This window comes from Pistacia vera, unplaced genomic scaffold (genome assembly GCF_008641045.1).
Source record: "Pistacia vera cultivar Batoury unplaced genomic scaffold, PisVer_v2 Contig248, whole genome shotgun sequence".
NCBI lineage: Eukaryota > Viridiplantae > Streptophyta > Magnoliopsida > Sapindales > Anacardiaceae > Pistacia > Pistacia vera.
This window is the reverse complement of record NW_022196055.1, coordinates 523,840-589,546: the sequence shown is the minus strand read 5'-3', so window position 1 is coordinate 589,546 and position 65,707 is coordinate 523,840. Positions and strand designations below refer to the sequence as shown.

General features: G+C 33.7%; 7 protein-coding genes and 1 long non-coding RNA gene across 10 annotated transcripts; 1 reads left to right on the top strand and 7 right to left on the bottom strand.

Moving 5' to 3' along the window:
- The first annotated feature begins 13,000 nt into the window (after positions 1-13,000).
- On the top strand, positions 13,001-16,392 carry LOC116132058 (PGR5-like protein 1B, chloroplastic). The gene is made up of 7 exons (XM_031417733.1): positions 13,001-13,423; positions 14,333-14,395; positions 14,491-14,577; positions 15,106-15,343; positions 15,489-15,562; positions 15,786-15,884; positions 16,068-16,392. The coding sequence occupies exons 1-7, from the start codon at positions 13,193-13,195 to the stop codon at positions 16,152-16,154; spliced, it is 879 nt and encodes a 292-aa protein (XP_031273593.1). The 5' UTR covers positions 13,001-13,192; the 3' UTR covers positions 16,155-16,392.
- Positions 16,393-18,735: 2,343 nt separating this feature from the next.
- LOC116132060 (uncharacterized protein RAB5IF homolog) lies at positions 18,736-21,215 on the bottom strand. The gene is made up of 4 exons (XM_031417735.1): positions 20,869-21,215; positions 20,468-20,571; positions 19,243-19,372; positions 18,736-19,111 (listed from the first exon to the last, which is right to left on the bottom strand). Exons 1-4 carry the CDS (start codon positions 20,974-20,976, stop codon positions 19,073-19,075), a joined length of 381 nt encoding a protein of 126 aa, XP_031273595.1. The 5' UTR covers positions 20,977-21,215; the 3' UTR covers positions 18,736-19,072.
- A 456-nt stretch (positions 21,216-21,671) lies between these two features.
- On the bottom strand, positions 21,672-24,174 carry LOC116132059 (uncharacterized protein RAB5IF homolog). Its single transcript, XM_031417734.1, has 4 exons — positions 23,804-24,174; positions 23,403-23,506; positions 22,179-22,308; positions 21,672-22,047 (listed from the first exon to the last, which is right to left on the bottom strand). Exons 1-4 carry the CDS (start codon positions 23,909-23,911, stop codon positions 22,009-22,011), a joined length of 381 nt encoding a protein of 126 aa, XP_031273594.1. The 5' UTR covers positions 23,912-24,174; the 3' UTR covers positions 21,672-22,008.
- Positions 24,175-24,892: 718 nt separating this feature from the next.
- LOC116132051 (ABC transporter G family member 31-like) lies at positions 24,893-32,049 on the bottom strand. The gene is given in 21 exon segments (XM_031417727.1): positions 24,893-25,325; positions 25,448-25,581; positions 25,772-25,840; positions 25,923-26,228; positions 26,311-26,643; positions 26,740-26,810; positions 27,151-27,307; positions 27,384-27,506; positions 27,545-27,668; positions 27,754-27,907; positions 27,910-28,075; positions 28,272-28,552; positions 28,646-28,954; positions 29,117-29,251; positions 29,254-29,260; positions 29,359-29,435; positions 30,547-30,709; positions 30,986-31,070; positions 31,204-31,292; positions 31,512-31,632; positions 31,778-32,049. Coding segments are annotated over 21 exon segments (3,609 nt in total).
- Positions 32,050-32,646: 597 nt separating this feature from the next.
- On the bottom strand, positions 32,647-33,480 carry LOC116132050. The gene is made up of 2 exons (XM_031417726.1): positions 32,928-33,480; positions 32,647-32,741 (listed from the first exon to the last, which is right to left on the bottom strand). The coding sequence occupies exons 1-2, from the start codon at positions 33,478-33,480 to the stop codon at positions 32,647-32,649; spliced, it is 648 nt and encodes a 215-aa protein (XP_031273586.1).
- A 13,136-nt stretch (positions 33,481-46,616) lies between these two features.
- On the bottom strand, positions 46,617-50,097 carry LOC116132075 (disease resistance protein RPP2B-like). Of its 3 annotated transcripts, XM_031417758.1 has the most exons (5): positions 49,837-50,097; positions 48,655-49,711; positions 47,954-48,573; positions 47,736-47,818; positions 46,617-47,666 (listed from the first exon to the last, which is right to left on the bottom strand). In XM_031417758.1, exons 3-5 carry the CDS (start codon positions 48,352-48,354, stop codon positions 47,662-47,664), a joined length of 489 nt encoding a protein of 162 aa, XP_031273618.1. In that variant the 5' UTR covers positions 48,355-48,573; positions 48,655-49,711; positions 49,837-50,097; the 3' UTR covers positions 46,617-47,661. The 3 variants fall into 3 exon arrangements, with proteins under 3 accessions (XP_031273618.1, XP_031273616.1, XP_031273617.1); XM_031417756.1 differs by lacking the exons at positions 46,617-47,666; positions 47,736-47,818 and having other exon boundaries at positions 48,120-48,573; XM_031417757.1 differs by lacking the exons at positions 46,617-47,666; positions 47,736-47,818; positions 49,837-50,097 and having other exon boundaries at positions 48,120-48,573; positions 48,655-49,782.
- Positions 50,098-51,321: 1,224 nt separating this feature from the next.
- LOC116132076 (TMV resistance protein N-like) lies at positions 51,322-53,148 on the bottom strand (the record flags this gene model as incomplete). The annotated part of the gene is made up of 2 exons (XM_031417759.1): positions 51,322-52,167; positions 52,729-53,148. Coding segments are annotated over 2 exons (1,236 nt in total), but the record flags the coding sequence as incomplete, so codon positions are not given.
- Positions 53,149-53,160: 12 nt separating this feature from the next.
- LOC116132077 lies at positions 53,161-54,144 on the bottom strand. Its single transcript, XR_004128364.1, has 4 exons — positions 54,010-54,144; positions 53,846-53,928; positions 53,641-53,755; positions 53,161-53,270 (listed from the first exon to the last, which is right to left on the bottom strand). It is a non-coding gene; the product is annotated as an uncharacterized LOC116132077 (long non-coding RNA).
- Positions 54,145-65,707: the final 11,563 nt, after the last annotated feature.

Genomic DNA, 65,707 nt, shown 5'->3' with positions numbered 1-65,707 from the left:
GGCTTGGCCAATTGGCAACAACGATGAATATAATAGCAAGAGAAGGCTTGTTAGGATCCTAACAAAAGTAGACTTGACTACTTGTGAACATTGCCTAGCTGGAAAAACAGCAAGAAAACCATTTGGAAAAACGATAAGAGCTGAAGTTCCATTGCAACTATCATTCTGACATAGTGGTCCATGAATGTGAGGGCTAGACATGGGGCTGTTATTTCATCACATTTATAGATGATTTCACTCGATATGGTTATGTTTTCTTGATTTCTCAAAAATCAGAAGCTTTAGAATGCTTTCAAAAGTTTAAAAACTTAGTTGAGAATCAATTAGATAAAAGAATAAAGTTCTACGAACCGATCGAGGACGTGAATATTATCTGATCAGTCTAGAAATTTTTGTGATGAAATGGGAATAGACGTCATAACTATTCCCAGAACTCCGCAACAAAATGGTGTTGCAGAACGAAGAAACAGAACCCTACTGAGATGGTGAGGTCTATATGGCACAAGCAAACTTGCCCATCACCTTTTGGGGTGATGCCTTATTGACTGCCACATATACCTCAATCGAGTACATCCAAATCTATACTACTACACCATGAGTTATGGACAAATCGGAAACCCGATTGAGTCTCCTAAAGCCATGGGGATGTGCTGCCATGTTCATGATCCTTCCCAAAATATGGAAAACTAGGTCCAGGGGGAAGAAATGTATCTTTATAAGATATTCAGAACATTCAAAGGGATATGTCTTCATAGGAGAACAAGAAAGTGGTAGCATCACTGAGTTTGATCACCGATGCACATTCTTAGAAACCGATTTTCCTAAGAAGGGCGAAATAGGTAAAGACTTGTTTCTATATGAAACACAAGACCAAGGCAATTATGTTGCTGACAATCAGTTGGTTAACTACATCCCAGTGGGAGCAATTGGAAGTTGATGAATCGTTTCAGATCCTCCATCATTCCCACTGGTGATCCAACTATGATAGCTGGTCCAATGGGAGTAACACCAATAATCTCCAATACGTCGATCAAACAGGAACAAGTTCCACGTCGACGATTTGAGATTGAAGGGGAAATTTTTCTAGTTACTCCAAAATGACGAAGAGCCAAGGAATGTAATGAGGCTCTCAATTGCCTTTCTAAGGAAAAATGGATGAAACAATGGAAGAAGAATTGGAGTCTATGAAATCAAACCAAGTATGGGAATGGTGGATTTACCGAAGGACGCAAAGCCATTGGGAACAAATGGGTTCTCAAAATCAAGCGTAAAGCTGATGGCAGTATTGAAGATACAAAGCTCGCTTAGTCGCGAGAGGGTATACACAACAAGAAGGAATAGATTATGAAGAAACTTTTTCACCTGTTGTACGGTTTACCTCATTCGACTTATTCTAGATAGTTGCTAGCATGGATCTTGAATTGCATCAAATGGAGTAAAGACTGCTTTTCTCAATGGAGAATTACAAGAAGAAATCTATATGGATCAACCAATAGGTTTATTAGAGAAGGTCAAGAACACAAAGTGTGTAGACTTTTAAAGTCAATTTATGGCCTCAAGCAGTCCTCAAGACAGTGGTTATTTCGATTCATAATGCGATAATGTCGTATGATTTCAAAATGATAAATGAAGATCATTGTGTATATACAAGAGATCCAATAACAAATTTGTTATATTATCATTATGTTGATGATATACTTATAGCTGGAAATGATAAGGGATTTGTCAATGAAATCAAAGGATGGTTATCATCTCATTTTGAGATGAAAGATATGGGTGAAGCTGCCTATATTTCTGGAGTTAAGATTTCAAGAGATCGCTCAAGAAATTAGTATCTCTTTCACAAGAACATACATAAGAAAATTCTTGAACGATTTCATATGCAAGATTGTAAACCCATAGACAACCCTATCGCAAAAGGCGAGACTTAAGTCGTAAAATGTGTCCAAGAACTCCACAAGAAAAGGAACAAATGAAGAATGTTCCTTATACAAGTGTTGTTGGAAGTCTCTGATACGCCATGATGTGCACTAGAGCCGACATCTGTTATGCCGTTGGGTTGGTAAGTAGATACCAGTCCGACCCAGGACAAGCACATGGAAAGCAGTGAAGAGAATCTTAAGATATCTAAAGGGACAGCTGATTACTCATTATGTTATCAAGAAAGGAATGATTACTTGAGAGGCTACACCGATGCTGATGGGGAGGAGATTTAGATGAGAGGAAATCTACTTCCGGATATGTTTTCTTACTAAATGGCGGGCCATATCTTGGAGCAGTAAAAAACAATCATGCATAGCCTATCTACAATGGAGGCTGAGTTTGTAGCATTTTCAGCTGCAGTGCAAGAAGCCGTTGGTTGAGACGTTCATGAATCATCTGGGAATAATTAATGTTGCTATTGAACCAGTAAGAGTAAACTGTGATAGTCAAGCAGCAATAGCATACACTAAGGATCCCAAATATCATGAGTAAAACGAAACACATAGATATCAATATAATTTTGTGCGAGACTTGGTGGCACAAAAGGAGGTGAACATGAAGTACATATCTACGCATGACATGGTTGCGGATCCATTCACAAGCCTATACCGAGAGATACTTTCAATAGACAGTGTAGATCTCTAGGCTTACGTAGGTGTTGAATGTACTCATACTTGAGATTTCCCAAAATTGTTCACATTTGTCTTATCAATATAATAACAATATTGTCAATGCTCAATTTCGATTATTATGGAACATACATGAAGGAACATATATATACTATTAGTTATGTAAAATTATATATGTTGTTTTGAAAAGCTGTCGGACAGCAAAAGATGGCCTTCTCACACAGGCAATCGCCTCCATTACTTCGTAGGAATGGAGATGAGACGATTAAGCTTATTATCTAGGTGATAATAGAGAGCCAAGCTTAAATGTTTGACGTCGCCTAAAACGAGAATTAAAATAATGTCATAATGAATATGACCACAAGTGATAAATGATCACTTTATCTGTCTATTGCCAGATTAGAGTTCTGATGAATTAAAAGTATGTAAAGTGAACTCAAGTTAGACATTAGGCATGTCTGAACTAAAATCGTACAGCATTTACAAGAAAAGAGACATGCACTCCATGGGAAAGGAGGAAATGCTGTAGCGTGTGATTCATACCAAATGTGCAAAACATTGACCAAAGGGGTAATGAAAGTCAAAATCTCAACTTAACATGTGTGAGACCCTGAGTTTTTTTTAAGAAAAAATCTCAAAGAATACCCTTATTACTCTATTCTGTTTCTTGAAAACTTCATTTAATGATTGCTATCTTAGAGTGTTACCAAAGGATTAAGATAAATTCAATCTGCTGGGACATTTCTAGAAAAGCAAGTTAAATAAAAGTTGCAGGAATCGAGAAAAGAGGAAGATGACGATTTTGAATTATCACATTATAATCACGTGTATCATGGTCGACCAATTAGTTTTACTTTTATGTAAGATGAAAACATAATATGAATACAACGTATTTTTTTTGTAATGAGATTGTTGAAAAATGTGATAAGTATCTGGGTATTGCATACAACAATACAACCTGAGTTTCACAATTCGAGAAGTTAATATTCCTAACAGATATATGACTAACGTGCTCTCGCAAGTATGCATGGTCACACGGCATATTTACTAAAGTATGAACCTTAAGAAGCATAGAGAGAGATAGTCCCATCATGTGTGAGTGGGAGATATTGATAGGGTACACCCAGTGGGTTACCCCAAGCGACGTGTGTGAGAGAAACTGCCAAATGTATTTCTCTCCAACCGCTGCCATAAAAGGAAAACCTTTTCCTTTTTGAAAGAGGTTACGAAACACTGTCACTCTCAAATATTCAAAGGAAATACGCCTCTCTCTCTAATTTGGAAAACAGAAACATTCTTCGTGGTTTCTTCCAGATTAACTTTATTGCTAGTTAGGAGTTGAGTGAAGGTATTTATGCTGTGTAATTCATTGTAGTTCATTTATATGAAAATGTGATTGCAATGGTACTATGATCTTGGGATATGTTAGGATATATGTTATTCTATTTAATTTCCAACAGTATGAGTGATTGCAAAGTGTTTGGTGTGAAAAATGATTGATTAGTTGCTCTCTGAATTCTGTAAGTTTGTTTGTCTCAGTTCATAATCTTACGAATATAATACAGTTTTTAATTGTTAAATGCTAATGTTCAGTTCATCGGGAGCTACTTTTGGAAATTCTGTTTTGGGCTTAGTGGATGGCACAAAGCCGATCTCGCGGGGGACCTGCCGCCCCGAAGACAATTTTTCCGATGTTTGTGTGTTTAATGCTATGAAACAAAGTTATACATTCGACATTATATATTATACATATATATGATATACATTTGACTTATACATCATACATGATTTATTATATATTATACTATATAAGTATAATGTATAATATATATAGTTGTACATTATAATTATACATAATATCATTATCTATAATCTTACGTTAATCATAATATATATGTAATATATTATTTGTTGTTTGAGTTGACTATGAATGAATAAATTCATTATAATTTGTTTTTTGTCCCTCATTAAATCATTATTTCAATTCTATTAACCTAATTGTCTTTGTGTATCTAATTCTATTGATATATAATCTATCTAATTATAGTATATATATAAATTAATTAATTAGGGGCGATCCAACACTTGTTGAGGGTGGGCATTTTAACAAAAAAAAATACTAATATGTATAATTTCTGGATTTTGGCCTATCGTAACAGAATTGTTAATTAAAAAAAAATATTAATGAGTAATTAGTTTTTATTTTGGCCTACCCTAACAGAAATTTTTGGATTCGCTATTGATTATAATAAATGTATAAATCATTATAGTTCTTTTTAATCATTATAATTTATAAATAAAGTCCTTGACACCGTGTGGAGTAATGGAGTATGGACCAGGACCTTGTCCTTCGTTTTCAATGAATTTCAAATTTTCAATTCCATCTTTCCATCTTTCCATTACATAATTACCATTTTCCCTTGTTATGTTCTCATAATAACAATTTTGTCCTTCCTTTATAAACACAAATTATGCCCAAATCCATTCAACTCACGAGGGACCCAAGTAATCAAAGTTTGAAAGTGAAACCCTAAATACCCAATCTTGAAAAAAGTTGCTGCCTGGTGTGCCTCTTCTCTTCATCGTCAAACCTTCATCGAAAATCATGAATATCACCGCCTCTTCGCCGATTCTGGCCTCTACATTTCATCAATGGCTCTTCACCTCTTCTTTCTCCATGCCCTTTGTATTAAGAACTCAAGATTCAAGAAAAATAGGTTTGTTTTCCTTTAAAGTTTCAGGCTTTCATTATTTTGGTTCGTATGAGTGAAGATTTTATGTGCCATTTAGATTGTTTGATTGAGTTATGCACTGTAGTTATACTGGAAGATTTTGTGTGGGGTTTAAGGGTTTAAATTTCTTCATGTGATGTGATTGAAGATTTTATGTGCTTGAAAATTTAGTAATTGCAGTTTATGTTTGCACCTGCTATGCAGTGTGCAAACTGCAGTGGAGTTCGCACAAGCAAACTGCAGTGCAGTTTATGTTTGCACTTGCACTGCAGTTTGCTTTTTCATCTGGCAAAGTGCAAACTGCATTGCAGATTTGCAGTTTGCTTGTGCAAAGTGCGAACTGCAATGTACATTGCCAAGCAAACCGCATTGCAGTTTGCTTTTGCATCTACTGTGCAGTTTTGCTTGTGCAAAGTGCACTACAGTTTGCACTTGTTTTAACATGTTTATTTATTTATTTTTTGCAATTGCAATTGCAATTTTTTTTTTAACAAATGTGTAAACTGTTGTAAGGGTTTTTTTGTAGTTATTTTTTAACATGTTTATTCTTTTGTGGGTGTTATCTGCAGGTTATTAATAGGTTACATTACACAAAATGTCAACATCGACCAAAAGAAGGGGTTTAGAAAAGGATGTGAATCGATCTTTTGAAGCATCCAAAAAAGTATCTATTGCGAGTTCCCACATGAATATTCCACCTGATGGGAATGACCAAGAACAATCTCCAACTCAGGGAACTAGCATACCAATCACGACCGATACCCCTGGTTCAACCCTTCCCCCGCTTCCCCCAGAGGAAACTTATGTCACTGGAACTGAAAAGCCTAGGTCAGTTGTATGGCAACATTTCAAAAAAGTTTTAGTTGATGGGAAGGAAAAGGCGGAGTGTAATTCTTGTCATCGGCAGCTCGTCGGTGGTTCTAAAAATGGAACAAGGCATTTGCATGATCATTATAAAATTTGTGCAAGGCGAAAGAATCAAGATGTATCACAAATGATGCTTGCGGGGATGCAAAAACAAGATTCCATAAAGACATTAAGCAATTACCATTTAGATCAACAGGCAGGGAGAGATGATCTTGCTAATATGATTATTCTTCATGAGTATCCGTTGAGCATGGTTGACGATCTGGGGTTTAGAAAATTCTGCAACACTATTTCACCCTCCTTCAATATTGTCTCTAGGAGAACTATTAAGAGGGACATTATGAAGATGTATAAAGTTGAGAAGGAGAAGTCCATGAAAATGTTAAGCAAGAACCGGAGTAGAGTTGCCATCACTACTGATTTGCGGACTGCCAGCAACCAGAACAAAGGATACATGACCATCACAGTGCACTTTATCGATGATAATTGGGCATTGTATAATCAACTTTTAAGGTATTATGTTTTTTAATTTTTATGTTTCATTATTTTTATTTCTTTGTAAATTTTTAAGATAAATTAAAATATTAATTATCTACAATTTATATTGTAAATTGTAGGTTTGTACATGTGCGTTGCCCACATACTAGAGATGTGCTTTCTGCGGCGTTGATGGACTGCTTTATGAGTGGAACATTGATTCGAAGCTGTCCGAATTTACGGTTGACAATTGCTCCACCAATGATGCGGTTGTCCAAGATATTTTAGGTGAGCTTCAATGTTCCACCCTTATGTTACATGGCGAATTTTTTCACATGCGTTGTTGTGCGCATATTCTCAATTTAGCTGTTCAGGATGGATTATCGATTATTGGAGTAGCAATATCCAAAATCTGTGAAACTGTTTCCTATTGGACGACATCTCCTAAAAGGGAGCAAAAATTTGTGGAAATGGCACGTCATGCAAACATTCCAAGCACAAAGAAGCTAGGTCTTGATTGTAAGACACGTTGGAATTCAACGTATTTGATGCTTCAAACAGGTTTCATTTATAAAGGGGTATTTAGGCATTTAAAGTTTCAAGATCCAAATTTAAGATGTTTACCAAGTGATGAAGAATGAGAGTTTGCATAAAATATTAGTGAGAAGCTAGAAATATTTTATGATACCACACTTGTATTCTCTACAACGGAAAAACCCACTACCAATTCTTATTTTCCAAAGATTTGTGAAATTAGACTTCATGTGACTAAAATGCTAACAGATGAGGATGATTTGGTAAGGAAGATGGCAACTCAGATGGATGAAAAGTTAAAAAAATATTGGAGTGTGATTCATGGTGTCATGGGGATTGCAATGGTTTTAGACCTTAGGTTTAAAACGAAGTTGTTAGATTTCTTTTTTCCTTTGCTCTATGGAGAGGATGGTGTAGATGAGATTATGAGGATCCGAAGATTATGTAATAATTTGTATGTTCAGTATTAGAGTAACCACCGAGGCTGCCAAACACATCAATCTTATAGTTTCACTGTATTCTCTAGTAACTCTTCTCAGGCTGATTTTGAAAAGATGGGGGTAATGGCTAGTTTAGATAAATTTTTGCGGAAAGAATCTAGCATTGGCCAAGAAAAGTCTGAGTTGGATTCTCACTTAGAGGAGAAAATTATTCCTAGAACTTCAGGCTTTGATTTATTGAATTGGTGGAGGACATTTGGGTCCAAATATCCTATCCTACAAAGGATTGCTCGAGATATCCTAGCTGTTCCGGTGTCCACCGTTGCTTCTGAGTCTGCATTTAGCATTGCTGGCAACATGGTGAGTCCACATCGTAATAGGCTTCATTCTGATACAATAGAGGCATTGATGTGTTTAAGGAATTGGAAATGGGTTGACATCAAAGGTAAATAAAAAGAAATTTTTGTTTCTTCTACATTAAAAATTAAAAAAACCTATTAACATATGCTAGTTATTAATGTTTATTTTTATTGTTATGTTAGGCCCAGGGCTAGGATATGGTTCATCAATTTATGATAACAGTGATGCAGACGATCAGGTATTATAGATTTGTATTTTGTAATATATTCTTTTTCTTTCCTCTTCTTTAATCATTTGTATGATAGTTAAAATTTGTGTACATGTTACTTAAATATCATCTAATTTATATTTTTCACTTGTTTAGGAGGAAATTGAAGTGGAATAATTTTAATGATATGGATACTTTTGGTGAAAAGTTTTGGAATTCATATGTGACAGGTTTATTTCTCCATATTTTAATTGTATGCAATTTAATATGGTTTAGATTTTTTTTAGGTTTGTAATAATCTAAAATTTGTCTATAGGTTGTTTGTGGGCTGCACATGGAAATGGAATGTTAGGTGTTGTCTGTTGGTTGTTGAATCTTGATAGTTGATACTATAATGTATTGAATCTATTGAAATACTGATGTGGATTGTGGGGTGGGTCTTTTTGGCAGATCAAGTTTTGAATCTTGATACTATCATGATTTGAATCTTTTGATTATAGATCTGTCACATATTGTAATATATTATTAATTTAGTATGATGGTTTTTATATATAATATGTATATTATAGATTTAATTTCTTTTTTGATGATATGGTTTTTATGTTTAATATGTATATTATATATATATTGGTTGGTATATATAATTTGGAGAAAATGATAATAAAACTAATAAGGATACAAAAAGACAGAAAACCTCCAAACAGGGAATGAGCTTTTTTCAAGGATTCTCCGAACGGGCTTCGGGCCGGGATAGGGGAATCCCATTGGGCTTTTGGGTTGGGCCTGGAGACAGAGGCCCCCGCCCCCGCTCCGGGCCATGCCCATCCCCATTTGGGTTGCATTATGTTATTTTGATGTCATTCTTTTAGAAACTTTATTTGTTTGTAGAAATATTCTTTGTTTGAGTCTTTTTTTAGACCCTTGAGTTGACTGCAATAGCTTACATATATATTTTGATGTTACAGCCTGTCAGTTGAGTGGGGACCTGGAATACTGGGAAATATTTTTGATGGCATTCAGGTTTGGAGCTAAACTTTTGTTATTCTCCTTTAAATGAGTCCAAGGATGGGCGTTCTGGAGGGAACTTGATGGAGTGAAGCAGTTAATCAAGAACAGGCAGCTGGTGTTGAATCTAGGGATGCTAGCCTCGCTTAGTTGAATCTTTAAAGTTTTACCTGTTAGTGTAGTGGGTCATAGATAAAAACTCATGCAGTGTGATTATAATGATCATAGAACTCTTATCTTCAGCTAGATTCTCATGCATGTTAAAGGATATTTACTACCATTTCAAGTAATGAAATAAGTCCATAATTTACTACTATTTCAAGTAATGAAACGAGTTCATAATTTCTAAATTAAGTTCTGATGATAGTGTTTGAAGTAGCCATAATCTGATTGACTGTATGGTTAATATTCATTAACAACTTCAGTGACTTACTGTTAAGGTTGAAGTGATGGTCGTCAACTGACTGAGTTGGTGGTTTCTATAAGTATTTCTCAGAGGAGAGGGAACTGCAAATAATTGACCATAGAAGGGGAGTAGCCAGTTGTTATAAGGTCCACGGGGACCATGGGATTAGGCCTACATAATGGGCACTAGGTAATAGGTATACAATTGTTTGAGCAGAAGCGCGCAAATGCTAGAATTTATTCACGGATTAACACATCAAATTTGATGGTGAATACACATAATTTTATTGGTTGGAGCTGCATAAATTATATCTCTTGCATGTTGTGCTCTTCCCCATAAAACTATACCAACAAAGTATATATTTCTAACTTTCCATCTAAATGATAGACTCTAATTACCATTAAAATTAATAAGTCTTGCTTGGCTATATCCAATTCTCAACATACATACTGACTATACAGTGATGATACAGAAGAAGCTCTATTTTTTTTAGAGACATATCATCATAATATATAAACATATAAACATATCGATACATATTTAAGATATCGAATTACAGTAAAGGAAGAAAAATCCAAACAATGGGAGCTAAAAACCAAAAAAAATAAGGAGAAATAAACAGTATTTTAATAAACTTAAAGCATCATTAAGAAGAGCTTTCGAAATCTTCTATATTCAGATAAAATTTGAACTCAAAGTTACTGGCAAACCAGCTCCAAATATCATGATCGGCAAACCAGCTCCAAGTATCATGATCAGCAAACCAAGCCAGAAAACCAGCTTCAAAACCAGCAAGCACTAGTGTACAAAGTGGCTGGAAATCCCAGACACAACACAAAAACACACAAACAGCATGGACTACACAAGCTGCAACAACCACCCGAAGATTGCACACACTGCCAAAGGTATAGAACAATTGCAGCACCTCCAACAGGCCAAACTGCAGCAGCAACACCAACAGGCCACACAATCGCCAAACACTCCGTAGACATCAAGGTAGCACACACTGCACAGGCTACTTCAGCTGCAAAATATCCCAGTGGCAGCAAATAAAATTTTTTTAATTTTTTTTTTTTTTTTAATTTTTTTTATCTTTCTTTTTTTTTTTTAATTATAAAACTGCCGCAGCACCTCCAACAATTCTACACAAACAACCCAGGTTGCACCAACTTCTGGGGAGCAGCTAGCCTAACTGCACACACTGCACATACAACACACACTGCCCAAACTACATAAGCTACACAGACTGCACAAATTACAGAAGCTACACAAACTGCACAAACACCTTTAAAAAGTAATCTAATTTTTTTATGAAAAAATAGGTTAGTAAAGTACTATTACACCAAAACAAAAGGCAGAATTTCCAATCGTTTATTAGCATAAATATTCCATAATTACTCTAGTCTGCAATTTCCTTTACACCATTAATTGAGTTGATATAAATAGAGAGAAGAAAGACTAACCATAGCCAAGGAGCACAGAATTCCAGAAACTGAAACAAAACAAAATATACAGATGTTAAAAGACTGAATTCCATTGAAGCAAGTGTGCATATTTCCTTTAGAAAGCCATTAATTTAGTATTATAACATAAATCAATGGAGCTGCTGCCCTGCAGCTGATGAACATGAGCATCCAACTTCCACGAACACCAATGGAAGTGATGGAAGTGGACTTTACAGCCTTGTAAGGAAATTTTTTTTTTTTTAAAATTTTTGGAGGGAAGTGACATGACATCTGGATGACGTGGCAGATGAGGTGGCATCTGCCATGTCAGCTGCCATGTAATGTTGTAAGGGAGTAATGTATATGTAGTGTTATTGTTAGCCAATGTAATTCTTTTTAGGACATGCCCAAGCCCACTACACAAAAAGAAAAAGACCAAGCAAGGATATACAATCCTTATACACAAAAGCAACACAAACAAAAGTGACAAGACAACCAAACTGAAGACTTCAGCCAGAAACTGCAGAAAATGCAGCAATCACGCTACAGCTCCATACACACCACTGTCCAAATCACTACTTCAATTCTAGCACACACCACCTTGCACATACTACCCAAGACTCTTGGAAACTGCAGAAACAAACTACAACCTGCACACTTGCTCAATCTGCAAGTGCAAAAACTACAACATGCTTAGGCTTCATTTCCATCACCCACCAATCTGCACCAGTTGCACAAAAATCATGGACTCTGCATAAAATGCAGCAATCTAAAGCAACAATGCTTACACTAACAGAATAACAAAAACTATTTTCTTTGGCATAATTGATGAAGAACACCTTTTGGAATCTTTTGTGGCTCCCTCTGTCGTCATTAGACCATATCACCAAAATAGAAGAACAAACAGATACCTTTCGACAAATGCCAATAGAGTCAAATATAGAACAGTGAAAGGCCAAAAGTTATTAAATTGCATGTATAGGACCACCAAAATTAATTCCAAGATCATAACTATATATATGAAAACTAATTGCGAGCAATAAACAAAACTATATTGCATCAGACTTTGTACATTCACAATCATCCATGACCACATTAGCATACCATAATGCCAAACATCACAAATATTATCAATGAAAAATATGAAAATGAATGCAGAATAGAAGATTTAGTTATGCATCACCTAACACATAAACATTCAGCACTAACAAAACTAGCCTTAAATATTTTGTGTCTCACATTATCTCACACAATGTTCCTGATTGATAACAACAATGGGGTGCATTTCAGATTCTGAACTACCTCAGGTTCAACAGCTTCATCTTGGAGCTGTTGACGATCAGTCGCATCATTTTTGGTCTCTTAAGTCTACCACAATGGCCACTTCTGGCATTTTTGTGTTCTCAGGTGTTGTTTCCTAATCAAAGTTACATACATTGCCATTAAGTTCCAATACAAAACAATACTAGAAATCGGAAATCATATGCCCAGCCTCCCTTTTCGAGAAGAGAAGTATCAATTTATACACCTTTGAGGTAAATATAATGAGTGTTTTGCAAGTTGCATTTACACATGGAAGATTCTCGTCCATTCATCTCTTGAAATGTGATAGGGTTGATATGAATATCTTTGAAGAGATATGAGTTTGACAGCTAGTACAAAAAGACATTTATTGGACTGACATAAACGTGATTTTTTAGGTATAACAAAAGTATTTTTTTCATTATTTATTTTAGTTTTCACTTCAAGCATACATTGATACATAATACGACAAGTCGTTGTTTTCATTTTCAACAGACACCGAATACGGCACGTCGTTGTTTTCTTCTATTCTGGCAAAAACTAAATAAATCCAGGACCAATCATGATCCACGGTAGGAAATAAAAATCAGCAACAATTAATCAATCAATCCACAAGATATTTCCGCGCCAAAACGAAACGAGAACTTCAAGGGCAATCTCGTCCATTAGATAACCCAACACGTTCCTCTCCGAATCTTGTGGCTGATATCACACGCTTCTCCTCCTCCTACTGTACAAACCATTTGCTACCCTGTTATTATCAGTTTATCACTGCACTAGCGTGGCTGCTCTACTGTTCGGTTCATGGCCGGCACGTGCAACTCCATCGCGCCTCACGTGATCGGATCCACTGTCATCGAATTATCTCGAAACGGCAGAACTGGAGCTCCTTTTTCGGTTCGGATATCCACGAAGAGCCACGGAGCCACCGTGGCCTCCGCCGCCACGTGTAACAACAAGGAAGGTCCATCGTGCATATACGTCGGACCTATCGAGACCGCCAGTAAAGAAACTCTTGAAGCTCTCTATCGACAAGTAAATTATAAATTTCTTTCTGCTAATTTATGTTTCTATAGTCTTCATTTAGGTCAATTTTAGTTAATTTAGAAACTTCTTTAATTTAATCCAATTTTTTTTTTTTTTTAAATTGAGGGTAAAGTGTTTACAATTCATATCGCTGGTTGTAACTATGAAATACTTGCCTTGTGGACGCGTTTTAGTTTTTTATAATGTTTTTGTAATTGTTAAATGGATTCTTATTATTGTTATTTCTACTATTTTTTCAATTAGGTTTTGATATAAGATTTTCAATTCTTAATAATTTTTAATTCAGAGTAATAAAGGTGTGCTAGCGGTGTTTGGCTCCCTATTCAGATATAGTTTTGGAAACTAGAGACAGTTTTGGGCTTTTGATTATAATTTTGAGGCAAATCAAGAAACTATAATATCACAAAAAGGAACAAAAGTAATATTTTGTTTTTTTTGGTTATTTTAGATTTTAATCTTGTTTTTAAGATTGTTTGGCAGAAAAGTTTTAAAGCTACCAATCCTTGTGAGATTTTCATCTTTCAAAAACAAAAAATTGTTTATCTATTACGAATCAAACAGGCCGTTGATTAGAAATTTGGCGTTCGCCCATAAGTGGAGTTTTGGTTATGAATAGTGGGGATTATTTTTTGTCAAATTTATGTGTTATGGTTAAACGGGACTGTTCTTAAAGGTTTTGGCGGAATTGAATCATAATCATTGTTCACCTTGTTAAAATTAGCCTATAATCATAGTTTTTTGAAATTTCATGCATGAGAAACAATATATGATAGCCTTTCTGGGTCTTTTCTTCTGGGGTAATAATAATAATAATTTTTTATTTTATTTATTTATTTTTATAGTACATGTAGGAATAATGAAAAGCTCTTTTGATCCGTTTGGTTGATCTTGTTTTAGGCTCGGGATGCGTATTACAGTGGTGAACCTTTGATAGTTGACGACATGTTTGATAGAGTGGAGGTAACTTAATATGCCATATTAGTGGTTTTATTTGGATGTAAATGATATCTAGAGTGTGTAATGGTAAACAACAATTTGCATTTTTATTGAAACAGTTAAAGTTGCGGTGGTATGGCTCCAAATCTGTTGTTAAGTATCCTCGTTGTAGTATTCGGCGACAGTCAACATATGCAGATGCGGAGGTAATTCTCTCTAGAATTATTTAGTTTATCATCGTAAATTTACATTGGCAATGGAATTGAGTTTACTATCAACTCTATTATCAAAATCATTACTGTTTTTCCATATTTTGGTATGTTTCCAAAATCTGGAAAGACAAAGAAAAAATGAAAAATGAGAGAGCAGGAGAGGGAGAGGTAGAAAATAGTCATCTATATCATATTCAATTCAATTAGCAACCATTGAGTTGTGGGGAAAATAAAATAAAATAAAAGATTTTAGCAGGGAGCAAAATTGCATCCTGCTAGAGCAATTTCTTTTTCACTCTTTATTTCCATGAATGGATGTAACTGCCATAAACTTTTAGTTTTTTCTCAAGGTGAGAAAAGGATGACTGATGTCCTATGCTAAATGGATTTCTTAGTTTGGTTCATAATTCATAATTAATCATTGACAATTTATCTGCACATAATTATAGCATATTAGTGAGTAGGAGCACTGTATTTTTCTTTTCTCCCTGTGAATATTGAGTTGACATGGATGTAGGGCAGGAAGATCTATCACAGGTCCTTGCATTAGCGAGCATATGGATGATGATTTTTGGTATTGGCAGTTCTATATGTCTTGTGCCAATGATCTACACTGTGGTTCTAGCATATCAGGATGCATTCAGTCGGGGAATTTCCTATGGTAGTCACGCATCTGTGTCGGGGTTTCTTGCAATGGCAAATGTCATTCTTTTCATGGCAGTGGGTGCTTTAATTGGCTATCCAGTTGCCTCAGCTTCTGGTAAAAATTTTGATGCTTATTTTGCATACACAATGGAAATATAAACTATAGAATTTCCATTGGTCTAATAGGGATCTATATATAGATAATGTTCTTATTCATTTCTCTTGATGCATGTTACTTACTAAAACACCAATTCTTGCAGTTAGAGTGCTTCAAGGCCTGTGGAGGAATGACTTGGTGGCATTGAAAGGGGCATGCCCAAATTGCGGAGAAGAGGTCAGTTCCTAACAAATATTAGCTTGTTGTGAGTCTAAGAGTCTATAACTTGTAGAAGCTATTATATTTTGTTTTTCTTTTCATCTTGCTTTTGTACCTACATGTTGAATCTCCCACGATCTGGCATATATAGACTGAAAGCTTTAGTCTTGATTCGACGAGAATTTTACATGGTCCAACCTCAGATCCATTCTTCCTGACTGGTCTTAGTTCTTTCCTACAGGTATTTGCATTTGTGAGGTCAGATCAAACCAACGAGTCCCCACATAGAGCAGACTGTCATGTATGTGAATCCTTACTAGAATTCCGCACAAAGTTTGAGGTAATTAAGTTCACTTCTGTAGTTCTGCAAAATGTATGTTTTATGAGGCAAAATCTATTTGCCCTTTCTCATTTAAATGAGTAGCAAAACGCTAAGTTAAATTCTTAAGACTTGATCAAATTATAGTCTTAAGAGAAGAATCATATACTCTTTTTAACATGTATATGTCTCCAAATTGTGCAGGAATCAAGTTCGAGACTAGGTAGACAGTGGGTTTATGGTCGTATATATCTTCTATCGAGGATAAACAGACGCCAAATATGGATGTAAGATGTCTATGCAATTTCTGTTTCACTATGTATAGAAAGCATAATTCTTTCCTGCCTGTTTTTGGGCAATTTGTAATTATATTGAGCGATGGGGGTATATTTGACAGAAGAGTGACCTATTGGATATCTTTTACTGTAGAATTAACTCACTTTTAAGATGCAAGTAAAAACCGTAAAAGTTGATTTCTCTGGTGAAAAAAGAAAAGAAATAAAGTTACTAGTTAATGTTGTATTCTTAATAGCTTTTTAAAATTTTCTTAGTTAACTACATGTAATTGGTTTGATTTGATTTTGTATTAAATTATACGGTCATCTATGTAACATTCATTTTATCATTAATTAAAGTGCATAGCTGATAGCACTAATTTTTTTTCTTTACATCATAAATCTAGCCCAGTAAATTTTCAACATAATTTAGTTTAGGAGAGTAGAGCTGGGCATTTGGGACGGGACCAAAAGCTCAGCTCTAAAACTCGGTCCTAGGACCATTCCTTGAGAGGATCAGACCTAGGAGGTCTGGTCCCATTTGTCCTCCATTGGGTCCTCCTCCAAGTCCCAGACGCGGGCCCAAAAATTTTTGTATTTTTTTAATGTAGTCCTTTGTCAAATTATATAAAACCCTCTATTAATTTTAAAATAAATATAAATTACGAGGGTTAAAATAAAATTTTACAAAATTTATAAAAAAAAAAAATCTTCCAGATCTAAAAAATTTATAAAATTTATAAATTTTACCTTTAAAAAATATTAAAAACCCTCTATAAAATTTCGTTTTACCCCCAAAATATAAAAAAAATTGAGGGAAGAAAATGAAATTATCCAAGGCCCATGGGACCGATCTTAGGATCGGTCCTGGGCCCATGGGACCAGTCCCGACCAGGCCTAGGGCCTGGTCCGGGTCTTAGTTTTTCTCATGGGCCTGGGACAGGTCCCAAGCCTATGAGTGACTGGTCCCATTTGGGACCAATCCCAAACGGGCCCAGACCTGGGCTCGCAAGGGACCGGTCCCTTGCCCACCTCTATAGGAGAGAGAGAAAAGACGAGTGAGATGGAAATAGAGGAAAAATGGAATAATATTTGTCAACATAATGTAAGTTTCAAGATTAACTTAAATATAAAGGTTGAAAATCCGAATAAAAAATGATACTCTTTTTTTTTTCAATGTCGTTTTGAGGATGTAATTTTTTTTCAAATTAAATGTCGCTTTTTTGTCTGTGATAATAGGAGAGAGAAAATAACAATAACAATATATATATATATTAAATTATTTAAATAATTTAATGTGTGCTGCGGGAAAGTTTTTCCCACCTACAAATGAGAGCAAAGCTTTTCCCACCTACAAAATCAGAGGAAAAAGTCAGGTGAAAGAGATAAATTTTTTTCATTAAAAATTACATACAAACTTAAAAAGTCATTTATATTGAAATGAAGAGAGTAATATGCAATCAAATCTGTGAAATTATTGCGCTCTACAAATCAATTAATTGAATGTGGTACATTTTGGGCGTTTCCTTTTACTTCGGGGGTATTCATTGTTTATTGAACAAGTTGAATACACTTTAAAATGGGTTAAAGGCAGGAACCTTTTTTCTTTTTATACTCCCTCCATTTCAATATAAATGATTTTTTAAGTTTATACACAACTTTTAATGAAAAAAATTCATCTCTCTCACACCTGACTTTTTCCTCTGATTTTGCAGGTGAAAAAAATATCTCGCTGCACATATTGAATTATATATCTATATAGTCATTTTCTCTCTCCTATTATCACAGACAAGACAAACGACATTTAATTTGAAAAAAAATTACACCCTCAAAACAACATTTAAAAAAAAAAAACAGAGGGAGTAAATATTAATCACAACCAAAGGTGGAAATAAAGGAAGTGAATCCTTCTATAAATGCATAGTCATACAACTCCTTTTACTAAGTAATTTATACATATTTATAAGGGATAAAACTATCTTTACAAGCTTTTTGTACAAAGAAAGTTTGTACAAAGTAACGTGACACATCATATGAGTGTCACGTAACATAAGAGCTCACATAACATTAATGTGACATTAATTTATGTGAGTCTCAATGTCATATGACATGCTTTATGAAATACCATGTCAGTTTATACAAACTCTCTTTGTATAAGAGTTTGGTCAAATAGCATTACCCATTCATATGACATGCTTTGTTTCGACGAGTAAAATGTAAAAGCGAAGTTAATATATACAATATATAGAGTAAGACTATACTTACCGGTTCTACAGACCGACTCCCCATACCGACTGATGTGGAGTGCGGTCGGCATGAGGACTCCTCACATTGAACTCCACATCAGTCAAAATGGGAAGTCGGTCTACAGAATTGGTAAGTGTAGTAGTTTCCATATATATATATATATATATATAAGAATTAGCTCATTCTACAAATACAAAACAATTACAAATGAAGCTAAATAATCCAAAACCAACTTGTTGAAATCTGCCCTTTTCTGATCACATTCAAAGCAGGTTTCATCACAACTCAAAAAAATGAGAGACAAGGGTATGGCATGCGTAATTTTCAGAGTCAGAATTTCAATTGCTCCATTAACTCACAAGTAATTTTTATATTTGACGTGCTGAAAAACATAGTGTGCTTCAGAGTTTGCTTATCATTTAAGTATGCAAACATATGCAAACCATAAACAGCTAATTAGCGCACAAAGTTCATGAAAGTTTTCCTATGGACTAAAAGCTAACATGTTCATGCTCTGCAAAATCAAAATGTTGGCACAATTAAAAAATGAAAAGCAAATAATTATGGCAAGTAACGTTCTAACTGTTTTCTGAGGGCGTAGGCAATGTTGCCTCATTTAACTAAGATTGATTGTTCAAACATCACTTAGAGACAAGGAGGGCTGCCAAATCAATTGTCCCAAGCCAATCAAAAGTGTGCCAAGCTGTATACTAGAATCCATGCCAACTGAACAGCAAAAAAATGGAACAAGGGTTAGTTCTAACTTCTAAGACCAGGAAAGGACCTTCTTCTGGTTCTGTGGGCAAGCAGCATTTTTTGTAAAAGCTAAATAAACAGAGTTGAAATGCTACAAGTACCAGAAAGAGAGTTATAGAAGCAAAAAGCCCTTCTTGGAGGAGAGCTCCATGACCACCAAAATCTTCTTCATCAACCTTTAGTAGCATTGCATAATAACCATAAATAATCCCAGATGATATCACCAAAAAACTGCAAAACCATCATTGAAACCAAAATATTAGCAAATAAAGCTTACAAAATATAATAATGCAAAGATGTTGATCATCACAGTTTCTAAATGACTTAGCACTAGTATGTTATGATACTATTAACGACAACCTTGATTTGCTTAAAAAAATCTCTACAAAAGAGGAGATGATAAGCACCACATCCATTTCAAGTACAAGTTTGCAGCATTAAACCCCCGAATCTGGAAATAAAGGGAAATTAAAGACCATAAAGATGAGAATCTTCACTCAGCACCTACACTTTTCACACTGAGCTCCATTGAGAAAGAAAAAAAAAACACCTATATTTTTCCTTTAAAGAGAACACAATATCTGTAAACATGACAATGTATATATTATTCAGGGGCCAGGACCAACTCATTCTGTGCTTCAAAATGAACTAAAAGGCAACCCATAAATGTGAAGAGGTGGGCATTCCCAGCACTTCAAAAAAGGCAGTCCCAGAGTCAACTTCCAAGAAATATCATGTATACTTCAAGAATATGATATAACCTTTGAGAATTGGTTGTTTAAATGAATTACTATGCCAATTCTAGAATACTTAATTAGATATTATATAACAAATTCCCCTTTGCCAACGAACAATAGAATTTATTCCACCAAGGATGATAATTTGTTAACTAATAGTTCGTACAAGTTTGTAGGTATCTTTTCAACCTATCCTTGAAGGACCTTCAATTAAATCATATCAAAATGTACAAAAGCAGAACACTTTGATCTTTCAATTTTGTACATAACAACCTAGCAAACAGTCCACATAATTGAAAGCAACAATAAGCAATTAATTATCAATATGCAACAAAGTCCCTCAATAGCATTCAGACTGACAAAAGATTTCATAACATCATGGCTTCATTTCAAATATACTAATAAACTTTAGCAAAAAAAATAAAAAATAAAATAAAAAATAAAAATAAAAATAAAAAATGAAGGAAAATGTACAAGAAAACAAAGAGAAAATTAACTACAAGTGACACTTCCAAATAAATCGTAGAAGAATACCCAGAATTATCAATTAATTACTAAAGCTATAGAGAGGGCGTAAGCATCAACTTACAGGACGATCCATATGCCTCCAACCAACGGAATAGCACCACATAGCAACCCACAAACAATGGCCACCACTTGTCGAATCCAATGCAGCACATCTCCCAATTGATCCTGCACCAAAATCAGTCATAACAATCATTAACTTCAAACGTAATTCCAAGCTTTCTAATTACACACATTTCATAAATTCATTATGTTAATAAAACAACACTGAGACCTTAATTTGATTAGATTTTTTACTGTAAAAAATATACACAAAACAATCAGTAACAATTCAGTAAGTAAAAATTAGAAACATTGAATATATAACTACAATAACGGTTTAACAGTAGAGAGTTACTAATCTCTGAACCGAATTAATTTCAATGGTTCAAAAAAAAGAAGGATCAGGATTGAAGAATCAGTTACCTTGTCCCAAGACGCATCTGGATCCAACAGCTTGGCGAATTTGAAAGGAGACAAGTGACCGTTCTGGTGCTGTTGAAGATTGAATTTAACTGATTTGCCTTCTTTCATTCTGGGATTTGGATTAGTCAAATAAATATGAATTAAAGATAATATAAATTCGTCAAAAGGCGGCGATGATTGAAGTTAGGGTTTGTTGATCAGGAGACAAAGGAAGAATGAAGAAGAGAAAGTGATTGGATTGATGGATAATAAAAATTAAAAAAGAGAAAGTGAAAAAGGCTGTAGATCTGAAATGATTGGAATTGACGACTTAACAAGTGTTGTAGGAGTCCACGTGATTTGATCCATGCGACTGGTATAAGAGTTTGGTCAAATAGCATTACCCATTCATATGACATGCTTTGTTTCGACGAGTAAAATGTAAAAGCGAAGTTAATATATACAATATATAGAGTAAGACTATACTTACCGGTTCTACAGACCGACTCCCCATACCGACTGATGTGGAGTGCGGTCGGCATGAGGACTCCTCACATTGAACTCCACATCAGTCAAAATGGGAAGTCGGTCTACAGAATTGGTAAGTGTAGTAGTTTCCATATATATATATATATATATATATAAGAATTAGCTCATTCTACAAATACAAAACAATTACAAATGAAGCTAAATAATCCAAAACCAACTTGTTGAAATCTGCCCTTTTCTGATCACATTCAAAGCAGGTTTCATCACAACTCAAAAAAATGAGAGACAAGGGTATGGCATGCGTAATTTTCAGAGTCAGAATTTCAATTGCTCCATTAACTCACAAGTAATTTTTATATTTGACGTGCTGAAAAACATAGTGTGCTTCAGAGTTTGCTTATCATTTAAGTATGCAAACATATGCAAACCATAAACAGCTAATTAGCGCACAAAGTTCATGAAAGTTTTCCTATGGACTAAAAGCTAACATGTTCATGCTCTGCAAAATCAAAATGTTGGCACAATTAAAAAATGAAAAGCAAATAATTATGGCAAGTAACGTTCTAACTGTTTTCTGAGGGCGTAGGCAATGTTGCCTCATTTAACTAAGATTGATTGTTCAAACATCACTTAGAGACAAGGAGGGCTGCCAAATCAATTGTCCCAAGCCAATCAAAAGTGTGCCAAGCTGTATACTAGAATCCATGCCAACTGAACAGCAAAAAAATGGAACAAGGGTTAGTTCTAACTTCTAAGACCAGGAAAGGACCTTCTTCTGGTTCTGTGGGCAAGCAGCATTTTTTGTAAAAGCTAAATAAACAGAGTTGAAATGCTACAAGTACCAGAAAGAGAGTTATAGAAGCAAAAAGCCCTTCTTGGAGGAGAGCTCCATGACCACCAAAATCTTCTTCATCAACCTTTAGTAGCATTGCATAATAACCATAAATAATCCCAGATGATATCACCAAAAAACTGCAAAACCATCATTGAAACCAAAATATTAGCAAATAAAGCTTACAAAATATAATAATGCAAAGATGTTGATCATCACAGTTTCTAAATGACTTAGCACTAGTATGTTATGATACTATAACGACAACCTTGATTTGCTTAAAAAAATCTCTACAAAAGAGGAGATGATAAGCACCACATCCATTTCAAGTACAAGTTTGCAGCATTAAACCCCCGAATCTGGAAATAAAGGGAAATTAAAGACCATAAAGATGAGAATCTTCACTCAGCACCTACACTTTTCACACTGAGCTCCATTGAGAAAGAAAAAAAAAACACCTATATTTTTCCTTTAAAGAGAACACAATATCTGTAAACATGACAATGTATATATTATTCAGGGGCCAGGACCAACTCATTCTGTGCTTCAAAATGAACTAAAAGGCAACCCATAAATGTGAAGAGGTGGGCATTCCCAGCACTTCAAAAAAGGCAGTCCCAGAGTCAACTTCCAAGAAATATCATGTATACTTCAAGAATATGATATAACCTTTGAGAATTGGTTGTTTAAATGAATTACTATGCCAATTCTAGAATACTTAATTAGATATTATATAACAAATTCCCCTTTGCCAACGAACAATAGAATTTATTCCACCAAGGATGATAATTTGTTAACTAATAGTTCGTACAAGTTTGTAGGTATCTTTTCAACCTATCCTTGAAGGACCTTCAATTAAATCATATCAAAATGTACAAAAGCAGAACACTTTGATCTTTCAATTTTGTACATAACAACCTAGCAAACAGTCCACATAATTGAAAGCAACAATAAGCAATTAATTATCAATATGCAACAAAGTCCCTCAATAGCATTCAGACTGACAAAAGATTTCATAACATCATGGCTTCATTTCAAATATACTAATAAACTTTAGCAAAAAAAATAAAAAATAAAATAAAAAATAAAAATAAAAATAAAAAATGAAGGAAAATGTACAAGAAAACAAAGAGAAAATTAACTACAAGTGACACTTCCAAATAAATCGTAGAAGAATACCCAGAATTATCAATTAATTACTAAAGCTATAGAGAGGGCGTAAGCATCAACTTACAGGACGATCCATATGCCTCCAACCAACGGAATAGCACCACATAGCAACCCACAAACAATGGCCACCACTTGTCGAATCCAATGCAGCACATCTCCCAATTGATCCTGCACCAAAATCAGTCATAACAATCATTAACTTCAAACGTAATTCCAAGCTTTCTAATTACACACATTTCATAAATTCATTATGTTAATAAAACAACACTGAGACCTTAATTTGATTAGATTTTTTACTGTAAAAAATATACACAAAACAATCAGTAACAATTCAGTAAGTAAAAATTAGAAACATTGAATATATAACTACAATAACGGTTTAACAGTAGAGAGTTACTAATCTCTGAACCGAATTAATTTCAATGGTTCAAAAAAAAGAAGGATCAGGATTGAAGAATCAGTTACCTTGTCCCAAGACGCATCTGGATCCAACAGCTTGGCGAATTTGAAAGGAGACAAGTGACCGTTCTGGTGCTGTTGAAGATTGAATTTAACTGATTTGCCTTCTTTCATTCTGGGATTTGGATTAGTCAAATAAATATGAATTAAAGATAATATAAATTCGTCAAAAGGCGGCGATGATTGAAGTTAGGGTTTGTTGATCAGGAGACAAAGGAAGAATGAAGAAGAGAAAGTGATTGGATTGATGGATAATAAAAATAAAAAAAGAGAAAGTGAAAAAGGCTGTAGATCTGAAATGATTGGAATTGACGACTTAACAAGTGTTGTAGGAGTCCACGTGATTTGATCCATGCGACTGTCCGTTTCTGATTCAACCACCCTCCCTGTGCTAAATTTTATTTATATTTTTATATTTTTAGGTAGGTAATTTATGAATAAACTATGTTATAAAAAAGGGTAATTTATGAATGACGAAAGGTGGTTAATTTTTATGAAAAGAGGGATTGGTACTTGCCTACTTGGTAGTGAAGATGGAGGGAAATATTTGTACAGTAAATAGGCTGCCTGGAGTCACAAATTCTCTTATACTACATTCTAAATATGCCAATCATACTTTCAAGACCTTAAAGAATTAGTTGAGATACGCACAAACGATCGGACACCTTGATGATAATAAAAAAAAAAAAATACATAAAGTCTGTGAATGACAGCTGGTGGTGGTGCTTCATCTAGAATTCAAAATAGTAATAGTAAAATTCTCCAATGACCAAATTGTAAATCAAAGTGTACATGTTGACAAAATTGAAGTTTATATTGTTCCTTACCCTACATGTTAACAAAATTTTTTTTGTAATTGAAGAATTCTAGGGATCAAATCCCCTCTTGAAGGGGAATCCATTTGATTCAAAATTGTGTGGGGTGGGGTGTGTAATAAGTGTTTATATGGATGTGAAGTTAAATTTATCTAGTGAACCAGAGACATCTTGAAGGCTCCTGGAGGCATACAAAATTGGTTGTGCCTGAACTTCGATGATCAGACTCAGACTGTGCCTTTTCATTCAACCTGAAGAAGATTATCCTCAGTTCCATCAGTCACCATGTCCATATCATATGGCACTTTTTTATATGTGGTTTCTGCATTATCGATTCTGGAAGTTGAGGAATTTTATCGATAGGCTGCACTGATGAAGCATTATTCACCCCGAGAAACAAGGATGCAGCATACAGAGCTCCCATAACCATCAATAAATCTTTAATATTTGAACATAACCCGGTTAATGAGATCAGAGAAGAAATTTACCTGTGTGAACCAACATCCCAAAATATGGAGCCAAAAACCAATGCAGCCACCATTGTAAAGGCTACCCTCACAGCATTGTACTCAGGACTTCTCCAATATACAAGATTTTGCTTCCAAAGACAAATCCAACATTGGGAAAGCTGATCTTGTGAATATGTAGAAAACTTCAATGGTTCTGAGCCAGCAGGTGGAACACTCAAATTTTTAATGGAATATTCTACTTCCCTGCAGTAAATATGTGCAATATCCACAAAAAAAAAAAAAAAAAAAAAAAAAATTACCATAGAAGAAAATAATTTTTTTTGGTGTAAGCACATCTTGGTTGGAAATAATATCAATTAAATCACCTGTATTGCTCAGAGTTTTTGTATACATCTGCAAAGTCTACTCCAATTTTCTCTTCAACGGCAGGAGTAGTAACCTCAAGCATCCAAGTTGCTGGATTGTAGCCACATGGAATTGGAGCAACTCCATGAACCCCCTAAACAAGGAAAAAGAGTGTCAGGACAAAGTTCGCACACATAAACCAGAGTCAGGATCCTGATTTTAGGAATCAAACCTCAAATATCCACAAAAGAATAGCTTGGTTAAATAATTTTGTTATCAGTGACTTGAGCAAATGAGGAAATAAATTGAAGTTGTCACCAAAAACATAGGCAAATGAATATCACCTGCAAATAATCTATCGCAGTCTTTGAGTTTATCCCAAGCTTCCCTCCGTATATAACCTGCCCCTCATTGTTTCATAAGCAGCAGCTGTGCATGAGAACACAAAGCTTTTCACTGAAATAAAAATAAAAATAAGAGAGTTGCATACAAGATTATAAGCTGACCAATCTCATCAAATGCTTCAAATATGTCAATACTTGGTTGATGAATGGTGCAAACTACGGTTCGTCCAGTATCAAGAGTATTGCGAACAGTTCGCATCACAATGGCTGCAGCTCTTGCATCAAGTCCAGATGTGGGTTCATCCATAAAAATAATAGAAGGATTTGCAACAAGTTCCACTGCTATTGTTAAGCGTTTTCTTTGTTCTGTTGTTAAACTAGAACTATCTGGCAAACCAATCAAAGCATGCCTTAAAGAATCAAGCTCTACTAATCTCATTACTTCTTCAACAAACACCTGCAGTAGGTTGTAGTGAAATCAGTGTAAAAACAAGTCATCTAGAAGATATGTAAAACATACCAATTGTTATGCAGCTCACATTTCTTTGATCTTTGCTAACTTCCTTTGGCAAACGAAGACAAGAAGAGAACCAAAGGGACTCCTCAACTGTCACCTGAGGAGAATGTACGTCATTTTGTTCAACATACCCTGAAATTCTAGCAAATGTTCGTTGCTCTTTTGGATGACCTGATATTCTAATATCCCCTTCTATGTAACCACCAGTTTTTCTACCAGCCAGCACATCCATTAACGTGGTCTTTCCTGCTCCACTTGACCCAACTAATGCGATCAGAACACCTGGTGAGAATACTCCACTCACATTTGATAAGAGTTGGAGCTTCTTTGTTGGTTCACCTTCCAAACTCATTGCCTGAGAAACTCCCCAAGGAAAAAGAAAAATAAATATATAAAGTAAATTAGATTGGACACACAAGTCAAGGAAATATAAACGGCTATAAAAACACACCTTGGGCATATCCACAGAGTAATTGACGTTATGGAAACTCATTATTAATGGTTGAAATGGCAGAATCAACTCTCCTCAGCAGATCGTGTATTTCTTTCAAACTTCTTACTGGCCACTGAATAATCAGATGAGAATTAAATGATTAAAAACCTTTTTGTTAGGATTGACTAATAAAGAAGCTACCACTGTTTAAACAAATAAACATCGATTTAAAGAAGATGAAAGATGACTAACAATCCTCTCTGTCAGAATTTTCTTCTGTGGCATCTAGTGGAATTATTGTTGGGGCTTTTCGAAGATCTGTGATGAACAAAAACAATAAGTACATTTCCTTCAGTAATTATTCCAAAACAATCAACATTTCATTGATAGAAAATAGAGGGAGTAAATAATCCTCCTCCCTTTACTTACGATGAAGGTAGGCCAGAGCCATTGTCAGAATGTTGTTGAAAAGAAATGCATAAAGTAGCAAAGCCTCAATTCCAACCCAGTACCAATGATCATCATCAGGTAGACTATGCAAATGGAGAACATTGTAGCCTACTGAGTTGTCTTCAATAGCAGATTTCTGCAAAATTTTACTGTTGATCTTTCACTCATATGCAAGCAACAAAAGCTAACATAAAGCATGTTTATCAGCTCACCTCCTTCCACCTTGTAGCAGAAAATTTGTTAACAGAAAATGCACGCTGCCCATAGGATAGTGGTGACACCCAAAAGGCCCAGGACCACCATGGCTCAATCTTTTCTGAATTAAGAAACACCAAATGACTAATTGATCATGACCTGAATTTGCAGTATCAAATAAAATAGCAGATGCCCCAAAAGTATTAGCAATGACCATATCTGGGGCAGTAGCATGCATCATGCGGTAAAGACTCAATGCCATTTGATGTGTGGAAAAAATCAACAACATGTAACGGAAAAATCTGATCCAATTTAAGAAAACTTAGAAACATAAAAAAAAAAAAAAAAAATGTGAAGAGTAAGAACTTCATCGATATCAGGCAATACCTACAAGCAGCAGGGGAAAAACCAACTGTATAATACACAAGACAACTCCATTCAACAGTCTAGATGATGGAGAAAGGCACTCCGAGAGTCCATTTGGCAAAAGACCAAGGCCAATCCCATGCAGGATGAAAGAAATTATCCCGTTGCTTGTAAAGACTGGGAGTCGAGATATCGTCATAGTTAGCTCAAAAAATCCATTGAACATCATTTGCACCATCCCAAAAAACAGGCAAGAGAGATAGAGGCTGCCATTTTCCTCATCTGTGGGATGTAGTCTTGTTCTTAAGAACATGGTGCATGTGATGAATCCCAGAAATGCAACCTTTAACATATGATTGAGATATAAAATAGGAAAACAATGAGAGAAGAAACTTCAAACGTATGGAATACTGGCTTAAAAGCTAATAATTGGGAAAGAAACAAAAAAAAAAAGAAGAGAAAGAGTAAATACTAAATAGTTAATGACATGTATTGTTCAACAGTTTACACTGGAAGATAATGAAGCAGAGAAAACATACCTGGCATGCCCTAAAAATATAAAAGAAACAACGCCTGCTAATGAGCAGCACTTCTCTTGCAAAGCATAGTCTAAAGAGCTCCCATTTTGATACAGCATATTTTGTTTTGGACAAAGCTGCAGGATGATTCCTAGATTTATCATATGGAACAGCAAGCGTGGTCTGTAGAGACCTTCCATAGTTGGAAATTTTAAAAGCATTTGCCATTTCTGAAACAGGAAGGAATTGGTATTGTCTTGAGGGATCTGCCCAGTACTGAGCTTGATTTTTTTAGAAGTCACCTGTTAAGCGAACAAAAGAAGAAAGCAAAAGAAAGGAGGAAGGAGTTAGGAAAGCAGCATAAAGAAATATTAAATGTCATAAGAATCTGTAACAGAGTACCTCTTGAAGGAAATCTGCAACCGCTTTACGTGCCGGCAATCGAAATCCTAAAGACTCAAAAAACTCTGAAACCTCTGCTTGGGGGCCCTGATATACCAGATACCCCTCTGATAATAGCAGCAGGTCATCAAACAGCTCAAATGTCTCAGGTGCCGGCTGAAGAAGAGCCATTAGTACAGTAGCATCCATTTGCTGAGCAAAATTCTTTACACATTTCACAATCTTGAATGTAGTAGAGCTGTCAAGTCCATTGGATATTTCATCTGTAAATAGGGTTTTTCTTGGTCCAACAAACATTTCTCCTGCATTATATAAACCGGATTACTAATTACAGAACTGACCAAATATCATTCAAAACTCAAAACTGTTGTAATTCAAAGCGAAGTACAACACTCAACAATAACTTATGTTGGAATACATCATTTTCATACAGAAATGTTATGAAAATGAACAGGACGAAGCACCTGTAGTACCTCTTTTTCTCTGACCACCGGATACACCTCTAAGCATATCGTCACCGACCACTGTTTCTGAACATATATCAAGACCAAGCATTTGCAAGACATAGTCTGTTAAAACACTATGCTTTTCACCTCCACAGAAGAGGCCTGTAAAGTAAAATGTACAAACAAATCAGGATTAGTAAATACACGACCCACAAAATAATAAAAGAAAAAAACATAGCGATAGAGCTTGAAATGACAACCATCATGAAAGCATCAATCTCTGGATTCGAACGAATGTTCCTTTCCTTCTCTAAACGGATCAGATCCTTCAAATATCCTGCAAGTAAAAGCGGAAAAGAGAAATGGAAAACATACTCAGTGAGGCAAATTGAAATTTATTTGAGTTGTAAAATTTATAAGATCGCTTCAAGAAGCATCAACAATTCTCTATGAAGAGCTAAACAGGATTTTCTAGATGCAAAGTTAAAATAATCTATTTCAAATAATTGAACAATATAGAAGTAACTGGAAGAGTAAGTAGAGAGATCATATCCTACTCCATTTTCTTAATTATAGATTAATTTGTGTACAAGGAATTGTTCTAAAAGAGAAGCTACGAACAGGTAAAGTGAGCATGATGAAGAATATGTAGGATTCTGAAGAACTTAACCTGCAAAGGCATCACTAGAACCCTGACATCTGGCAGCAAAATCCATGGTTTCTCGTACAGTGACGTCAGCAATGTAATGATCCATTTGGCTGATGTATGCGGAAGTCCTTTGAACATGAAATTCATGGAGTTTGTGGCCATTGTAGGTAATATCACCACTTTTCTGTCAACAAAAACCAATTTCATCCTTCAATTTCAAAATTTTCAGATTTTTTTGTAAGCTTCACCAGATGAAAATATTGTTTCTCCTGCGAACACAAGTGATCTTCAACTCAAAACTGCGATCTGAGAGTGATCAATTATTCTAATTTCCCATTTTTCATATTATCCTACTTGGCCATAATCGTTGTTAGCTACTACAAAATTAACAATATATTCAGTGGTTTGTGAAATTNAGGACGAATGTTCCTTTCCTTCTCTAAACGGATCAGATCCTTCAAATATCCTGCAAGTAAAAGCGGAAAAGAGAAACGGAAAACATACTCGGTGAGGCAAATTGAAATTTATTCGAGTTGTAAAATTTATAAGATCACTTCAAGAAGCATCAACAATTCTCTATGAATAGCTCAACAGGATTTTCTAAATGCAAAGTTAAAATAATCTATTTCAAATAATTGAACAATATAGAAGTAACTGGAAGAGTAAGTAGAGAGATCATATCCTACTCCATTTTCTTAATTATAGATTAATTTGTGTACAAGGAATTGTTCTAAAAGAGAAGCTACGAACAGGTAAAGTGAGCATGATGAAGAATATGTAGGATTCTGAAGAACTTAACCTGCAAAGGCATCACTAGAACCCTGACATCTGGCAGCAAAATCCATGGTTTCTCGTACAGTGACGTCAGCAATGTAATGATCCATTTGGCTGATGTATGCGGAAGTCCTTTGAACATGAAATTCATGGAGTTTGTGGCCATTGTAGGTAATATCACCACTTTTCTGTCAACAAAAACCAATTTCATCCTTCAATTTCAAAATTTTCAGATTTTTTTGTAAGCTTCACCAGATGAAAATATTGTTTCTCCTGCGAACACAAGTGATCTTCAACTCAAAACTGCGATCTGAGAGTGATCAATTATTCTAATTTCCCATTTTTCATATTATCCCATTTGGCCATAATCGTTGTTAGCTACTACAAAATTAACAATATATTCAGTGGTTTGTGAAATTACTGTACAGAGAATTGCACCAAGACCAAGTAACTAATTTACCTACCTCCAAGTTCCTGCTAAGTTTCCCAGCCAGAGCTAAAGGCAAGGTGGATTTCCCAGAACCAGGTGGCCCCAAGAGCAGGGTCATCCTACACAACTCCAAAAAATTATTCAAGTACCATGAACTCTGAGCACCAAAAACACTGCACATATACGTCATGATGAATAAATTTATTTCTTTTATACGACTTCATAAATCATGAAAGAGCTCAGCCGTAGTACCTTCCCGGCTTCACAACACCACTGATGTCGTTCAAGATGTTCAAAGAGTATCTCTGAGGTCTAAATATTCTCAAACTACTTAGTAGTCTCTGCATTCAACCCAAAACAAATCACAATCAAGTTAATAAATTAAGGTGTCTAATTCATATGATAGACAAATACTGTGGATTCTCTAAGTTTGGCATCATTGTCATTAATCCTTTCATAAGAAGGCTTATGTCTACGAGAGAAGATCGAACCAGACAAATACTTTAGCAGAAATCACTTTCTATGTATACAGGAAGTAAAAACTAAGTGAATATGCTTACCTGGAACAAATCACGAGTAACATTAATCAATGTAGGTAAAGCTCTTGACCCCGTTTGAACATCAGCCACAACTTTCAAGTTCTGGAACCTTACCTCCACCTTTGGCACCTCCAATCCAACCCTTCAAGCATCCGCATAAACTCACAATAAAATAACAAGTAACATATTTTATCATAGTAAAATCTGGAATATTGATGTTGTTAATATATTTTGTTATCCGGCTTATCGTGAGTGAGTGCATGCTAGTATCTTCTATACTAGAATACCTATCGAGACGTTCTCTAATAGCAGAAAGAAGTTTATAGTTATCCTGATCATTAGTGGCCATGGCGTTTTGAACAACGACCTGGCGAAACCTTCGACTCAAATTCCACACATCATTCGTCTCAGCTCCAGCAACTCCATCGGCCAAGTTTCCTTGATTTGGCGATGGCAATCTCGGTAAAGTCTCCAGCATTAGCTCTTCGTCCTCCTCCAACGACTCTCTATCGTCCTGCATTTCAGTTTCAACGTACTGGTTCTCGCTTGAGGCTGCCATGGTAGCCTCCCTACGGACCCTACCTCTCTAGCACCACATACGTCTGTGACATTCAAGGCAGACACTGTTAAGATTTTTTCCCATTTTACTAACCAATAAGACTTCAATAGAATGAAATATATATATGGTATCATGGAAGTATTGTTAACGTAATATCACAAATATTTACGAACACTTATTGAGTGAAAGTGGTATTGAATTGAGGGTCAGAAAAAAATCAACTTCATTGTATAATTAAATTTTTTATGAACACTAAACTTAAGAGTAATGTTTGAAGATTAATCAACATTACATTTACCTCAATCCTGATTAATACGGAAAGAGATCAAAATGGCTACAACCAAATTGCATATTGCTTCCCACCTCAAAAGAGTATAAGTTATCAACACTAGCTCCGATCTTAAAATATTACATGTTTTGAGGTGTCAAAAAAAAGAGACTTTAAACCAAAAGGTAAATTAATTTAATTTAGTTTAAACCCAGCCAGGACCTTTATCATTGGCCTCCATCATAATCGATCAAAGAGACCCTGCAGGCTCCTCCTTCAGTGTTTTCTTCTTTCCTAGTTCTTATTCTTTATCCTTTGTACAATTTCATTCATGGAATGTCACTTTGGGAAGATTGCATCAGAGAACATGCCACAGCTTGTGCCCAATGTCTCAACTTCGTCTTCACCTGCTGAGGATTGTCCCCTGCAACAATCCAAAACTTAACCATTAACATATACCAATTTCAAAGTTGCGACATTTTTAATGTCATTAACAGTAACATTATTGGCTTCAACATACACACATATTGATGTTCAGAAGTTAATTGTTGGCTTGAGATTCACAATTTAATTTCAAACCAGATGAGTTAATAGAGATATTAAGTTTTACCTGGGCTACAAATTTTCCAAGAATCTGAATCGCTCCTTGGGCTACCGAATGAGGAAGAACGACCACCGAGTGAGGAGGTGGAATGTCGGCCGCTTTGCGGGGTTGAGACGGGGCTGATAGAAAGCTGACGGTTGACTGCGAAATAAAGGTCCAAAGCCGGCAATGTGTTGGTTAATTGCTGACCCTCTTCTTCGTTGAATCCAAAACCAAGCTCAATGCATCCTTTCAACTCATGCAAGTCTTCATCAGTCAAGGACTGGTCCGAATCATTACTGTCATTCGTTTTTCTCCGCTCTTGCCTCAGAATCTGGCGCCGCCGCTTCTCCCATGCAATGTCACGCGGGGTTTCACACATGGACAGCTGCTTCGACAACCTCTTCTTGTTCTTGCACAACGTCGGAGCCAATGGCATCCGCTGCAACTCATCCACCTCCGTCAACTCCTGCCCTAACTTCGGCGATTCTAACGGAGATGAAGACGAAGACCACGACGAAAAAGACGACGACGACGTCAAACTTGCACGATGATGATCCTTCTGATTAACGTTATCCATCTCTATTAACAACACAAAAAAGCAATGTAATAATAATATACACAATGAAATTGAAACTTTTACGAATGGTTTTTTTTTTGTTTCCAAAGCCGGCTGCCGCAACAACAACACTTGCCGGTAGTTGGTGCGGCTCGCCGAACAATTGAGCTTTTTGGAGCTTGAGCGCGCGGGTGGAGGTGTGAATAATAGTTAAATGGGGTAAAATTATATATAGGGTATATATAATCCGAACCCTAAAAGGGTTGTTTACTTAGTTTTATTGGGTGAAACCACACCAGTTTTATTGGGTGAAACCACACCACCCCAACCGAATCAGGTAGATGGTTATTTACAGAAGTTTAACGAGAGATTCAAGGGCGGGAAGGTGGCGCGGCCGCTCTTTCTTTCATGTTTCACCCTTCGTTTCTAACCGATTTCTTTTATTGTCGTTTTTCTGGTGTATGCCTATTTTTGGGGGGAACTTTATAGTTAGTGTTTTTACAAAACTAGATGCAGGTGAATTTGGAACTACATTTGCCAACATAACATAATTTATTTTGTTAAAATTCTACTTGGAATTTATATATTTAAAACATTCCATTAATGGAAGTTATTTAGCTATTTATTTATGAATTCTGACTTAATAAGGAGATTTTATTAATGAAATTAAGAAAGTACATATAAATATAAAAGAAATACAAAATGTTGATACATGCAATTACATGTAAATTAAAAATACATCCAAAAATAGAAAATCTATATAATTTTATTTGAACTACTACCCCTGTGTTAATATAATATGCTAATAAATAAAATAAGGTTATTATAAATTAATACTAAATGCCAGGGACTTAGACTATACGATATGAGAAGCTATACTATTTAATAAAAAATTGTTATTAAAAAAATCTTCATGTCAATTTAGGCAAAGTGAAGGATACAATTAATTGGTCTTGTTTGTTCTAATCTCGTGCGCTCTTGTTAGGCACTTGCGTTTGTTTCTCTTTTTTATTTGGTTTGAGCTTGCGAGTTCATTAGGGCACCTGTGCCCATCTCCCTCATTTGGAGCCTGTATGCTCCCTTTTGAGCGATTGTTCCCATCATTTTATCCAAAAAGATAGATACATCTGTTCTGATATTCTTTAGACATTTTCTAGGGGTATGTATCTAATTTTTTGTATAATTTTCTCTTCTTTTATGAAATTTACCTTTTCTTAAAAAAAAGAAAAAAAAAAAAAAGAAAACAAGTGGATTGCGTAAAGCTTTTTATTTTATCTATTCTCTATAGTTTTTCAAATTATCATCTATATGATAGAATTTTATTTAGTTAACGAATATATAAATAATTTAACGTGCTTCATCATAAAATGTATTTTAATTCACAAACCAGATGTGCATTAATACATATACCACGTAACTCAATATCTAATCTTGTACATATAATGTCTGAAAATAATCATAGTTTCACTCTGATACATTGTATAATTCTTATTAAGACACACTATCAGGATTTTTTATTTGTTATTAGTTGTATTCCTTTTTAAATAATTCTCTTTAAAGAGTATAAAATTACAAGAGAATAAGTTAATAAAACGAGTAAAAATATCTCAACAGTCAACAGTGATCATGTATTCAGCTTCTATTGTTGCGGTGTTTGTTTTCTTCCTAACATCACTTGCTAATTTAGGCAAAAATGGCATTATGATGCTGAAAGAATCATTGTACACTACTGAAAAATAGATTATTGCATGCCATACTTGGCATTCAAATATCTAGTTCAAAAGAAAATTTGTCTAAAAACGATATCTAGTATGCATTATGGATTACATTTCATCTAAAATTCTCTTACCAAATAATGTGTATTAAATAAAGTAGTGACTATTGATAATATGATAATACTAAATAAGATGATACATAAAATATATATTAAGAATTTATCTTCTTGCATAGGATTGTAAAATATATATCGTTGGTGTCAAAATCCCAAATCGATTAGGAGACGAAGATCTTAGTCACTTATATAGCACAAAGGATACTCTCACCACCCAGATGCGCCTTTTCAGGATAAAACCATGTGAGTCCCAAGATTTAAAGCAGACAATACCTTTGGAAATCCATCTATCATGTGCCTAGATCCCACATATGTCAAATATATATATAGATTAGTGTTTATCAATTAGTGTTACCAATTAGTGTTATCTATTTTTTCTTACTTCAAACAATGAAAGTTTTAAGTACAAGTATGACAAATAATGGTGTACTAAAAGAGTTAGGATTCTAAATTTATATCAAATTAATTGTCAAATAGATTTCTACCAACTTTTTTTGTATAGGTTTATTCTTAATTTATAAGTGTATTTCACGATATTATAGATTTGTCATGATTAGGGGTGTAATCGAGTCGAGTATCTGGTAAATCGAACTCAACTCGATCGCTACAGTACCGAGTTCGAGTTCGAGTTCGAGCTTGATCGAGCCTAAGAAATCAAGTTTGAACTTGAAGTTGGAAATCGAGTTCGTATAATCGAGTTTTAGTCAAGTTTTATTCGAGTTTTAATCGAATTCGAGTTCGAGCTCAATTTCAAGCTCATCTAACAAGGGTGGATTTGAAAATTTTATAACTTTTAAATTACATATGACCTCTATTACTTTAAAAACTATCTACTTAACCATCAAGCTTGGAAATACTCGCGAACATATCGAGTTGAGTTCTACTGTGATTGAACTCGACTCGATTAGCTACTTGAACTATTCAAACTCGAACTCAACTCGACTAATTTTGAGTCAAGTTCGAGCCAACATCGAGTCAAGTTCGATTAGCTTGCGAGCTACTCGACTCGATTTTCACCCCTAGTCATGATAATGGTTATAACTATCATTAATTAAATAAACAAGAAAATAAGTACATGTAACATAATATTTCTCTATTTAAGGTTTTTTTTTTTTTTTTCCTTCAATTATCAGACATTTCTTTTAAAATTAAGTCCACAATATAGGATGCAAGAATACTATGAATAAATTAAAAAAGAAATTAGCTTCATTCTAAGAGAAACAAAATTACTGAGAGAGGCATTTATTATTACAAGGTGATGCAATTCGACTTAAAGAACGTCGGGGCAACTGCCAACGACTAGTGAACAAGATGTTCGCCGGCTTATTAGGAGACTCCATGGAAATGTACATTATCGACATGTTGGTGAAATCATTGATCTCCAAGCATCACCTTGATCACCTTAAGCAAGCATTCGAGGTGCTAAGGAAGTATAATATGAAGCTTAATCCCGCTAAGTATTCGTTCGACGTCTCCTCTGGGAAGTTCCTTGGCTATATGGTTACTCAGCACGGAATTAAGGCCAACCTAATCATATTCGTGTGGTGCTCAACATCCCTTCACCTACTTGTATCAAGGATGTCCAACGCCTCACTGGAAGGTTAGCCGTGTTGAGCCGATTCATCTCAAAGTCAGTCGAGAAGTGCCACCTCTTCTTCGACTCCCTCAGAAAGTCCAAGAAGTTTGAATGGGCTCCAGCCTATAAGAAGGAATTAGCATAGCTCAAAACGTACTTGACTTCACCTCCACAACTCTCTAAGTCAAAATCAAGTGAACAACTCTTCACTTACTTGGTTGTATCCGAGATGGCCATCTCAGCCTTGCTAATATGTGGAGAAGAGGGAAAACAACTACTTGTCTACTACACTAGCAAGTCCCTACTTGATGCAAAAACTTGCTACAGCCAACTTGAGAAGCTCGCACTTGCTTTAGTCATTGCCTCAAGGAAGCTAAGGTCGTACTTCCAGTGCCACCCCATCATGGTCTTGACTACCTTCCCCTTAACGAAGATCCTTCATAAACTAGAGCTCTCAAGTTGGCTCACCCAATGGACAGTTGAGTTGAGTGAGTTCGACATTTTCTTCCAGCCACACACCACCATTAAGTTTCTAATGTTAGCTGACTTTATCGCCAACTTCACACCTAACACTTCAATTTAGGCGGAGAGGGAGCTACCGTGTCTAACTGACCGTGCATCATCCAAGTGAGCCCTCTCGATGGATAGCTTAAATAATGTCAATGGCAGTAGCTTAAGACTTGTCCTCACTTCTCCAGAGGGGGATATCATTCAACAATCCATCTATTGCAGCTTCAAGGAAACCAACAACGAAATCGAATACAAAGCATTGATAACCAGTCTCTCCCTCATAAAGGAAATGGAGTCAAGAAACTTGAGGTTAAGTCTGACTCACAACTGCTCATGAATCAGCTTCACGACTCCTACCAGGTTCGAGACTATAAGATGACAACCTACCTCAACCTGGCCAAGGAACTATAGTCAACGTTTGAAGAGATCACCACCACCTAAGTCCCAAGGACTGAAAACACACATGCTAATGTTTTGGCAAAACTCAGCTCGACTCTTTAAACGTCATCATCAACATCAATCCATTTGGTCTACCTCTAATGGCCAGCTGGTGTGAAGGGCTCTATCAAAGTATCACCTGTTAGCTCGGACAATTCATGGATGACACCCATCCTTTATTACTTTGAAAACGATAAGCTTCCTATTGATAAAAATGAAGCACGCCGATTGAAGGCTAACTCGACTCGGTTCACTATCCATGATGGTCGTCTGCTCAAGAGATCCTTCTTAAATCCATACCTCAAGTGCATCACCCCTGAGGAAGCTAAGTATGTACTTGTAGAGCTCCATAAAGGCAAGTGTGGCAACCATGCCAAGGGATGTAGCCTTGCCAATTAGGCACTCACGACCGGCTACTATTAGCCTACAATACGATCCAACTTGGCCAACTACTCCAAACATTGTGATAGTTGCCAATGATTTGCCCAAATGCCGCTAAAGGTGTGATAGAATTTAAGGTGGGTCTGACTCCTCAGTCAATAAGGCCTTGTTGAATGGAAGGATTACCCCCTTTTATAAACCAATAGGCTTGAGCGTGTCTAGTCGGTGTGGGACTCCAACACTCTCCCTCACGGTCAAGCCCATATGTTGGGTCATGCCTATTGATGGAGGTTGTTGTTGGCTCTAACTCCTCACCCGCAAACGCTCAACTCAACTGAACCTAGGCTCTGATACCATGATAGAATTTGAGGTGGGTCTGACTCTTCACCCAATAAGGCCTTATTGAATGGGAGGATTACCCCCTCTTATAACCCAATAGGCTTGAGCATGCCTAGTCGATGTGGGACTCCAACACTCCCCCTCACGATCAAGCCCATATGTTGGGTCATGCCTGTTATTGAAAGTAGTTGCTGGCTCTAACTCCTCACATGCTGGTCAAAAGCTAAGCTCAACTGAACCTGAGCTCTGATACCATGATAGAATTTGAGGTGGGTCTGACTCCTTACCCAATAAGGCCTTATTGAATGGGAGGATTACCCCCTCTTATAACCCAATAGGCTTGAGCGTGCCTAGTCGATGTGAGACTTCAACACTCTCCCTCACGATCAAGCCCATATGTTGGGTCATGCCTGTTATTAGAGGTAGTTGCTAGCTCTAACTCCTCACCCGCTAGTCAAGCGCTCAGCTTAACTAAACCTGGGTTCTGATACCATGATAGAATTTGAGGTGGGTCTGACTCCTCACTCAATAAGGCCTTATTGAATGGGAGGATTACCCCCTCCTATAAACCAATAGGCTTGAACGTGCCTAGTCGGTGTGTGACTCCAACACTCCCTTTCACAGTCAAGCCCATATGTTAGGTCATGCCTATTGATGGAGGTAGTTGCTGACTCTAACTCCTCACCCGCTGGTCAAACGCTCAGCTCAACTGAACTTGGGCTCTGATACCATGATAGAATTTGAGGTGGGCCTGACTCCTCACCCAATCAGGCCTTATTGAATGGGAGGATTACCCCCTCTTAGGGTGGAAAAAAAAAACCAAAAATCGAGCCGAACCGAACCAAAAAAAGGGGATTGAAACCGGTCCAAAAATTCAGTTTTTTCTAGTTTCAGTTTAGTTTCGGTTTACCATATTTTGTAAATCAAATATTCGATTCGGTTTCGGCTTTTTGAAAAAACCAAAACGATTAACCGAAACCGAATTTGTAAACCAGTTTAATGAATAAAAAAATAATATTATGTTTTTCAATTTTTTAAAAATTTCACAATACTCAATACTTCAATAGGTCAAAAGGTAAAAGCTAAAAGGTATTTTGCACATTTTCCACAAAACGTATTTTGCGCCACCGACCAATTCCACACTTCAGCTCACTGCCAGTTGCCACTGTCGTCGCCCGTCTTTCCAGTCAGTCAATCACCATCGCCCATCTCAGTTCATTGATTAGAGGGGCGTGTTTTGTGTTTCTGTTTGGTTCTCAAGAATCTTTTGAAATTTGTGTAGCAGTTAAGTTTGTGAAGCTCTGTGGCGTGGTAAAGGTGAGGAGGATTTATATATGATTATGTGGATTTGTTTGTTTGAAGAAACTATTGTAAAGTTGTGTTAGTTTCATATGGATTTGTTATGTTATTGAGCTGGTGAAGTCGCTTGGTTAAGCTGTTGTGATTGACATGTGAATCAGGTTCACTTTGGTTGTTTATGCCTTCGTTTTCGAAAGATTTTGATGATATTGTTAAGTAAAATGAATTTTAGGCTCAATTGAAAATTTTCATCTCAGTTCACTGCGTCCTGCAACACTGCCAACTGCCACCGCCGTCTTTACACTTTCCAGTCACTTGACAACACATTTGAATAAACCATATGACTTTAATTCAAATTAAAAAATGGGCCAAGGTGGAGGGATGGATGTAATTGGGCTAAAATGGTCCAGGCCCATTTGAATAAACCTGTCTAAAAAAAAAAAAAAAAGGCCAAAGTGGAAGGTTTGATTGAATTGGGCCGATTTGATCTAGCTTATTTGAGTAAACTGGTTAACTGAACCGAATTTTTGGTCTGGTTAGCAACCAGTTTACAAAGAAAACCGAACTGGCTTCGGTTCAATTTAAAAAAAAAAAAACCAAAAACTGGTTTGGTTCAATTTTGGGGTAAATTGGTTTGGTTAACCGGTTTTTCCCACCCTTAAGTGTCGTACCTTCACCCCAAGTGATTCAACTCCATCCTCACCCCTTGGCCCTTCATGAAATGGGGAATAGACATAATTGGAAAGCTTCCAACCGTACTACGGCAACGAGTCTACATGTTGGCGGTTACCGACTACTTCACTAAATAGATCGAGGCCGAAGCATTCACCTAAGTGAGAGACCATGAGGTAAAGAACTTCATCTAAAAGAACATCATCTGTCGGTTTGGCCTCCCAAAGGAGATAATCATCGACAATGACTCCCAATTCATAAGCTCTAGCTTCCAAAACTTGTACAAAATGTAAGAGATCAAGCTAAGTTTCTCCACACCACGCTATCCCCAAGCAAATGGGCAAGCCAAGTCGTCTAACAAGACTATTATCCAAACAATAAAGATGAGACTCCAAAGGCTAAAGGAGCTTGGGCGAATGAACTCCCTAGGGTACTATGGTCTTATGGCACCACCGCTCAGTCATCAACATAGGAAACTCCTTTGTCTTTGGCATACGATTCAGAAGTAGTCATCGCGGCAAAAGTATTAGTCCATTCGGCTTGACTCTGACGATTAGATGAGGATACCAACAGGCAATAACTTTACCATAACCTAAACACCATAGACGAACTAAGGGATCAGGCCCTCATTCGTAATGTCATCTATTAGTAGAAGGTTGCTGGCACTGCAACAAGAATGTCCGAACCAAGGTCTTCAAGGTTAGCGATTGGGTCTTATGCCAAGTATTTCAAAATACTGAGGAGATAGAAGCAGGCAAGCTCGTCCCCAATTGGGAAGGACCATATAGGATCACCAAGGTTGTTGGAAAGGAAGCCTACAAGTTGCAAACGCCAAAAGGTCGAGATGTTAACAATAATTGGAACACGACTCACCTCAAGCTCTATCATTTCTAATAGGCACTCGGCTCAGCTCCACCACCATAGGACTTAGGCATTTTTTCATCAAAAAATGTGTAATGGGGGACAGGGTGGGCCTGTCCACTCTCCCCAATTTGTTCTAAGTAAACTCTACTCCAGGGCAGATTTATGTTCTCTTTATTCTTTAATAAATCAAGGTATATAATAAGTTAAAGTATTCTAATAACACATACACATCACAAGTATATCTCTTTCTTTTTCTAATTTTTAAATATTTTAACAAAATTAAATTAAAATAATAGAAATTGAATTGAAACAGATCTTAATGTAATATTTTTTTAAATAGATCTTACATTGTATAAATTGGCTAAAATTAAATTGATATGTATAAAAAAATCTATTCAAATAATCAAACACTTGTACAATTAAATCCACTTTTACATAATACTTGTAAAACAATACAAGTTAACTTCCATTTGAATAAAACACTTTTTTTTTATAACAAATATAAAAATGAGTAAAACAATGTGATCCCAAGAACCCATCTTATCCATAAAAAAAACAACACAAAATCAACCAATACATGTTAGTGGTCCCAAGGCCAACTCCAAAATAATTTTAAAAAAAAATATCTTCTTACTTCCTCTAACTGCAATATATCATCACAAATAAAAAAAGGGTAAAATTTGTGGTCCCAATGGCAATTTCATCTTCCTAAATCCTAATCTATAATTTAACCTTAAACTTACAAAATAAAAGAATAGAAATATAAAATGTATCAATATAACCTGACAAATTGAAGAAAAAAGGGGATTGTTGCTTGATGGGTGGGAGAGAACTGCACTTGTTTGTGTGGAAGGAAAAAAATTGAATTCTAGGTTGTTAAGAGAAAGAACCGGTCTGGGAAGTAAAGAAAGAGGAGTTTCGTTTTGAGTTTGATAGCAAAACAAAAAAAAAAAAAAAAAGTTTAACTTATTTGGTGGATTGAAGTATTTTTATTATTTACTTTTCATTTAGGGGCAAATTTGTAAAAACTAGTAAAAAAATTTAAAAACTTAAGGAGGGTCCTTGACCCCTTCTCCCCCCTTCCCTGTTGCTAGTCGTGGTGTTAGTACTGTTGGTGGTGGTGGTTGATAGGGAGGTGGAGGTGGCAACGAGTGCATCGGCACCTGTACCATTAAAGAAAACATCTCGGCACCGTTCCAAACAATAGCAAGGTCCTACAATAATATTTTTCTATCATGACATATAAAAAAAAATTATATTTGAATATCTTGCTTAAGCTACTTCCAAAAACTTACATATCCAACCTAACTTTTCCTACTAAGACTAAAAGATTGTGATTTTCTGCACGAACCTAGACAAGTAACATAGCTGTTGGATTACCAGCTTTGAACTCACTTTGGATTAGAAATATATTTTAGAAGACTAAGAAAAACTATATAAAAATATTATCACTTTGAAACCCTTCACATTTTTTCATCCTCTATAATACACCCATGCTAGCAAGGCATTGCCATCGTGAGAAAGAAAATGGAATTGTGGTGGCTGAATGGCCACGTTGATACTACATAATTCATCATAATTATCAAATTTACAAATACACTCAACATAATGTAATGAGTATAGATTTACGAATGTATATCTTACCACTCTAAAAAGAAAATTCCTGGACTCACTGGTTCCTGCAAAATGCATTGATTAATAGTTAGATCAAGGGATTTCATTATTCATAAAATCATATTTGATTATTCACAAATGTAGCATAGATGTTACTACATCATTCCCATCACCGAGCTATTACATTTTCATCGAATATTTGTTAATTCAAGAACAATACTCAGATACTTTATTAGAAAAAAAAAATCCACAATGAAATTATTCAAGATATCTAAATAAATATTTGATTATCAAATCAAGAAAGACACACTTTATGAACAAGAAATGTACTTCCATGTGATCAATTGAGTTTCTAGCTAAGTTTCGAAAATTATAAACAAACACAAGTGAATAAGAATAGAAAGACTGGAAAAGATGGAGATATTACTATTGAAGACCGTCTTTGATCCAAAGCAAAGTGGGCATTGCATTGTTTACATAAGATAATTTTCCTGTTTGCAGAATAATCAAACAGCCAAAGTGGAAGTGATGGTCACGACTGCAGGTGCATTAGCATAGGTACGATTAAGGAAAACATCTCGTGACTATCCCAAAGTAGCAACAAGCTCCTATAATAAGATTTTTCTATTAGGACCAACCAAAAATTACTTGAATGTCTACCATAAGTTACTTCCAAAAACTTACATATCTAGCTGAACTACTTCTTCTCGATCTACATGATTGGGATTATATTAACAAATCTCGTCAAGTAACATAATAACCATTAGGTTATAGGGTTTGAACTCACTTTGGAGTTTGAATAATATTCCACAAGATTAAGGAAAACTGTATAAAAAAATATTACAACTTTTACACCTCTCATTCTGAGGCATCCTTTACAATTCATGAGTGACACCCAGGTAGTGCCGTCCGCAAAAGGTATAAGGTCCTTTGGGTGTTCAACCTTCAAGTTGATACTACATAATCATCATAAATTAACTCAATATCAAACTTAAGCCAAATCCTTGATATAATGAAACTAAGTTTGTCATATTCATCTATATAATACTTCTTAATTCTATCTAAAAAGAAATATGAACACATCTTGATTGTTAAATGAATATTTGAGTAAAGATGAACAGATATCTTACTATGGTTGTTGAAAGAAAAATTTCTCTTTCTCAAAATTCTGCAAAATGCATTGAAAACAATAATTAGATCTAGGGACTTCGTTGTTATAAAATCAAACTTGATTATCCATAAATGTGGTATAGATATTTCAACATTACTCCCATAACCGAGCCATTACATTTCATAGAAAAAATTTTAAGAACAAAAATAGTCAATTTTTTTTTAGAAAATAAAATCCACAATGAAATTATTTAACATATATGAATAAATACTCGATTATTAAATCAAGAAAGAGACACTTTATTATCAACAAGAAATGTACATCCATGAGATCATCAATTAAGTTAGGAATCTAGCTCAGTTTTAAGAAATCATAAAACCCTAAATTATGGAATCGAATTTCACCATTTTCTTGATATTGACAAGTAAAGAAAGATCCACNTTGTTTCTTGTTTCTTGTATTCAAAGAACTAACCAAAGCAGCTCTTCTTTATAAACAAAACGGCATCATTTTGTCTAATTTCATTCTGCTCCTTTTACTTGATACTCTTTCATTTAAACCCTTTTTGGTCAAATTGGTATTAGCTAAATATAATAAGTGAACAATAAGAAAACAAATTTTCATAATTTTTATTGTAGGAAAATTTTGAATTTTTATGTTTTTAGTCTTAGATAAAGTTATATATCATTTATTTTAAAATTATTCTTTTTAAAAATTAATTAAAAATTACCATAAACCGAACTCATAAAATCGGGTCAATCCGACCCAAGCGAAAGATTTGAGATCTCTCATCTCCAAAGTCTAATCTATCATAATTTCAATCCCTAAATTTCGTTCTCTCAGAAAGTTTACAATCCCTATATCTCCTCTCAATTTTCATGGGATTTCGACCGTTAACACCCTAATTCGTAAATTGTCCTTCGTTTTCTATCTGGGTTTTCCACTTTTCCATTGATTTTTTCGCACTTTCTCACCTGTATCTCTCTCAGAATGGGCAAAAACCAAGCTTACATGCAGCGAGCTCGCCTCGGCTCCACCTCAGCTGCGCCAGAAGAGACCGAGGACGGCATGGTTTGTACCCTTTCATACTTCACTTAATACCCAATTTTTTTTTTTAATTTTTAATTATTGTTGTTATGTTATTTAATTATTTAGTTGCTTCTGTTTAGTTTTATTAATTTTATTTTAATTATTTTTAATTTATTCAATAAAAAATGGCCAACTTGGTGAACTTTCAAAAGGGTATTTGGATTGTGTATAAAAATTGATAATCCTTTAGTAGTTTATCTTTTATTGTTTTGTTAATTTGTAACTATTATGTGTTTTTAAGTAATAAAATTGCTAAATTGATGAGCTTTTAGAAGGGTGTTTGGAGTTATTTAGTTGCTTCTACTTAGTGTTGTTAGTTTATTTTATTATTATTATTAGTATTATATGCTTTTTCAGTTATATAATTGTTATATTGATAAAACTATTAAAAGGGTATTGGGATTGTGTAAATAAATTTATAGACTTTTAGAAGGGAAATCACGGTGCTGTTGTTTGGATTATAGGTAACATTCGACATGATATTTGTAACATCTTTTGTGAAATTAGTGAGGAAGTATAAATTGTATGTGATGCTGATTCGGTTTTGTATTTTAGTAATATACAACCCGTGACGGGTAATGTTTTAGATCTATTGTAATTTGCTTCTTAAAGTTTGTTCAAATAGGGGGAAAAAAGAAAAGAACTTTATGCTTATTTAAAGGAGAACCCATGTTTTGAGAGATTTTACACCTTTTATTTATGTTTTAATTTTTCGATTTATGTTGACAGTGAATTTTGACCCATGTTTTGGAAAATTGAATGACAAAACAATCTGTCAGCGATGAGAATTTATATAGGTTTATACGTTTTAACACATTAACTAAATAATTAGTTGGGATACATTGGTTTGTGCGGATGTGAATCTTAAATCATCTTCTAGAGATATGCATGTACAAGGTTTCTTGACATGCATTTAGAAAATTTCATTCAATTCTGTATATGTACTATGGATGATTATCTTTTCCTGGAGTATTTCTGATGGGGCCCTCGCAGGTGGATGGGTCATTTCATTCACCATGGTGGCATGTTGCTCGTTTGGCCAGCCTTAAAACTTCTCATACAATTATCTCATACAATTAGCTGTTGCGCATAGCTATAATTGTTCTTCTCATTCAATGTAACTCAAATTTGGCAGAAACTTGCAATTTTAACCATGCACAGCTATAAATATGTGTACAGTTTAATGTAATTATCTGTCTCTACTGAGAAGCAAGCCAGTATTAATAATAGTGAAAGTTTATTTAGAATAGAATAATAACAATGGAGCTTATGTTCNTTTTTTTTTTTTTTTGGGTGGAGATTCTGTTTATTACTTAATTGTATTTGGATTTAAGAGGGGAAGTAAATTTGAGTTCAGCCCATCAATGAAAAATCTAGCCTAAAATGAAAAAAAAAGAAAAAAGAATAAACATAAACAAATAATCTACATGAAAAATATATGCTGGGTATCGTCATAACCAGAAACCTACTTCTAAGAAACCCATTATATACTGCAATTCATGAATGTAAAGGATGTTTGAACGTCTCTTCCTCCAAATCCAATGCAGTAACCAAGGATGAAGACTTTAACACCCAATAGATAGATCCATAGACTTGAAACTTTAGTGGGAAAAACCAAGAAATTGTTTCTCAAAGAGAAGATGTTGAGAGTTGATAACCAAATCCAAATAAATATTCACAATGATCTTGTTCTTGAAAGTTTGAAATTGCCTTGGACTCTCTTGTGGATGGATTGCAGACAACCAAGAAAGGGAAACCATTACTAGAGGTCGACGGAGAAGAGAGAGCCTGAAGCAGAAATAAGGAGTCTTTGTCTTTGTGGTTGAGTTGAGTGGATCTTGATAAAATGAGGCTCGGCGATTAAAGCTAGGCATGAAAATTCAATTTGTAGGATTATATATTGCTTTCATTAAAATGGCTATGGATTTTCATTTCATAAGACATTCATATGTGAATAAAAACCACCACATTAAGTGAACACAATGACCCTTTTTTTTCTTTCAGGCATTTCATCAAACATCTCTCAAAGGGCTCACCTCTCAACGCAAACCCTCCTTCAAGCATTTCATCAAACATCAAGGTATCAGCCAACAGTTCTTTCCTGGTTGACCCTATTAACAAATTCCAGTATTCCCCTTAAACAGCTGCTTGCATTGGAGGAATATTATCAGCCAAATGCCAAATGTCACCCGTGTCAGAGGTATAGAATTCAGACGTCAACGCCAATATAGTACAGGCTCTCACACCAAAGGTTCCTAATACTCCTGGAAATTCATAGTATTTATTAATTGAGGAACTTCACACATTTAAGTTGAGATTTATTCAATTGTACATCCTCTGAAGTCCCATTTAGGCCCACTTTGTTACAAAGATCTGACATAACATTTTAGGTGAAAAACAACTGCTTCGGAGTCACCGAAATCATCTTCTGGTTCAAGAAGCTTCATTCCAACCCATACAAGTTCCAACTTGGTCTAATCAATCTGGCATAGAACATTAAAATTAGAGAAAAATAAGATAGAATTGGGTCAGAAATAGAGATATGGACTTACCAATATATTCTTTTAATCTTTTTGATGGTGGTTCATCTTCATCATCAGAATACTCTTCTATTTCTTTCTCATTCACCTCATACCTTTTTCACATCAAAATTTATATGAGAATGGAAAAACAATATAGTTAAAGTATAAAATTGTAAAAAAAAAGATGATGAGAGTTCAAGAGCAATATTCGTTGAGGTCGTTAAAACCAAACAAATATTAAAGTTTACCTTGAGCTCGATTCGCCATTTATGAAATTTGGAGACGTTATTATCTTGGAGATTGGTTCGTCTTCTGACCCATCACAGTCAACATCCACCGTTGATCCGACCAAATCTTCGTTTAACTCATATGAATTCCCAAAAGTAGAGCTACTGGATTTGTTGGTCCTTGGCTTCAACTCTTTCGTTTGTTTCTCGTATACCGGATGGATCCCACACCTCTTCACCTCGAATGCTGGATCATTTGATTCAAATGAAAGCTCAACAAAATCTTGAAAGAATAGTTCATCAAAATGCGACAGCACAAGATGGTCTGACGCAATCGTGACCCAACTTGACTCGCCAAATATAATGTCAGCAAATCTCCGTTTTTCACCAGTCGCATCGCAGCCAATCGCATATATAAACATGATTTTATCTCATGGCATGACAAAATCTTGACGACGATGCTCATGCAAAACGAAAACACAGCAGACAGCACATCCCACGATCTTGTTATCATAAGAATCTGGAGGCTTTTCTATTTTAATTGAAGAAGCTTCACTCTTATGTTGGAACCACTCTGGAATTTCACTTCCAGGAAAAACCAATTTAAAAGCATTAATTGACTTCGTCTGATAAGACGTTCCCTGAACTCAAAAAAAGAAAGAAAAGTCAGAGAATAATGTTTAACTCAAAAGATGAAGAGAGAGAAAGAGAAATACACTGACCTTAATGGATTCTCTGTGCATTGAAGATGCTAGATTGTTGCAGCAGATCAATTTCAAGCAGTTTATACATGAAAAATAAAACAGCTTGGATTTGCATAACCTTAATGCATTTGATGTTGTTTCCAGTGCAACACAACCATTTAGGTCAATACATCTTATGTTGGGCGGAAGTTCTGGTAGAGATCGAAGTCTCTTACAACCGTTGAAATCAAGATGTCGAAGCTTAGAAAGATGATCGATGCTTCCAGGTAGTGAAACAAAATTGTTTTTGCTAAGGTCTAACATTCCTAATGAAGAAAAGCTACCGAAAAAGTCATTAGGAATCGCTTCTTCCTCCATATTGCAGTCACTCAGAATCAAACTTTGTAAAGATCTGCAAAAATCTGACAAAGTGGGCAATCTAAAAGTATCGAAGAAGACTGAAGACGAAGATTTTGATGGCGGTCCTCTGCATCCACTAAAATCTAACTCTGTAAGATTCTTCATAAGAAAAAGGGACGCCATTGGCCGTCTTATCGCAGTTTCCCTTACTTTTAAGTCTTTTTGTCTTTTCCAGAAAGATTAAACGCTCCAAAGTCTCTGGCAAGTTATCAACTTCGGAGCATCCAGAAAGATAAAATGTTCGAAGAGATTCCAAACCATTGACTGGAAGACTCACAAGATTTTTGCAATCTACCAAAGAAAATTCTTCAAGTCCACTCAAACGTGTAATTGACGTTGGCAGTACTTTGATAGCAGTTTTGCTTAAATTGAGGTAACGTAGACAATCCATTCTTCCTTCAATCTCTGGAAACTTCTCCGATTTGTAGCAATCACCTAATATAAGTCGCTCTAGGGATTCCATATGAATCTGGTTTGGAAGAGTTGTAAGACTCGTACAACCAAACATACTCAAAAAAGTAATCTTTTTGAGAACCAATAAAGATGGGTGAACCTCACGCAATATTTTACATCCTTCAAGATACAGTTTCTTGAGATTTGGGACTGATATTAAATTTGGTATTTTGATTAAGTACTCACAGTCTTTAAAATTGATGGATTCCAAATTGTTGAAAGGCTGTTAAAAGAAAAGAAGTTAGACAAAGATGTACTTTTCTTAATTTTCCATATTTATTAAATAATAACAAGCATAAAATATTTCATAAAAACTAAAATAGGAAAGTTTAATTGAATTAATCTTACTTTGATTCCCTGTGGCATTTGTTCAATTCGACTCTGATACATTTTTAACTCAATAATTTTGTCCAATTGCAAATTTGATGGTAAGGATTTTAAAGGGTATCATTTCCAATCAAATATAAGTAAGTTGTTGGAAATGTAATCAAGGTCTTCCGAAAGTTGAACATCGCAGATCTTGAGTAATCTTAGATTAATCATTTTTGAAAATGCTTTAGGATGACAATGGATCTCTTCGGTAGAAAAGTTGAGCATCATACCTTCAACCTTTTCAGTTCCCTTCAAAATAATTAAAGAGAGAGAGAGAGAGAAAGCAAGTTAAGAATTATTAACACATGAATTGAACTATATAGATATGAGCGCTAATTACTTCAACATATATGTGTAATTTGCAGTCCACTTGAAAAAACAAAATGCGACAACTTTCCTCTACTTATAGGTCTGACATTAACATTTTAACATAAAATTTAATTGGGTTGCGCAAAAACTCTTACAAGTAACACAAAATCTTATGAAAATAGTTCTTCAATTTCAAACTCACTTAATCTTACATATGCTTACACCAATTTTTATTAACGAAATTATTATTTTGTAAATTTCATAAATTTTCATGATATTTTGTAAAAATGAATTTTTGTTAAAGAAAAATTTTAGAAAAAAAGGAACTTTGTATTCTTTTTGAAAAAAAAACAAAAATCATTGTCTAAATTTTACAAGTAAAACATATAACTCTTTTTAACTTTTCAAATAATTTTTAATTTAATTTTTAAATTGTGAAAATATTATAGGTTTTCTATAATATTTAATTTAAATATATTCATGAATCTATAGAATATATATTTTATTGATTTTTTCCTTACTCTTTTTAAAACAATATAAAAAATGACTATCAATTTTTTTTTTTTTAATTATAGATCGTACTATTCTTGTTGTCAGTATGCTCATGTATATCAAAAGTATCTAAACTAGGGAGAAAATAAATTTACTAGAAACCAAAATATAATTTTGGAAATATAACTGTTTTTGAGGAACAAGAGACTTTAATATGCTCAACTGGACTACAAATTGATCAACAAATACAGAAAAAGGAAAATAATAAATTAAACATGCATGTGTAATCTAGTGAGGCTAGCTACTATGCTAACAATGCACTAGCTCACTCCTTATATAGATATTTAACTAGTTAAAGCAAATGATGATTGAAAAGATGCATATGATTTTAACAAATTTGAATTGCTTACTGTGTTTTTTGTCAATACATGATGAATGTCTACTTCCATCCACAATTTACTGCGTTTTTCAGGCTCTTCGAGACACTCTCTCTTGACAATTTATTGACCCATTTGTTGTAACAAATCATGCATCCACAATTTATAGCCATCATGAATTATGAGCGATTTATCAATTAGAATATCTATTCCAATATTTGGAAAAAAAACCACAACTTTCAAGAATCCTAGTCACATAAGATCTACCCCTCCCGTTAAAGAAACATGTTATATCAAGAAATATTTTTTTCTCTTATTCGTCTAGCCCATCAAAGCTTATTTGAAGTATGTCCAATATTTCTTTCTTCCGATCTCTTTTTAATCTTTGCAATGCATCTTTCCATATATGAACTTCTCTTCCACACAAAAAGCAGCCCAAAACTTTAAGAGTTAATGGAAGACCACTAGCATACTGTACAATACATTTGGATAACTCCCTAAAACTTTCTGAAGGTTGATGTTTCTTAAAGGCTTTTGAAATTAATAATTGGAGGGCTTCATCATCATTTAATTCCCCAACCTTATAAACTCCATCTACTCCATGGGATGTCAACAAACTTTTGGTTCTTGATGTTATTATGATCCTACTGCCCATGCCAAACCAATCATGCATGCCAACTAATTTTTCTAATTGCTTTGGATTGTTCACATCATCTATAACAATAAGAACCTTCTTACGCCCTAACCTACTTCTTATCATGCTTATTCTATCAAAGTCATTGTATACATTGATGTCATCTTTTTTCATATGTAGAATTTGGGAAAGAAGCATCTTTTGTAAAGAAACTAGATCACTTTTTTCAGAAATTTCTCTAACATTAGCCAAAAAACTACTACCCTCAAATTCACAAGAAATCAAGTCATAGGCAACTCTAGCAATTGTTGTCTTGCCTATTCCTCCCATTCCACAAATCCCAATCATACGTACATCATGTGACTCAGGACTTATAAATTTCTTCAGTTTCTCCAAACGTGAATCTATGCCTACTAGGCCCTCAACACTTGTGTATTTTGAAAAACATAATTTGCTTGATATTTCCTTCAGAATGTCTTGAATAAATTGTGACTCATACTTGAAGAGTGGAAAAGATCAAGAAAAAATTATGGTTACAACATACAACACTAGCTAGTCATGAATAGACTAATGTATAAATAGTTTATATCATATAAATTATCTACATACACCTTTGTTTATAGCATTCAGTCTCTATTGTAGTTATATTATCTCTATACTTTTTGTATTATATACTATGTGTCTTAGTTATAGTAAGAAGGAAAATTGAATAAAAGAATTCATGCTTGTCAAAGAAAAACCAAGTTATTGATTATTATTGTCATTACTTGGTGAAATATGAAAAGTTTATTTTATTAATTATCTTTTACATTAATTACTTTATTATTAAATACTATCTATGTAACATAAGAATTTGTTAATTAAATATTTCATTATACGAATACTTTTAAATTTTTGATAAAGATAAAACTTGGTTTGAATAAGAAATTCAAAGCTTAATTTGTAGTATCAACACTCATGACTGGCGCATTTAAACAATCAAGTCATGAATATCATTTTCATAATTCATTTTGATAATTAAACTTTCCACTATAAAGATGAAGAAATAATTGTAACATACCCATCCTTTAAGTCAAATCCAGAGTGATTGGCCACCTCTGTCAAAACATTTCTCCAAGTCTGCACCTTTCCAATATCCTCTCTAAAAGTTTCTTCATGTTTGACAAAGGCTTTTTCAAATTCTCCTGTTTGTTTTCTAACCATTGAAGGATCCACATTATAGAAAACTGGAAAAACTTTTATATTCATGGAATGAACAATTTGAACAAGTTCATCTAAACACCATGTGGAAGAAGCATAGTTTTTTGAGAAAACAACAACCGCAGATCTTGATTCTTCAATTGCATGAAGGAGCTCTAGCGAAATGGGTTTTCCTCTCTCAAGTTCTTTGTCATCCCTAAAAACATGCAATCCTTTATGATTGAAAGCAGTATACAAATGATCTACGAAACGCTTCCGCGTGTCTTCACCTCTAAAGCTTAGAAAGACATCATATTTCTGATGAGAAGAAAAAGATGTTGATGAAGAGGCTATTTGCATGATGACTTTACAAGTTTGTTGATATTGTATATGCAAGCAATTTCGTCCTCTGTCAAAACCTAAAAAATTAATTGGAAAGATAATCTAAATTCTTGTAGACCATCTATAAGTATTTTCAATTTCCAGAAAAGAGCAAAAAGAAAAAAAAAATCAATCTTATATATTTTATGTGAAAATTAAATTTTTAACAAAGAAACCACCAATTTGTTTTTTATTTTTTAGTTTGTGATCAAAGAAATTATACTTAGATCAATATGTTTCTATCCTTTAGAGACAACAATTAAAAAAAATGTTTATTGTATTATTATTTTTTAATTATATAAAAAAAATGATATCATCTTTTGACTATCTAAAAATTAAAAGATACGTGAACAAGTACTCGAACAAAAAGAAAAAGAAACAAATCTAGGAAACAATGGAAGCACTTACAATTAATCAGCCTTTGGAAGCTTAGATCTGATACTCGAACTTCAGAAACTTTGGGAGACTTTGAATATCAAGAATCTTCAACCAAATTTCATTGTAATTTTGAGTACTTGTTCAGCTTGTTTAAAACATAGATGCATCAGTACTTTCATAAAATAAAAATAAAAGAAAAGAAAAATAATAGATATACAAAGTCCAAGTATGTTACCCAACAAACAAATGTATCCGGATCTCAATGCTTCATAATGAGATGCAATTGGTCCAGAGAAAGTATGTAAAGCCAGATATGAACTAACAAATAAGACAAATAATAGATAAAAGATCAATGAAGGAAAATATTGATAAATATATTTCAAAAGAAATTATACTTACAGCTTTGAGGGTGTTGAAGCGATGGAAAACCATTAAACTTTCTTACTTATTATGAATGATTTCTCTGATTTTCCTCTCTTCTTGAATGAAATATGTGTAGAAAATGGTAGAGAAAACGCCAACAACGTTCCAAGAAAATCGGTGGAAATTTCATGACAATTGCATGAAGGGGGAATAATTCTCTTTTTAATTTTGCTCCCTAGTCATGGTTGTGAAAATGACGTTATTGCACCTTTTCATATTTGCTTTCCCATTCTAAAACCCAGGTCAAATAAGAAAAAAGCAAGTCATGATTAATGTATTTTTATTAAATTTTATAAAATATTTATATACGAAAATTTAAAGAGTTTTATTAATTAAGATGTTATTTTATTAAATTATATGACATTTTTATTAGTTTAATTGATATTTATAGCCAAATTTATCTCTAATAAACTCTTTTTTTCAGTAACCTATCCTATTTGAAATCAATTTCAATCAAAGTCCTCAAAATTATCAACAAATCTTTATAAGAAATTTTATTTTCAAATAAAAATATTTGAAAGAATCAGAATGAAACATACTCATTATATTAAATCAAACTGATCATTTAATAAAAGCTTTTAATTTTTAATTATTTTCACTTTCTCTTTTTAATTTTTATACTTAAATTTTGAATTATTTTCAGTTTTTTTTTTTTTTTTTTTTTTTTGCCCTTTTAAGGGTTTTCAGTTCCGTTTCTTTAAATTCAATGGGTTCTTATATTTTTTCTTTTTCAAATTTTGTTTTTTTTGGTTTTTTTACCTTTTTTTAATAATTTTTAAATTATTAACACATATTTTCTATAGTAGAGAAAAGTAAAGAGGAAATAGTAGAGAAAATAGTAGAGCTTCCAAGAACCTTATCTCAAGTTGTTGGCCTTTTTTCTTTCTTGACTCTGACTTAATAAATGTATATTCTAACTAGCCAGTATCAGTCTGTTCTATACTGAACTAGATTTTAATTTTATCATTACTCACTATATTATATTGATTTCATAGATAATAAACTAGATTTTAATTTTGTTTCCAAAAAATAAAATATTTTAGATGTACATATGCTTCCAAATTTGTCTCACGCCGTCAACTAATTTTAACATTTATATTTTCATGAATATTATAATAATTAATTAATTTCTTTATTTTACTATAAATAATAAGTATTATAATCTAATTCATTTTGATTTTATTTCAATGTAAGTTGACCTACCATAACTCCATAAGAAGCTTTGATTACGAAACAATAATGAAGTTAGAGGATTAGAAATTTCTTGACAATTGCGTGACGGGGGAATAATTCTTTTTTTAATTGGTTGTGAAAATGACGTTATTGTATCTTTTCATATTTGCTTTCCCATTCTTTTCCTTTGATATCAGAGTGATGTCACACAGCGACCCAAATCGATGTAGTAACATTGACCTTTGCACGTTTTCTCCTGTGAATTTCCTCAAGGATTTTCGGCTCCATAGATGACGAGCATATGATGAAAAACACATTCATATTCCAATATTCATTGGTAATACAATTAATTTCAATATAAAATCTCCATAAAATATATGCGAAAGTAAATGACAAACCTCCGGCCATATCAAATATTGTTTGTTCTTCTTGCTCCTTTTTAAATTACGAGATCTTCCACTGACTGCAATTTTGGAGTGATAGTTTTGAAACTAAAAATAAAAACTGCATCAATGGGGACCTGTAAAGTCTCTTTCTTATATGCAGTTGTCTTTCCATCAAAGACAACTGCTCAAGAGACANGCTTAATAAATGTATATCCTTAACTAGCCAGCATTAGTCCATTCCATAGTTAACCAGATTTTAATTTTATCAGATAATAAACTAGATATTATTTTTATTTTTAAAAAAGAAAATGTTTTAGATATATACGCTGCCAAATTTGTCTCATGCCGCCAACTAATTTTAATATTCATATTTTCATGAATATTATAGAATGCGTTTGGTTTATTATTTTGGATAGGATTTTGAGAATAATATTGGATAGTTAAATAGGGGAGTATTACGAGGTAAAATTTAAAAATTTATAAAAGAAACCCCTAGATTTGCTAATTTAATTAAATATCCCAATATATAAAATGACAAAAACACCTTCACCACCCGCAGTGCCAGATTCTGGCCACCATCGCCAGAATCTGGCATGAAAATTGCTTTACTACATAGACCGGTCGGATCTGTATTGTAACGCATTGCTATGGCCTTTTCTGGCCAGATCCACAATAGATCTGGCCATAAAAAGCCAAATCTACGACTACATGTGGTCGTCAACGGCCAAAAAAGACCAAAAAAATCCATCTTTGGTCTTCAGCGACGGCCAAATCTTTATCGGCCAGATCTGTAATAAAGTGTCATACTGTTGCTTTATTGTTTTGTCAGACCTACAAAAGAAACTTTGACTGCGGAACAAGAATAAAGGTGGGAGATTAGAAATTTATTGACAATTGCGTGAACGGGGGAATAATTCGCTTTTTGATAATTGCTTTCCCATTCTTGAACCAAGTCATGATTAAAGTCAAACCTGTGTTGAGTGGTGGTTCCCACCTGAATTATTTTATGAAATAACGATAAGTCCTTACTCTTTTTCAATTGACAAAGCACATCATTGGATTTAAATAAAAAGCCATCAACTTCTGAATGTTATGAGCTAATTCATAATAAAGTGTATGATTGTAAACAAATGTACGTAATAAAACTACCAAGAGTCTTCTTCCCTTGTATCTTAAGATTTTTCAATGGCACTTTTTATTATTAATCTTCAATATATTTTAAACTATTACTAAATTAGTTCTTATTAATGTTCAATTTGGAACAAGCATACCATAGTATCCGCACAAGAAAACAACTTTTAAGAAATTGATTAAAGACAGAACTATGTTATTTGAAACATATGATTCATGAATGAGAAGTGGTAGAGAAATTTCATAGAAATATCATAGCACCATATAAATGACTAAATTCAACTCATTAATTATTGATAAAGAATAAGGAAATTTCTTAGAAATATATCAGATTAATTGCCTTAATAATAATGCACATAATTAAACTATTCAAATTATTAATAAAGTAGAACCTTTAATATTCATTAATAAAAACAATATAATATGAAGAATGATTATTACATTAGTTAGTGNGGGCCTGTCTTGTTTGTTCTCTGGAGGGCTTTGAAGATGGACCGTCAAGCCCTCTTCGGGTTGTACTGGACTCATTTGGCAGCCTCTTTTAAGTTTTCTGGGTGGGCTTTAATGGTAATTTTGTTTTTTCTTCCCATTCTTTTGTTGTAATAATAACAATAATAATGATTTATTATTGAATTACTTGAAATTTATTGCATATAATTTGACAAACATCAATAATTTCTTGACAGTTGGATTCATAATTCAAGAATGTAATTAACTTAAAGTGAATAAAATAAAATCAATTAAATGGATTCTTTGATCTTTTTGAAAAAGTATAAAAAGTTTGTCATTAGAATTATTCGCACGTATTGAATCATTTTCTTGTCTTTGTTTAATTATTTGATTCTTTTATTTTTGTTTTTGCTTTTTCCTTGTTTGATTCTCAAATTCAATCTCTCAAATTCTCTTATCAAATCTCTCAAACTCCAGGGTAATTTTATTTATGTTCATCAGCATATTAATACCATTTTCTTTAATTAAATTAAACAATCTCTTACTTCATCATACTTAAAAAACTTAAAAAACACTTATATTATTAGATAAACTTTTTTAACCGATAAGTCCAACGTTCTTATTGATCCCTATTATTTAAATCATATTTAAAATCCGATATTTTTTTAGCTTTCCCATTAAATACACTCCCTATTTAAGTTTGTATTCCTTTGATCATAGTCCACCTCAGACTTATTTTCCTTCGTAGTCATGGCTTAGCATTTCTCCATTCAATTTAATATGACATCTCTTTCTTAAAAAAAGTAATTCATTTAAAGAAAAATACATATTAATTAATTAGTACATATTATAACCTTGGGTTTAGCCAAGGATTTGAGATCTCTCATCTTCAAAAGTTTAATCTATTTCAATTTCAATCTCTAAACTTCTTTCTCGCAGAAACATTACAATCCCTATATTTCCTCTCAATTCTGATGGGATTTCGACCGTTATCAACTTAATTCTTAAATTTTCCTTCGTTTTCTATCTGGGTTTCCAACTTTCCCACAAATTTTCTTGCACTTCGTCACCTGGGTCTCTCTCAGAATGGGCAAAAACCAAGCTTACAAGGCCATGCAGCGAGCTCGCCTTGGCCCCAACTCAGCTACGCCGGAAGAGATCGAGGACGGCATGGTTTGTACCCTTTCATACTACTCTTTCATAACCAATTTTTTTTTTTAATTGTTAATTATTGTTATTATTTTATTGAATTATTTTGTTGCTTCTGCTTAGTGTTATTACTTTCATTTAATTATTTTTAATTTATTCTATCAAAAATAGCAAGCTTGATGAACTTTCAAAAGGGTTTTTGGATTGTGTATAAAAATTGATAATCCTTTAGTAGTTTATTTTTATTGTTTTGTTAATTTGTAACTATTATGTGTTTTTAAGTAATAAAATTGATAAATTGATGAGCTTGTAGAAGGGTATTTGGAATTATTTAGTTGCTTCTACCTAGTGTTGTTAGTTTTTTTTATTATTATTAATATTATTATATGCTTTCTCAGTGATATAATTGTTATATTGATAAAACTATTAAAAGGGTATTGAGATTGTGTAAATAAATTTATAGACTTTTAAAAGGGAAATCATGGTACTGTTGTTTGGATTATGGGTAACATTTGACATGATATTTGTAACATCTTTTTGTGAAATTAGTGAGGAAGTATGAATTGTATGTAATGCTGATTCGGTTTTGTATTTTAGTAATATACAACCAGTGACGGGTAATGTTTTAGATCTATTGTAATTTGCTTCTTAANTAATCATTAGTTGGAGTAATTGTCTATTTTTCTCTTCTTCAATAACTTTAATTAAGCAAGATTAATTAGTGGAGTCTCCCCTCATGATTTCAGAGTTAAACAAAATCATAAAAATGTTGTAGGCCATATGGTCATGCCTATGCATCTCTGGAATCAATTCCCGGTTTTCAATTTCTAGGAAAACATGAAGATATACTTTAGGGCCATGTTTACTTATTGGAAGAGTTTTTAAAAGGAAATAGATACATAGTCGAATAATGAATCAAGAATGAAATAAATTATGATTCCATTGTTTACATATAAGATGAAAATATTGAGGGAATGTAATCAAATATACCCCCACCATTAAAATGTTCCATATAAGTTAAAAATTATTAATATATGTTTAAATAAAAAAATGGTTATGTAAACAATGATAAAAAAAACTAATTATATAAATAATAATAATAAAATTAATACTATATTTTAAACTTATTTTTTTTACTTAAAATATATTAATATAATTAAAAAAATCAAAATTTTATTCCAACAATTGATCAACAGAGTCAACAGCCGGTTAACACAGTCAACGGTCGATCAACATCGATTAATAGTTGTCAATGTTCGGTCAATAGTATCAATGCCCACTCAGCACTAGTCAATGGTGGTCAGTGACAAGTCAAATATAGTCAACTCCACGAAATCCTATTTTAATAATCACTAAATTATAACCATTGAAATAAAAATATTTTTAAAAAATAAAAAATTTAAATTCAAAATAGAGTAAAATAAAAAAAGTAAATCTATAGGATTCCTTATCTCAAGAATCAGGGAGGAACCCTTTACTTATGTTTTTATGGAATTAATTATGCACGTGATTCTAATAGGCTGATTCTTTACTGAATTCCAATAAGTAAACAAGGGAATTAGGAATCCTAATTCCAGAAATGAAGACAAACTTATGCATTAATCATAATCTAATTCATATCAAATTGCTGGATAAATTATCAATCTTGATTATTTTGTTTATAGTCTTATTAAATAATATTAATAATAGAATAATACTATTTTCACAAACTCTTTAATACAAATTGATGTGTCATAAAATAAATAGATGAATGTATATAAAAAGTCAACTCATTAAATGTTCAATAAATTAGATGAATAATGTGTCAATTAAAAAATGGTGTCACATCAATTTGCATACATTAGTTTATTTATTTTGTAGGAATAGCACTACTCACAAAATCAAAAATTTCAATTATGCAATTTCTCGGTACCCATTTAAAATGGTATACTCATAATCAATTATTATTCTTAGCGGTCAACATATAAAAGTCAAGTAAAATTCAAATCGGTTCAACCCTAAGCCAATTCGGTCCAATCGCTAAAACGGGCTTTAGCCTTTCAATGGATTGGATTAGGGACCGATTCCCTGTTGGACTAGTCGTCCAATCCGAGTTTTAAAACCATGCTCACAACATCCCCACAATGTTTCCTAATAAATTGTATTATTTTTAGAATCTTATTTTCAAACTAAGGGTTTTTCATACTCTGCAAAAATATATATAATTTGAATTCTTTTAATTATTTTCACAAAAAATAAACTAATTCATAGAGGAATAGCCCTGTAATTGTTCTGGCTTTTTTGTTAATTTTTGTATGTAGCTAATTATCAAAACTTTCAAAGGATTCACATTTCAAAAAGTTGAATTTTCTCCGAGTTATTCCCAATAAATCTGATAGCTTCCCCAAGAAGACTTACAATTCAATCACAGCCAGTTACATCACCTTTTTCATTCATGTTTTACAAAAGAGTAATGTTACAGTCACCGACGATAGTGCAACGAATTTGTGTATCAAATAATGTGACAAAATCCTAACCATTGATTAATATTAAGTTAAAATTAATCAACGATCAGGATTTTATCACATCATTCGGTGCACAAATTCGGTGTACTATCGTCGGTGGTTGCATTATTTTCCTTTACAAAATATATTGTGTGTAAAATGACCATAATATCCTTGTACTATTTGATTATCAAATGGCCTTAATGTCTCTTGACTATTTTGCAATGTTGATTGGATGTAAGATGACGTAAGATAAGTGTCCATCTTGTATATAAAATTACCATAATGTTTCTAAACTTTTAAAATGAAAGGACAAAAGTTACAAATGGTTTAATTAAGGATCTCTATTATTTAACCTTTAACTTTGAACCAAAAAAATGTAAAATAATTTAAATGTCCTTGATTTTTTTTAACGTTAATTTGGTTCTTAAAATCTAAATTTAAAAAATGTTAAAAAACTAAAAACAGATTAGAAGTTAGAACCATGTTTTAAGGAACATTAACAAACTAAAAAATTAGAACTAAAGAAAAAATAAATTAAAAGTTTAAAAAAGTTAAAGGAAAATAATTTTAGCTATTAAATGACCATAAAATCTCTTATCTATTTGATTAGCAATTAAATGGTAAAATGTGTTCTCCGAATTCTTACATCCACTCATCATGAGTCATTTCTATCACATTTTCATTTATTGTTTCCCAAATATCTTGTACATGAAATGATAACAATGTTCCTGGATAATTTGTCTGCCATTGAAATGGCAAAGGTGCTCCACATAAATCCTTAATCCACACCATTTCTGAATAAAATTTGAACAAAAATTAGAATAATATTGTATTTACAAACTTTTCATATAAAATCATTTATACAAACATGTTTTAATATGAGTGGATGACTTTAAATTATGGATAAATTAAACAAATTAGAGTAAGTGATATGTCAAATATGCACCTAGCAGTTTATAGGAAGTAATTTGTATAATGAGTTTGTATATATACCTAGCATTACTGCATAACGTAGTTTTCTTTTTCCTTTTACCTTTTCTATTTAGATTGTGAAGCCCAAGTTAAGCCAAATTAGTATTTTGTTGGGATATGTGCTTTGCTAATATGTTTTTACGTAGAATTGTATATTTTCAGAAAAATAAATTTAATTAAAGAGAAATACAATTATGAATACGATTATAAATTATATTAAGAATTAAAATATAAATTGTGTTAAATCCTAGAGAACTTCTATAATGAGTATGATTTTCAAAATCTATTGAGTGTGTGTTTAGTAAATTAGATTTTGAAATTGTTGGTGTATGTATAATGACCAAAATAGACACTTTATTTTTTAAAATATTTTTATTTTCTTAAGTATTCAATAAATATTTAAGTATGTCATAAAACCTTTTTTTGAATAAATTATTATTTAATTAATAATTCAAAAATTTTAAAACATTGGATATGGCCAACGATGGTCAACCGTTGGTCAATGATGGAGTGTTAAAATCACACCTAGTCCTATCAGGATCAGTGTGAGCCAATATATCGGAAACATTTATTTGTAAACAACGTTTGATTAAAAATTAAAAACTAAAGAAAAAATAAATTAAAAATTAAGGAAAATAATTTTGGTTGTTAAATGACAATAATGTCCCTTATCTATTTGATTAGCAATTAAATGGTGAAAGGTGTTCCTGGACAATTTTGATAGGAGTAAATACTACATTCACAACTTTTTTTATACAAACTTTCTCTCACAAACTTATATACAAAATATTGTTTGACATAAAATTAATTATTAATACGTTTTCATCGCCTAACAACCCCCAACACCACCACCCCCACCACCCCCCAAGAAAAAAAAGTTTGCCCTAATCTTACTAAGCACTCCGTTATACTAGTAATTACTCTCAACTCTTCGTCATGCTGCCATCAACATTCTAAAATTTCTTCCCTTAGTATTAAGGTAAAAGAGTAAAATCCACCTGTATTTTTATAATTATAAAGCATTAACAAATTTACACCCTCTAAAACTTGTGAAAGTAACTTATATCCCAAAACCTCTGGAAACTACTATTTAGACCCAACAAGTGTGGGAGTTCACTGAATTTGACTAAACACAACTTTGAATTACCCGAATTATTTTGCTCCTGTGGAATAATGATATACTATTGTATCACATATTTGACTTGACAAATTAAAAATTTTGGGGTATTTTTGTACAAAAGCACAACTAAAAAATATAAAAAAATTATTAAATTATAAAAAATTATTTCTTGCTATATTTGCAACAATTTCAAGGGAGAAGATAGTTCGCAATACTGCTCAATTATCTAAGCAATATTCTTCAAGAAATGGACGAAACTTTGACATCGTATTTAACGAGGTTCCAGAATGAAGAAGCAAAGGTCACGGATGCACTTAAGGAATCAATCTGCACTTATGTGTATATCTCACTTTTTAAATTATCTATATTTTAGTTTTATGTCCTTTCTTCTCACCTCTTTTAAAAAGTTATTATTTTCAACATCTATTTAAGTATTTAAGATCAGAACTGTATGAGCAAAAAATAGTCTTGGACATGATGAGACCCAATAATGAAATAAATATGTCACGGCCAAAGACCTTAGCCCAACTCCGGTTTGGCCTACGCTTAAAGTCACCTTGTGAACTGTGCACTCTATGAATTGGACTATCATACAAGTTAAGCTAAATCGGGCTCCGACCCATTAGCCTACAATATTCCATAAATAGAAAATCAGAAATCCATTCTATTTCCTCTTCTGCTAAGATCCTAAATCTTGCTCAAATTGGTAAATCTAATCTGATAAGGACATGAAAACATCTTTCTTTCTTGATAGAGATTATCTCCCAAAGTTGGACTAAGTATCCTACTAGGATTCCAATCCCTTGGGTTTACTATATAAACAAAGGCATGCCCTCTCATAAATGATGCAATTTCCATTGTTCAAAATCACTTACTTGCTCCTAAATTCTTGCTCCTGAGAGTTCAACACCTTCATCGTAATCCTGACCTTCGACAAGACTCCCAATAATCCTTCTTTCCCTTAATTCTTATTAAATAGTCTCTTTCAACTTTGTTGACTTGAACGTCAGAGTGCCTACAGCAAACACCACCCCGGCGTTTCCTGTAAGCTTCACGTTTGTCTTATCGTGTGTGCAAGTCCAACAGATTGTCAATGGTTTCAACCCCATAGGATCCATTCTTTCCGTTGTCAATGGTTTCAACCCCATATGATCGATTCTTTCTGTAACCGTAGATTTTTTACATCTACAATAACTAAAAAAGTAGGTATTATTTAATAGATCACATTGATTAGATTTTTTTTTAATGCATTTAAGGTTTAAGCGAAAAAAATAATAATTTAACCTTTGAAAATATATATTAATGATTTTAAAACCATGAATGATTTTGATATGCACTTGAATCGGTAGAGAGACTTCATGGGTAACTTTGAGAATAGGTAGAAGATAAGCTCTGGAGGAGGATGAATCGTGGTTTCAATAGTGACACCATTGGTTTCATTTCAGTTAAATATCTTTCATTAATTTTATGAAATTGAGCATCATTAGCATGGTTGTTAGTATTTAGAGACACGATACGTGTTCCTATGATACGATTCGATACGGGTCGCAACAATACGTATTAGAGAGTGTATTATAAACTTTTTGATACGTTGATATGTACTACGATACGATACGTATCGTTTGTTACCTTAAAAATATCGATACAAATTGATATGACTTTATTAATTTAGGCCAAAGGTCCAAAAAAAATTTCAGGTCGAATCGGGTCACCTAACCCTGTTCACTAAAACTGCCAATTTACCCATTTTGCATGGAGAAAGTGAAAAAGAAGATGTATGCCCATTTTGCATGATAATAATAACACGTGAGTTATAGATATTGACATTGATCTTGGAAATGATAGAATGATTGAGAGGAAATGAAATAGATTCTTAATTTCTGATTAATTTTAATATGTAATACCATAAAATGTTAATCAATTAGGGATGATATTAATTTTTAGAAAAAATATTTATTATTTTTTGAAAAAGGTGATCACGATTGATACGATACGCAATACACGATTCGAAAAATTAGGTTTTTGATACACGATAGATACATGATTTGAAACCATGTCCATTAGACTCAATTTAAAAATTTCTTAATTAACATAAATAAACTTAAAATAATTAAAATATAATTTCGATGCACTTTATAAACTTCCGAGATTTTATCCTATATAGAAATTAAATATTATAAAATTTTATAAGTAGTCTCTGTTTGGTTTTTGGCATCGCTGGAGTGGGGAGGTTGGGCTTGATTAGCAGTTCAGTTTGGTTTGGGAATGTTCCAGACCTTTTTTGTTTTCTCTTATGGGTAGGAGATTTGCACATTTATGGACCCTCAAGGCATTTGGCTTGTACTGGATCATTTAAGCACCTCTTTTAGGTTTCTGGGCCTTAGCAGTGATTTTGTTTTTTCTTGGGCCCTTTCACTTGGGAGGACTGTTTTCTGTTCGGTCGATGGCTGCTATGTGAATAGCCTTTGACCCTTGTTTTTTGTTAAGGCCGAGAGTGTTTTTGGGTTCCTTTCCGCAGGATTCTAAATCCTTGTTTTTTTTTTTTTTTTTTTTTTTTGGATTCTTTGTTGTAACGATAACAACAACAATAATATAATAATAATAACACCAACAACAATAATAATTATTATTATAATAACAAACCCAACCCCCCACCCCCCTCCCCAAGGTCAATGTGCCAATTCTGTTAGCATTTTGTTGGTTTTCAAGGAAAAAATTATGTATTTTGTTAGGTTCCAATCCAAAGGATTCATGTATCTCCTATACCAATAAAAAAGTGTCACTTTTACAATTAAGTTTCTCTGTTA

Coding starts and splice junctions, on each gene's coding strand:
- LOC116132058 (XM_031417733.1), top strand. CDS start 13,193: ATGGCCGGCACGTGCAACTCCATCGCGCCTCACGTGATCGGATCCACT. Junction 14,396..14,490: donor ACATGTTTGATAGAGTGGAG/GTAACTTAATAT, acceptor TTATTGAAACAG/TTAAAGTTGCGGTGGTATGG. Junction 15,563..15,785: donor GCCCAAATTGCGGAGAAGAG/GTCAGTTCCTAA, acceptor TCTTTCCTACAG/GTATTTGCATTTGTGAGGTC.
- LOC116132060 (XM_031417735.1), bottom strand. CDS start 20,976: ATGAAAGAAGGCAAATCAGTTAAATTCAATCTTCAACAGCACCAGAAC. Junction 19,373..20,467: donor GGAGGCATATGGATCGTCCT/GTAAGTTGATGC, acceptor ATGGTTTTGCAG/TTTTTTGGTGATATCATCTG. Junction 19,112..19,242: donor CTTCTATAACTCTCTTTCTG/GTACTTGTAGCA, acceptor TTTGCTGTTCAG/TTGGCATGGATTCTAGTATA.
- LOC116132059 (XM_031417734.1), bottom strand. CDS start 23,911: ATGAAAGAAGGCAAATCAGTTAAATTCAATCTTCAACAGCACCAGAAC. Junction 23,507..23,803: donor CAGATGCGTCTTGGGACAAG/GTAACTGATTCT, acceptor ATTTTGGTGCAG/GATCAATTGGGAGATGTGCT. Junction 22,048..22,178: donor CTTCTATAACTCTCTTTCTG/GTACTTGTAGCA, acceptor TTTGCTGTTCAG/TTGGCATGGATTCTAGTATA.
- LOC116132050 (XM_031417726.1), bottom strand. CDS start 33,480: ATGGATAACGTTAATCAGAAGGATCATCATCGTGCAAGTTTGACGTCG. Junction 32,742..32,927: donor TTGGAAAATTTGTAGCCCAG/GTAAAACTTAAT, acceptor GGATTGTTGCAG/GGGACAATCCTCAGCAGGTG.
- LOC116132075 (XM_031417756.1), bottom strand. CDS start 49,158: ATGGCGTCCCTTTTTCTTATGAAGAATCTTACAGAGTTAGATTTTAGT. Junction 48,574..48,654: donor TGCACAGAGAATCCATTAAG/GTCAGTGTATTT, acceptor TTTTGAGTTCAG/GGAACGTCTTATCAGACGAA.